The sequence below is a fragment of the Eumetopias jubatus genome, unplaced genomic scaffold (genome assembly GCF_037043125.1).
Source record: "Eumetopias jubatus isolate StellerSeaLion01/CBP00866 unplaced genomic scaffold, mEumJub1_p1.0 scaffold_9, whole genome shotgun sequence".
NCBI lineage: Eukaryota > Metazoa > Chordata > Mammalia > Carnivora > Otariidae > Eumetopias > Eumetopias jubatus.
The window spans coordinates 119,885,505-119,945,503 of NW_028274815.1; the positions used below are offsets into that span (position 1 = coordinate 119,885,505).

Consider the following 59,999-nt stretch of genomic DNA (forward strand, 5'->3'; position numbering starts at 1 on the left):
TTTGGACCCTCCTAAAATCCACACATAAATCAGCAATGACCAACTGATACATATATGGCACTGCCTCACTGGTCAAAGAAGGCATCAATGGCCGTCTTCAGGTCTGGGTGTGTATGGGCGAGAGGCAGGCACTAGGGACTCCTAGTTTCTGCCCGGATCACCTTGTGTGGAACTAAAGAATTTCACCAGGAACAGAAAAGGTGGCATGAAGATTAGGAGGTGAAGACCTTTGTCTGTAGGAGTCTAGGGAAAGGGATCTCTTTCCCAGCCTCTGGGGATGGGGCTGGGGCTGGAAGAGGGTCTCTGTATAGCGCAAATCTCTGGGATGGGAGATCAGTTCTATTTCAAACCTCTCTGGAGGAGATGATCTGTGTTTGGGGAGGAAAGATTTCTGTTCTCTTTGTTCTGAGTCGTATCATGACTTGGAGGGTCTGTGTTTGGGGTCAGGCTCTATGGAAAGGTTTTCTTGTCATAGCAGCGGGTGCAGGGGCATGGATTCTTCAGGTTACTTACGGGGGTGGGTTTCTGTCTTGGTTTCTGGCCAGCAGGCTCTTAGGGGAATTTAAGGGGGTACCTGGGGAGGGATCAAGAGCATCTCTGTCCAGTGTGGCGGAGTTTCCCTATCTGGAGAGGGGCTTGCTGAAGACTGAGGCACCGGAGGTGGGGGGAGGGAGTAGGGGGGAAGCCTGTCTTGTCCTGGAAGCTCCAACTGGCTGGTCAAAGCCCTCAGGCCGCCCTACTTGTGCGCTGACGTGAGCTAATCTAGAAATACTACAGGGGAGGGGGAGACTGGGGTTCTCAGAGACAGAGAGCTTTGAGAGGGGGAGATAGGGGAATCCCTTTCTTTTCCTTTCCTCCCGTTTCTCCCTACCCCTAGCCCCACCGCAGTCACAGCCGCCAGTCCTCCTCCACCTAGGCCAGGTCGCATAGCTGCTGTTTACTGCTCAGGCTCAAGCGGAGTCCCGGTGGGAGCCCAGCTGGGAACACAGGCAGGGGCCCACACCGAGAGGTGGACCCTCAGGGAGACACAACTACAAAAGGGCTCACACAGGCAAAAACGCAGGCAGCGCATTCGGGAACACTTAACCACACAATCGAACACACAAGCTCTGCGAACGCACAGGCTCACAGGCGCACGAAACCACACATATACAGAACAAACACGGTTACCAAATCTCACCCTCGGAATCCGCTCAGATTCGGCCCGTAGCAGTATCTGATAAGGTATCGGTCTTTGTCTCGGGGTCGCTCTCTTACTCGCGCGCGCACACACGCACCCCACTCAACAGAAAGGGTCTAGGTTTTCACCACCGCGGCGAGCGCACTGCGCACCTCCGCGCCCGGGGCCCGCGGCGAGCCCTGCTTTCCTACCGGCGGGATACCGGCTGCGCCCCTCTGCGGCGTGGACATTCGCAGACCCGCCACGAGGCTGTCGAGAGAGGCCCTCACGAAGTCCTGCCTCCTTCCAGACTCCCAAACGAAAAGAAAGTGAAAGGCCAACCTTTCGCCTCCATTCTGCATACATCTGGAGGCCGGTCGGTGGCGAGCGAGCCGCAGAAGCGCTTTCATCGCGGCGTCCCTAGACGGGCTGAGACAGCCCCGTGACCCAGGCGGGCTGAGCATTCTTGAGAGCGGTCCAGGACGGACACTTCTGCCTCCGAGGGGGGCTTGCGGCCAGGTCTCAGTGTGAGTAATGGGTACAGATCGACGCCCAGACGGTCCGCGCCGCCGGAGACAGGTAACTGTCCTGCCGCCTTTCTGGACCTCCAGACCAGTCCTTGGCCAGAGGCTCTGGGGCCGAAAGGCTCCCGGGCTCTGGAGGGGGTAGTCGCGGCCGCGGGACCGCGAGCATCAGCACGCTCCGGCCCCCTCCCTCCCTGCAGCGGCGAGGTGGGAAGGGCTAGGATCCGAGCTTAGCACCTCCCCCAGAAATGCAGCACTCCAGCCCCCACCGTGCCCTCCGCGCCCCCTCCCGTGTGCGCTCCCTCTCGGTGCCACCCGGCGGGCGCCCTTCCCCGGCCCCCACCTCAATTCTCCCGAGTCCCTTCGCGCCCCTTGTCTCTTCTCGCTGCCCTCCTCCCCCCGCCCCTCGCCTCCGGGTGTTTCCCCTTCCCCAACTCCCGCCCCCCGCCTGATTCCGAGGGGCGGGAGCGCAGTGGGTTGCGCACGGGTGGGGGCGCCGCACCAGCCTCGCGTAGCAGCTCTGACGCCGCCGCCGCCGCCGCCGCCGCCGCCGCCCTCCGCAGCCCAGCGCGCGCCCCGCGGCAGCTCCGCAGTGCACTCGCCGCCGCGGCTCCGCCAGTCCCGCTGCCCGCCCGCAGGGTGGGCTCCAAGCGAGCCTCAGACGCCCCCCGAGGGGGTCATGAGACAGAGCGCCCTGGGGCGCCTCGGGGAAAGCGAGCGAAGATAGCGGCCTCGCGCCCCCCTGGCCCTCGCCGCCTTGCCGCGCATCCCCCGCGTCCCCGGCCCCTTCTGTCCTTTCCACGGACCCCGCCGCCGCCATGGCCACCCTTCTCCGCAGCAAGCTGTCCAACGTGGCCACAACCGTGTCCAACAAGTCCCAGGCCAAGGTGAGCGGCATGTTCGCCAGGATGGGTTTTCAGGCGGCCACCGACGAGGAAGCGGTGGGTTTTGCTCACTGCGACGACCTCGACTTTGAGCACCGTCAGGGCCTGCAGATGGACATCCTGAAAACAGAGGGTGAGCCCTGCGGGGACGAGGGCGCCGAACCGCCCGTCGAGGGAGACATCCATTACCAGCGCGGCGGTGGCGCGCCCCTGCCGCCCTCGGGCTCCAAGGACCAGAATGTGGGGGCTGGTGGCGAATTCGGGGGCCACGACAAACCCAAGATCACCGCGTGGGAGGCGGGCTGGAACGTGACCAACGCTATCCAGGTGAGCGCGGGATTCCCTGCTCTGCCTGCCCCTACTCTCCACCTCCTCCAGCTCTGGAGCACCAGGCTCTACCCCCGTCCGAGTCCCCGGGCGATCTCAGCGGAGAGATCCCCTCCGGTACTCAGGATCTCACCTTCCTCCATCCCTCCCAGCCCTGTGTGTGTGGGGGGGGGGCAGGGGGGGGAAATCTACAACCCTACAAGAGGGGTCTCCCGCCCTGATCCGCACTCCCTCCAGCGGCCCCAGGCGCAAGACTGCTAGGCTGAGGTTTGGTCCGAGGCACTTGCCCTGAGACCCTGCAAACCGGAGGGAAACGGGAGAGGGGAGCGGGGCGGGGTGAGGGAGAAAGAAAATCAGGATTGGAGAGAACGGTGTCGCCTGGGACTCCGGAATGGATTCACAGCTGCATGTTCAGGAAAGGAGGGAAATTGCTGAGCTGGGAGTCTCCTCCCCTGACACAGGCACAAGACACACTTGCTCACATCCACCCTCCCTCACGAACAAACGCCGCACAGGTGCACACATATGCATCTATATATAGACCGCAAGACTATCCTCAAACGCACCTTTCTACCCCCCCACACAAGCACATACCTGTATATACCAAACACACACGAACCTTGAACATGCACATGCACACAAGCACAGATTCTTGCAAACAGGATCCAGCCCACTTTCTCAGGTACCGCCCTATTAGGGACATTCAGGTGTACACAAACATAAGCACATGCATGTTGTGCCTGCACAAGCACAATTAGTCTGTGGTACCTCAGTGCTCCCTGTGCACAGACTCACCCCTTTCGCCCGAAATCCCGGCTACATGGCAAAGAGGCGACCAGCTTCTCCGCGTGTCACTCTGGAGAAGCAGCCTCCGGATGCTCTGAACAGTCTCTGGTCTCCAGGCCTGCCACCCCTTCACCCTACTTGAAGCTCCCCATTCCCCACCAGGCGGCGCCGGACTCCGCGGGGAGCGGGTTTGGAATCAGCACAACGACCCCAGGAGCTGGCGAAGGCGGGCAGGCGGCGGCTTGAGGGGAGGACGAGGTCTCAGCCGAAGGAGCCCCCGGGCCCTGTGGCTTGGTCCCTCTGGCGTCCCCCGGAGCGCATGGTCGTTGGGGCGCACAACATGGATGTCCTGGGAGCGGAAGGCCAAAGCGGGGTTGCTTCGGGGACCCAGGCTGCGCAGGGCCCTGCACACTAAGTGGTCCGATTCGAGGCGCCTCCCTCTCCCGGGCCCTGCGAGGCGGCGGTGCAGAACCACGGGCAAGGGACCGCGACCGCCTCCTTGTCACCCGCGCCTTCGCCAGGGGCGTCTTTGAAGGCCCCGTTCTGTAGGCCCGGAAGGAGGCCAGGGAGGGAGCCTGGAGGCCTGGAGGCCTCGGGAACCCTGGATTTCGTTAGCTTCTCTTCCCTTTGTAGATCCTAAACCCTCCTTGCACGGTCCGCCCGCCGGAGTCTGCAGCTTGAGTCCCTGATTTATATTCTCACCCGCTTGCGCTTTCCCCCAGAGGCCCCTTATCCTGCTTGCCTCTACCACTCTCAGCCCCTTCCTTAGGCCCCAGCCTCTCCCACCCTACTGAAGCCTTGCCTTAGGATTCTCACTCCGCGCGCCTCTGGCCTCCCCCCTCCCCCCCTCCCCCCAAAGCCTTTGGGAGCATCCCTCACATTCCCTCCGTTCTTGCCTCCCTCTGCTTCGCGTTCCTGCACCCTCAGCCCCTCTTCCGTCCTACCCTAGCTCTTTCCCCTCCCATTGCCGCGTTCGTGTTCCCTTCTGCAGTCGGCCATAGGCCCTCAGTAGCTCCCCTGTACCCCATTCCAGTCACACCTTGAATCCCGTGCCCCCTCTTCCTAATGGCTCAGGCCTAGCTCTACCTTTCTCAGCGCCCTTTTCTGGCCACGACTCCTCCAGCCCCTTCTCCATATACCATTCCCTCCTTGTGTCTTGACCCCACACTCAGCCTCCTCCGCACCTCCCAGCCGTAGGCGTACCTTTCCCTCTCAGTTGCGGCCTTGAAAACCTCCCTCTCCACCTCTGGCTGACTCCCCCAGTAGGCCTCGGTGCACTCCCATTCCAGAGCCTACTCTTAACCTCTCCTCCGGGTGGCTCAAGTCCTGGTCTCACTCCACTTAGCGCCCCCTTGCGGCTACAGCCTTAAGCCACGCCCCCCAGGTACGCCCCCAGGTCCCCTCTGGCGACGCTGCGGCCGCTGAGCCCCCGGGTCTGGTTGCCTTTCCGCTTCGCAGGGCATGTTCGTGCTGGGCCTGCCCTACGCCATCCTGCATGGCGGCTACCTGGGGTTGTTCCTCATCATCTTCGCCGCCGTGGTGTGCTGCTACACCGGCAAGATCCTCATCGCCTGCCTGTACGAGGAGAACGAGGACGGCGAGGTCGTGCGGGTGCGGGACTCGTATGTAGCCATAGCCAACGCGTGCTGCGCCCCGCGCTTCCCCACGCTGGGAGGCCGCGTGGTGAACGTAGCGCAGATCATCGAGCTGGTGATGACTTGCATCCTGTACGTGGTGGTCAGCGGCAACCTCATGTACAACAGCTTCCCAGGGCTGCCCGTGTCGCAGAAGTCCTGGTCCATTATCGCCACTGCCGTGCTGCTGCCCTGCGCCTTCCTTAAGAACCTCAAGGCGGTGTCCAAGTTCAGCCTGCTGTGCACTTTGGCTCACTTCGTCATCAACATCCTGGTCATCGCCTACTGCCTCTCGCGGGCGCGCGACTGGGCCTGGGAGAAGGTCAAGTTCTATATCGACGTCAAGAAGTTTCCCATCTCCATTGGCATCATCGTGTTCAGCTACACGTCCCAGATCTTCTTGCCTTCGCTGGAGGGCAACATGCAGCAGCCCAGCGAGTTCCACTGCATGATGAACTGGACGCACATCGCCGCCTGCGTGCTCAAAGGCCTCTTCGCGCTGGTCGCCTACCTCACCTGGGCCGACGAGACCAAGGAGGTCATCACGGACAACCTGCCTGGTTCCATCCGTGCCGTGGTAAACATCTTCCTGGTGGCCAAAGCGCTGCTGTCCTACCCGCTGCCCTTCTTCGCTGCTGTCGAGGTGCTGGAGAAGTCGCTCTTCCAGGAAGGCAGCCGCGCGTTCTTCCCCGGCTGCTACGGCGGCGACGGGCGCCTCAAATCGTGGGGGCTGACGCTGCGCTGTGCGCTCGTGGTCTTCACGCTGCTCATGGCCATCTACGTGCCGCACTTCGCGCTGCTCATGGGCCTCACCGGCAGTCTCACGGGCGCCGGCCTCTGCTTCCTGCTGCCCAGCCTCTTCCACCTGCGCCTGCTCTGGCGCAAGCTGCTGTGGCACCAAGTCTTCTTCGATGTCGCCATCTTCGTCATCGGCGGCATCTGCAGTGTGTCCGGCTTCGTGCACTCGCTGGAGGGCCTCATCGAGGCCTACCGAACCAACGCGGAGGACTAGGGCGCCAGGGCTCCGGTTCTCCCGCGTTCTTCCCACCCTCCCCACCCACCCCCACCGGCCCTGTGCGCCCTGCCGCCCTGCTTGGGAAGCCAAGCTTTAAACATCTCTGGTTCCTAGTTTCTGATTATCGGGGGTGGGGGGTGGGGTGGGAGGGGATAGGAATCCACAATCCATCGCGTCTGCGTTTCTGTTGTCCTTTCTTTTCCACAACACCCTAGTTTCTGGGGAAGCGGGGCGAATTTGTGGGCCGGGCTCTCTGTCCTTCCCGGAGGGACCCCGACTCTTTGGTCCCTGTCACCGAGGCAGGTGGGAAGGGAGGGAGAGGGGGCGCAGCTCGCAGGCGCAGAAACTTGACCTTGGGGGGGGGGACATTTCACAGCCATCCAGTGCTCGGAATCTGCAGCGTCCAGCCATTTCCAGCAAGAGCGCTTCCCATTCCAGAGACGTTTCAACCCTGCAGAGGGAAAGGCTGGCCGGGAAATCCGTTTCGGGTGGGCGATTTCCTTCGGCGAAGCGGGGAAGCGAGAAGCCGAGGCAGGGCCGGCTTGCCTAACGGTTTTCAGGAATCCAAACTCATCTTGTGCAATTTATCAGGTTGTGGAACTGTTCTACTGTGCGTGTGGTGTGCTCGTGGTGAATAAGATGAAATGTATATCAGAAAAAAAAATCTATCTCTAATTTAGAGTGCGGTACATCATTATATCCGCAAATAAAGAAGAAACAAAGGCGCCCGCGCCTCCTGTCAGTTCTGCATTTTTGTGCCCAGGGCCGGGGATGGGGGAGTGGGGTGGGGGGGAGAGGTCGACGGGGTTGGGGGGAGGGAGGATCCCAAAGCGTTGGATCGCAGGGGATCCGGCTCTGGCCAGGCCTGGTGAAGCAGGTGTGGGTGGAGGAGCACCTGTAGTTCAAGGGTCCTGGGAGAGCCATGGGGAATGAGGAGGATGGTCTGCAGTAAGAGGAGGCCCTCCAGGTGTTTGCGGGAGGCAGGGAAGGAGCATGCCCAGCTCCCCGCGGTTTCAATGTGGCCTCCGCGCCGCCACCAACAGGATAATATTTGTTCTGAATCCCTCCTGGGAGTTGGATCCATCTGAGAATTCTGGGGACTCTCTCAACCTCCAATCCTGGGGGGAAAGAAAAAGACAATAAACAAGGGCATGCAGAAATCCACACTTGGCTGTGGACTGTGAAGAGAACTATAAAGGAAATCAACAGCAGGTTGTGTATTTCCCCGGGGCTCCCAGGGCCAGGGGCCAACCTGGTCTCCCAGGCATCTCTCACCCAGGAGAACCCCGCTCAAGTCCAAGCTGAGGTTTATACGGCCACAGTGAAGAAATCTGGCTGTTTAGAATCAACAGCCTGAGCAATTTGTGTCCCAATCTCCCCTCTTCTTGAACAGCCTGTTTAAGATTTTTTTTTTTTAATTAACCTAGAGGATCCAGTCCTTTTTTGGTGCAGATCCGACTCCAGGGTGCCAATCCCAGACCCGTTGGAGAAGGTCATAGTCAGACTTAATAGATGCGGTTGAGGAAGGCAGGAAGGCCAGGCCATTCCTAGGGTCCTCACAGGAGACAAACCATGTGGGAGGTTTTTGGTCTCCACCACCAAGGTAGAGGACTAGTTTGGAGCAGTTTCTCTAGATGTGATCTGTGCACAAGGAAGAACTGCGAGAATGCCCAAGAACAATGTCCATTCTCCCCACTCTCTGCAACGGTTGTGGGTGCCCATGCGTGCCATGCATAGGAGATATAAAGATCTGCGTGTGGGGTGGGGGGAAGGCTACCTCTGTGTCTTGTGAGAGCCTTGATGAATGTGTGTGTGTGTGTGTACGCGCACACACACAGAGCATCTTTGTGGGCATACCTGCGACAGAGGTGACCCCTCACCACCTTGGTTCTGCAGCCATGGAGCGGAAGAAGGTTAAGATCTGGTCCTCTCTGCTGCCCAAGATTCTGACAATTTAAACGGACCATTTGAGAGGTCCAGATGTCAAACACCTAATCCCCCTTTGTCACAATTGTCTCTCGTCCAGGATCCGGAGCTGGCCAAAGAATCCTCACTTTCCAGCTTCCCTAGGCTTTCTGATGTCTCCCAGGCCTGGAAGCTGACCCTCCCCCTGCCCTGCTTGCCACTTCTCCTGGGTCAGTCTACCTGTCCACCGGTCCACCGACCCTGGGATGTGCTCTGAGTCTCAGGGCAGTCTGTAGTCTTCAGAAAAAGCCCCGACTGCTGCAGTGGAAGGCAAAGTGGGGGCATCACGTGCACCAGCTCCATCCTTCCCATCTTTAGAAGGACAAATGAGACAGCAGGCAGGTCTGGACGCAGTGGCTGCCACCTCCGCGGACTTGCCTAGATCCACTCCCCTCAGTCCTGCTCCGGGCTTTATGCTCAGCTTGCAGGAGCCCTGGTCACCCGGTCGGGTCCTGAGGGTGATGGAGCAGGAGAGCCAGCCTTCTAGGCGCACCCTCATAGGTAGGACATCCATTTCAGACTCATATTCAGGCTGCCGGGAGAAATAGGGAGCAGGTAGCTGGGACCCATCTCCACGCCGCCCCTGCCCCTAACACACCAATGTGCATGGATATAAGTTGAAAGGAAGCACTCCAGTCGTGCTTCGGGTCCACAGCGAGGGCACTGTCTGAGTCTGAGGGAGGTGTTAGGCCTGGCCTAATGAATCTTCCCTGGGGGTCGAACTGAGGAAGGGGTGGGGGAATCCACCTCTGCACCCCCCAGTGTGCCCATCTGTACCCAGCAGGTCTTAGCATGTTTCCTGATAAGCGGTCCCCTCCGGCGTCCACGGCAGGCAGCCGTGGGTCGGTGTACCTGGCTCAATGCCTTGGGGCCCTGGCCTGGAACCAAGACCCTTGCCCCGTCCCCCACCGGAACCCAGGAGTCGCCGCCACCTGTTCCCGAGACAGCCCTGTCTCGTCCCCCAGCAGTGAGAACGCAAGCTGCCAGCCCTCAAAGAAAGCTCTCCACTTTTAGAATTTGGATAAACTCTTTCCTGCAGATCCCAGATTTCTAAATGCTTCTTCCCTTCCTGCCATTCTCCCCACCCCCCCCCAGTTGATAATCACCGTTTAGTGCTTAATTTTCACGTCCTCCATATTTCAAAATGGGCTTTTGATCGTTTTCCCCTGAAATACAGAAAGATGCTCTGTTGTGGAATTAAATGACATGTCTTACCCCAGGGACTGATCTGTTCCTGCCTTAGGAACTTGGGAGGGAAGGAGGGAGCCAAAGAGGCTCATAAGGACCAGTCAAGAAGTTCAGAGGATCCTTGACTTTCTGTTGGTGGGGATGAAGGATCTCAAGGTCAAGGGCCAGAGAGAGGCTTCAGTCAAAGAGGCGGCAGACCAGCTACAGGGCTTAGTCCTCACTGCCAGTGAGGGTGTGATGGAAAACCCAGACCTGGACATCCAGGGATTCAGGAGAGGGAGCTGGTTTGACCTCAGAAAGCCAGCCTTGGGTGTCCTTCTCACTGTTTTTTATTTCTTTCCTTTTCAACCTTAAGAAAAATTTCAAGCATACAGAAAAGGTAAACAAATTCTACACTGACAGCCCACATACCCACCACCTAGACTGAACAATTAACATTTTTACAATGCTGAAATAGCTATTCCATATCTATCCATCTATTCATCTAGCAATCCACCTTTTAAAAAAATGCATTTCAAAGATGCAGACATCAGTGTATTTCCCTATTGCTGAAGCATGCAGGATCAGTAACAGTGACATTCAGAGAGTATAGACCAGTAGCAGCACTACGCTCAACCATACTGAGTCTGAAGCAAAAGAAAGTATCAGCAATGATCCGGTCTTGATTTCAAATTTTATTATTTTGTTCATGTTATTTTGAACATTATAGTTCAGTTTTGAATTTTGACCTTGAAAATAGTTTATCAAATATCTTATGGAATTCTTTTGCACCTTCTTAAATTTTGCTCTCCTAACAAATGCTTCACTTGCCTCATGCTAATCTCAGTGAGATAGGGGCTTGGGAGATGAGCTCTACTTCCTAGAGGTTTGGATTGAGTCTGTTCGAGAGCCCGGCTGTGACTGATCTCACAGTGATGCTGTGGGTGCCATCTCTGCCAGTTGTGGGGGCCAGGAGGGACCAGGAGAGGAGAGGCCTCTAGCCAGAAACACCCAGCTGGATGGTCCAGGAGTGCTGAGGGCCAAGCTCAAGGCAAGTGGGCGGGTGGGGGGGTTGGGGTGGGGGAGAAGATTTACACTTCCAGCAGCTCCCAACAACACTCTGTGGGTGGGATGGAAACAGGGTGTACAGATGTAATTAGTTAAGGTCATACTGAAGTGGGACGGGACCTTAATCCAATATGATTGGTGTCCTTATAAAAAGAGGAAAAGAGATACACATACAGGAAAAATGCCACGTGACAGTGGAGGCAGAGAGGGGAGTGATGTGTGTATAAGCAACACCAAAATATAAGATAAAGGCATGGAACAAATTCTCCCTTAGAGTCTCCAGAGAGAGCATGGCTCTGCCAACACCTTGATTTGGGACTTCTGGCGTCCGGAACTATGAGAGAATAAAATTCTGTTGTTTTCAGCCATTCTAGCTAGTGGTACTTTATCATGTCAGCCCTAGGAAACTAATACAGTAGGCTTCTGTCTATTTTCTTCTAGTCATTTCCATGGGCAAATAATCACAACCATAGATTTGACTAGTGCTATGTTGTGCAACAGAGTAACCACTAGCTACATATGGTTATTTAAATATAAATGTAAGTTAAAATTAAGTAAAAGAAAAAAAATCTGCTCCTCAGTTGCACTACTCACATGTGGCTCAGGCATTAGACATTGCAGACTATAGGACATTTCCATCATGGCAGATAGTACTATTGGACAGCATTGGTCTAGTGTAGCTGTCAATGTTCTCCTGCAATAATGCTGCATGGCAACCCAGAATTTCAGCAGATTATAAGGACAAACAATTTTCTTGTTGTTATTGTTCATGGGTCCACAGGGCAGGTCAACTTTAGGTTGAAGGTCAGCTGGACTTGGTTCCCGGCTGCAGTTTGTGTTCTTGTCTGCTCCAGGGGTCTTCCATCCTCTTTAGACTCAGGGCATGTTCTTCTTATTAACAGCAGGAGTGCAAGAGGGCAGTCTAAACCACAAAGCACATTTTAAGTCTTTGCTCAGATCACATTTGGTTATCCTTGGCTAAATGCAAGCCACATGGCCAAGCCCAGTATCAACGTCTGCAGTGAGAGGCCCTACAAAGTTACGGGGCAGATGGTATGGATTATAATCCTATTATTGTATGGGAGTGAAGAACTGGTATCAAGAATCCAGTCTACCTTACTTATACACAGTGTTTTTTTTTTTTTCCTGGAAAAGTAATAGATTCACACAGCTAAAAATGTTTTAAAATATGCAGTGAAAAAGTTTCCCACACCTGATCCTCCCACCTTGACTCCTCCCTTTACAAGTAAACTCATATTAGTTTCCTCTCTATCTGTATGAAAATACAAGCGAAACCATATGTATTTGTTCCCTCTCTTTCGTAAAGGGAGTTCACTATGCACTGTACTGCCTTCACTCATTCCTTTTAAAAATAAATCTTGAGGGGCACCTGGGTGGCTCAGGCGTTAAGCGTCTGCCTTCGACTCAGGTCATGGTCCCAGGGTCCTGGGATCGCGCCCCGCATCGGGCTCCCTGCTCGGCGGGAAGCCCGCTTCTCCCTCTCCCACTCCCTCTGCTTGTGTTCCCTCTCTCACTGTGTGTCTCTCTCTGTCAAGTAAATAAATAAAATCTTTAGAAAAAAAGGAGTTTTTAAAAATAAATAAAAAATAAAAATAAATCTTGAAGATTTGTCCATGTTAGCATACATAAATGTAGTTCTTAAACTTACTTACGTTCATTTATATTTACTGTCTCTGTGTTCTGCTTATTCCTGCTTTCTCAGCTCAAGGATGGGTACTTTCACATATCTGAGACAATGGGTTTGTGTTGGAAGGCAACACACTTAATCTGATTTTGCCACTAGGCTGGTTCTCAATCTGGCCTAGAGGTGTTCACAGAAATTTTGAGAAAGGCTTATGGTCTTATCTCTTGCTAGAAGTGTTTATTCAGAGCCATCTATTATAATTAACTTGCTTTTTTCTCTCAAATTTACATGTTCCAGAACTGGAAGTGTAGAGTGCAGCTGCCCTAAACCTTTGTATCCCCCTAGCTGGGGGAAATCGGGTAGGGGAGAGCTTGCCTAATCCTTTTAGAGCTAAAACTGGGAGGGACGGGTGTCACATTATCTCCGCTCCTACCCCCATGGGCCAGAATTTAGTCATATACTCATACTAGATGACCTTGCGTGGGAGTTATACCACTAAAAGGAAGAGAGAATATACATATTGAGGATCAATTAGTCCTTTTCTCAGTCTTTGACGTCTCAGTGAGAGGGCGTAGTCCGTGGGAGTTAATAAATAAATAATAATTATTTAATAATAAATGTATTAAGACACTTTATTGTATTACAAAATATTACACACAGGCAAGTGCACAAATCCTAAGTGGACAGTTTGATGAATTTTCACAAAGTGAAAGTGCGTAGCAAGATCTCTGGTCAAGAAATTGATCGCTGTCAATAGCCCAGAGTTTGAATTTCCCTGACTGCCCGGCTAAGGGCGTCAAAACCCTGTGGAGGAGGAGCCAAGGGCGGTTGAAGGTGAGCTACCCAAAAAACGGGGTGTGGCCGGGCGAAAAGGCGGGCCCGGCGTAGTTTCGCGCCCCGTTCTGGAGGCCGGGAAGGGGCGGAGCCTGATGGTGTTACGATACAGGGGCGGGGCTTACTGGCCGACATCCCGGGGGGAGCGAAGGGGCGTGGCCAGATCGGATGGTGGGGCGAGGTTAAGCAAAGGCGGGACTTCGAGGCTAGCATGGGCGGGGCCTAGTGATCTCAAAGGCGGCCTGGGTCGCTAGGGGCGAGTCAAGCGAAAAGGGTGGCCAGGCGTAGCGAGGGGAGGAGGCTTTGGGGGTCTTTCGTCACATACGAGGCGGAGTCTCCTGCCGATGGTGCGGGTGCTACGGTGGGGGGCAGGGATTGGCGCCCTCTGGGCGGGCGCTGCGGCGAGGGGCGGGGTTAGCGCCGTCTGGGCGGACGCTGCGGCGAGGGGCGGGCACAGCGTACGCGCTCCAAGATGGCGGCGGCCGGTGCCGGTGGGCCGGTGGCGAATGTCTACCCGTTCCGCGATGCCCGGGCCGCGCCAGACCCAGTGCTGGAGGCCGGCCCGGGGGCACACGGGCCACTGCCGGTGCCACTCGTGCTGGACAACGGGTCGTTCCAGGCCCGCGCCGGCTGGGCATGCCCCGGGCCGGATCCAGGCCCCGAGCCGCGCCTGCAGTTCCGCGCTGTGTGCGCCCGCGGGCGTGGCGGGGCTCGGGGCGGGGCGGGCCCGCAGGTGGGAAACGCGCTGGGCAGCCTGGAGCCGCTGCGCTGGATGCTGCGCTCACCCTTCGACCGCAACGTACCGGTCAACCTGGAGCTGCAGGAGCTGCTGCTGGACTACAGCTTCCAGCACCTGGGTGTCTCCTCACAGGTGAGGCAGGGGGAGATGGGTTGGGCTTGAGGGAAGGGGTGAGGTCGCAGCTCCCCGCACTCTGCTCGCCGAGAGGACGTAGTCACTACAGTAGTTCTCGTTGTCATTTAGTCAGTCGAGTAAATCTTAAGTGCCCAACGTGTGTAAGCCCTGGGCTAGGCTCTTGGAGTACAGCAGTGAACAAAACAACGCTCCTTCTCTGTTGCAGCGTACATTCGGCATAGGTGCTCGTTTGTTATCAAATTCATTTATTAACTAATCTGTATTGAGCACCTGCTCTGTGTCAGGCACTTTTCTAGGCGTTTGGAATACATCCATGAATGTAACACAAAGTTTCCTGTGCTATGGACCTAGAATGAAAAGGCAGACAATAAACAATAGAATTAAGTAGTAGATTCTAAGGCGTGGTTAGGAGGAGAGGAGAGGATTACGTTTTTTCAGATGGTCAAGGTAAGACTCAGCAAGAAGGTGATGTCCTAGCAAGGATTGAAGGAGGTGATTGAGGGAATAAGCCATGTGAATGTCTGAGCAAATAGTATTCCAGAGGAACAGCCAGTGAAAAGGCCCTGAGCAGGAGTGTGCCCTAAGCCTAACTGAGGGCAGCCAGAGTAAGAGGAGAGTAGTCAGTGGAGGAGGAAGTCAGAGAGGTGATGAGGGAGCAAATCACATTTGGCTTTTACTTGAGTGAAATGAGAAGCCGTTGCAGGGTGTTGAGTGGAGCAGGGACATGACTTTTGTTCCGAAAGGATCACTATAGCTGCTGTATGAAGAATGGATTGGCATGGGTCATAGGGTAGAACCAGGAGACCCAGTAAGGAGGCTGTCGGAATAATCCAAGTGAGAGGTGGTGGTGACTTAGGTGAAGGAGGTCCAGGGAGGGGTATGTGGTAGAAGCAGTTGGATTCTGGAGGTACATTGAAGATAGAGCCAACATGATTTGCTGGCAGTTTGGATGGGGCTTGACTTAATAACCTTAAATTGACCCTACTTTCATATTTTCTAAAACAACCTCTAGTAAGGATGAGATGAATGTTTTACAGTTGCTTCCGGTCAGGTTTTTGATTGAAGACCAAAAGCAAATTCAGTCTTTACAGTAGGACTTTGGTTTCTTTTATGCTTTAAAAAGAGTATTCTTTTGTTACTCATCTGTTCTCCCTTTTCTTTCAAAGTAGGGCTGTGTTGATCATCCCATAGTTTTGACCGAAGCTGTGTGCAACCCACTGTATTCTCGGCAAATGATGTCTGAGCTTCTTTTTGAGTGCTATGGGATTCCTAAGGTTGCCTATGGAATAGACAGCCTTTTCAGCTTCTACCACAATAAGCCAAAGAACTTGATTTCCAGTGGGCTCATCATTTCCTCTGGATACCAGTGTACACATATTTTACCCATCTTAGAAGGGAGGTGAGTAGCACTGACAGCATTTGAGTGCTGTTTTGAGAAGCATTCGGGAAACATTTATTGGGTGCCCACTTGAAAGGTGAAGTGGAAAGAACAAGTATTGAACTATGAACTGGCCTCTGGGCTTGGCGCTGACATACTTCACTATGTGACTTCAGTTAAGTCAATTCACCTTCCATCCTTTGTGACCTCCTGGTAGGAGTTGCGGTAGATAGTCTTTGAGGTCCAGATCAATAATTCTAGAACTTTACTGTTTTGATTTATGACAAGATAGCTAACAGGTAGTAGGTGTTTCATAAAAATGTTTTGAATAAGTTATTTGAGTAATTTAAATGGTCTTTGTGTTCTGGAGTCACCTTTTTATTAATCATGATTGTTTAGACCTTTTTTTTTTCAGGTACAGTGCCTGGCACATAATATAGGTACATTTCCAAGTTGGATAAAAGGTGAGGGTAGTTTCTGTCATTTTTAAACCTGTTTTTTTTTTTTTAAGATTTTATTTATTTGATAGAGAGCACAAGCAGGGGGAGTGGGAGAGGGAGAAGCAGGCTCCCCACTGAGCAGGGAGCCCGACTTGGGGCTCGATTCTGGGACCCTTGGATCATGACCCGAGCTGAAAGCAGACGCTTAATCGACTGAGCCACCCAGGCACCCCTAAACGTGTTTTCATGTTATAGTTGGACTTTTATTGTCTGAGAAGAGACTAGGCCAACATCGTGCTCTCCTGAGGTTTCTTATTGCATAAAGAGGGCGTGTAAGTAAGGAGTGGAACCCTGGCTTTGGAGTTGAATGCCTGGGTTTGCAGCCCTGCTGAGGATGAGGTTATTTGCCTTCTTCACATAGCTTCTTAACTTGTAAAATTGGGAAAAACTGATTTTTTTCAGGGTTACCCTGAGGATGAAATGAGATAATGGTGATGGCATTTTGTGAACTATAGAAGAGTCTGAATGTTTAAGTCAAAATAAATGTTACTGAATTAATTGAGACCTAAAATGGTCATTTCTCTTGAAGTTTCTATAAAAACTTATGAAGATAATACTTCTTTTACACATTACCAAACACTCCTGATGTATGGAATTTTCTATTTTATGTAAGCAGAATATGTGGAAATTAAAAATAACATTATGTTATTTTTATAGCATATTGAGAGAAAAGTATTTTACCTGAAAGCTAAGAAATGATCACAGTGAGGGGCGCCTGGGTGGCTCAGTCGTTAAGTGTCTGCCTTCGGCTCGGGTCATGATCTCGGGGTCTTGGGATCAAGCCCCGCATCGGGCTCCCTGCTCCACGGGAAGCCTGCTTCTCCCTCTCTTGCTCCCCCTGCTTGTGTTTTCCTCTCTCTCTCTCTCTCTCTGTCAAATAAATAAAATCTAAAAAAAAAAAAAGAAAGAAATGATCACAGTGGAGCCTGTCCTGTTCTGTACTGGCATCTGCTGGTGAGGGGTGATATAGCAGTAACATTTCAATATGCAGCAAGATCCTAGTGCTCTGCTTCTCTTAATTTTTCACATTAAGAAAAATGTTATTCTGGTTCTCTTCCCCTTCGCATCATGTGAAAAGGGACCAGGTCCTTTTAGGAGATTACAGTAAGCCAGTATGTCTGTACTTAATGTGTATGCATCAGTAGAAGGGGAGTGTCTAGGGGAGGGGTTCTCAGACTCCAGCCTGTGCTATACTTACCTGGGAAACTTGTTAAAATGTGTATTCCCAGGCCTACCCCAAAGCAAATGAGTCCTGAGAATTGGCATGTTTAACATTTCCCCCAGCTAATTCTACAAGGACCACAGTTTGAGAAATTCCTGACAAGTGACATAAGGGTCTGAATTCGGAGCGCACAATCTTCCCATCAAACCTTGTTTCCTTCTGAGACTCTTGATGGAAGTTAGATGCCATGGATCTGGGTGTGGACTAGGGCTTCCTGCATAGTGTAAGAGGCTGAATCAAGGGAGCTTTAGAGTCCCTTCATCTGTAAAGTTTTCCTTTCCCTCACCGGGTCCATTTCTTCTTTGTTCATCTGAATTATTATCCTTCCCCCAAACTCCCCACGAAGTGTTCCCTGTTCTTTCTTCCATGTTGCCAAAGTGTCAGTGTTGTTTTCCATTCCTTGATTGTAGGTTAGATGCTAAAAACTGCAAACGCATCAATCTGGGAGGAAGCCAAGCAGCTGGCTACCTCCAGCGCCTCCTGCAGCTGAAGTATCCTGGGCACCTGGCAGCCATCACTCTCAGCCGCATGGAGGAGATCCTGCATGAACACAGCTACGTTGCTGACGATTATGTGGGCGGTAAAGAAGAGGGCGTTTGCCTGTGGCTGGGAGATGTTGGACCTGGGGCTGTTCCTCAAGTTGTTCCCGGGATGACTCTTTCGCTTTTCAGTATCCCCTCTTCCTTTCCATATAGATGTTAGGATTAGCTTGTTCATATCTACAAAAATGTTCTGTTGGGATTTTGATTGAAAGTATATGAAATCTGTGGATTAGATTGGATATGAAACAACTTTTTTTTAAAAGATTTTATTTATTTATTTGCCAGAGAGAGAGAATGAAAGAGAGATGGAGAGAGAGAGCAAGAGTATAGGCAGGGGGATGGCAGGCACCTTGCTGAGCAGGGAGCCTGATGCAGGACTAGATCCCAGGACCCCGGGATCATGACCTGAGCTGAAGGCAGATGCTCAACCGACTGAGCCCCCCCGGTGTCCCTGAAACAACAACATTTGAAATAAAAATCCAAATACAATACTAAATCAAGCTGTAATAGTAAATCTAGACTGGAGAGATGTGACATTTTGTACTATATGGAATCTTCTAATCCGTGAACGTAGTAGGTCTTTCCATTTACGTAGGTCCTTTATTGATTTCTTTCTTCAGCATTTTGTAGTTTTCAACATATCGATCCTGCACATGTTCTGTTAGATTTGTGCCTAAGTCTGTCTTTGCTTGTTTCATCTCAGTTTCCCCTTGCTCATTGTTAATTTATAGAAATGCAGTTAATTTTTATGCGTTGACCTCATATACTGGACCTTGCTAAATTTAGTTTAATTTTTTGTAGATTCCTTGGGAATTTCTGTGTAGACATGTCATCTGTGAATAGGGACAGTTTTATTTCTTCTTTTCCAATCTGTTTGCCTTTTTTTTCTTTGTCTTGCTTTATTTTACTGGTTGAGACTTCCAGTACAGTGTTGAATAGGAGTGGTAATAGTGGGCATCCTTGTCTTGTGCCCAGTTCCTCTTTTTGGGGTGGTGGGGGAATGTAGTTTTTCACTGTTAAGTATATGATGTCAGTGTGAAGTTTTTTGCAGATGTCCTTTATCAGGCTGAGGAAATTCCCTTCTGTTCCTAGTTTTACTGATCATTTTTATCATGAATGGATTTTGAATTTTGTGAAATGCATTTCCTCCACCAATTGATATGATCCTATGGTGTTTCTGCTTTGGACTATTCATATGGGAGATTATAACAATGGGTTTTGGATATTGAACTAGCCTTGATTGGGTGGGGTGATAGACCACACTTGTTCAGGTATATTAATCTTTTTATATGTTGCTTTATTTGAGTTGGTAATATTTTATGGGGTTTTATGTCTATATTCATGAGGGATGTTGATCTATAGTTTTCTTATATTTGTCTGGTCTTGGTATCATGGTGATGCTGGTCTTGTTAAATTAGTTGGAAAATGTTCCTCCTTTTTTTTTTTTTAATTAATTTGGTGGGGGAGGGGCAGAAGGAGAGAGAGAGAGAATCTTAAGGAGGCTCTGTGCTCACCTCTTGAGCCTGATGTGGTGCTTGATCTCACTACCCTGAGATCATGACCTGAGCCGAAACCAAGAGTCGGATGCTTGACTGACTGTGCCACCCAGGCGCCCCCCCCACCTTTTTCTACTTTCTGAAAAAGATTGTGTAGATAGTTGATACTTTTTTTCTTTAAATGTTTGATAGAATTCTCCAGTGGAACCATTTGAGCCTGGGGATTTCTTTTTCTGAAGACTTAACTATGGATTCAATTTAATAGATGTAGGACTATTTAGGTAATCTCATTGATGTCTTTTTATTATTTCCTTTGTTCTACTTGCTTTAGGTTTAGTTCTCTTTTTTCTACATTCTTAAGGTAGAAGTTCAGATTATTATGAGACCTTTTTTTTTTAAGATTTTATTTATTTGACAGAGAGAGACACAGCGAGAGAGGGAACACAAGTGGGGGAGAGGGAGAAGCAGGCTTCCCGCTGAGCAGGGAGCCTGATGCGGGGCTCAATCCCAGGACCCCGGGATCATGACCTGAGCCGAAGGCAGCTGCTTAACTACTGAGCCACCCAGGCGCCCCAAGACCATTCTTCTTTTTAAGCATTTAATGCTGCAAATTTCCTCAACATTACTTTATCTACCCTATAGATTTTGATATATCTTCATTTTTATTGAGTTCAGATATTTTCTAATTTCCCTCAAGGTGTCTTTTTATGAACCATTGATTATTTAGAAATGTGTTGTTTTATTGGGACTACATCAAAATAAAAAGCTTCTGTACAGTGAAGGAAACAGTCAACAAAACTAAAAGACAGCCTATGGAGTGGGAGAAGATACTTGCAAATGACACATCCAATGAAGGGTTAGTATCCAAAATATGTAAAGAACTGATACAACTCAACACCAAAAAAACAAATAATCCAATTAAAAATGGGCAGAAGGCATGAACAAGCATTTCTCCAAAGAAGACGTACAGATGGTCAAGAGACACATGAAAAGATGCTCAGCGTTACTCACCATCAAGGAAATGCAAATCAAAACTACAAGGAGATACCATCTCACACCTCTCAGAATGGCTAAAATCAAAAACATAGGAAACAGGTGTTGGCCAGGTTGTAGAGAAAAAGGAACCCTCTTATACTGTTGGTGGGAATGCAAACTGGTGCAACCACTCTGGAAAACAGTATGGGGGTTCCTTAAAAAGTTAAAAATAGGGGCATCTGGGTGGCTCAGTCGTTGAGAGTCTGCCTTCAGCTCAGTTCATGGTCCCAGGGTCCTGGTATCGAGCCCCACATCGGGCTCCCTGCTCCGAGGGAGGCCTGCTTCTCCCTCTCTCACTCCCCCTGCTTGTGTTCCCTCTCTCACTGTGTCTCTCTCTGTCAAATAAATAAATAAAATCTTAAAAAAAAAAAAGTTTAAAATAGAGCCACCAATGATTCAGTAATCACACTATAGGATATTTACCCCAAGAATACAAAAACACTAATTCAAAGGGATATATGTACCCTATGTTTATAGCAGCATTATTCACAATAGCTGAATTATGGAAGCAGCCCAAGTGTCCATTGATAGATGAATGGGTAAAGAAGATGTGGTGTGTATATATATACACAAAGGAGTGTTATTGGCCATAAAAATGAATGAAATCTTGTCATCTGCAATGACATGCATTGAGCTAGAGTATTATGCCAACGGAAATAAGTCAGAGAAAGACAAATCATATGATTTCACTCATGTAGAATTTAAGAAACAAATGAACAAAGGGGGAAGAAAAGAGCGAGGCAAACCAAGAAACAGACTCTTAACCATCAAGAACAAATGGATGGTTACCAGAGGGCAGGAAGGTGGGGGGATGGGTGAAATAGGTGATGGGGATTAAGGAGCACACTTGTGATGAGCACTGGATGATGTATGGAATTGTTGAATTGCTATAATGTATGCCTGAAACTAACGCTATATGTTAACTATACTGGAATTAAAATAAAAACTTAATTAAAAAATAAAACCTTCAGGTTTTAAGGGTTAAATCTAACTTTATATTTTAATGAATAGTTGATGTAGAAAGCTGAAAGTTAAAAAAAGAAAGGTGTTGGGGCGCCTGGGTGGCTCAGTCAGTTAAGCGTCTGCCTTTGGCCCAGGTCATGATCCCAGAGTCCTGGGATCGAGCCTCGCATCGGGCTCCCTGCTCAGCGGGGAGTCTGCTTCTCCCTCTGCCTGCAGATACCCCCTGCTTGTGCTCTCTCTCTCTCTCTCTCTGACAAATAAATAAAACCTTAAAAAAAATTTTTTTTTTAAAGATTTCATCCATTTATTTGAGAGAGAGAAGGAGAGGGAGAGGGGCGCCTGGGTGGCTCAGTCGGCTAAGTGTCTGCCTTCGGCTCAGGTCATGATCCCAGGGTCCTGGGATCGAGCCCCGCATCGGGCTCCCTGCTCAGCGGGAAGCCTGCTTCTCCCTCTCCCACTCCTCCTGCTTGTGTTCCCTCTCTCACACTCTCTCTCTGTCAAATAAATAAATAAAATCTTAAAAAAAAAATAAAGGGAGAAGGAGAAGCAGGCTCCCAGCCAAGCAGGGAGCCCCACATGGGGCTCGATCCCAGGATCGTCCCCGGGATCATGACTTGAGCCGAAGGCTCAACCAACTGAGCCACCCAGGCACCCCTAGAAAGGTGTTCTTTTATAGCCAAGTACTTGGAGATACTTCTATTGTATTTCTATGACTTACTTCTAGTTTAATTTCGTTATGTCAGAAAACTTTGTGTGATATCATTGGAGCTTGTGAAGGTTTGTTTTATGACCCGGGCATGATCTGCTTTGGCATATGTTCCATTTATACTTGAAAAGAACATGGACTCTGCTGTTGGGTGGAGTATTCTGTGTGTTGTTTAGGTTCACTGGTTGATGGTGGTGGTCAGTTCTTCTATGTCCCTGTTCCTTTTCCATGCTCTAGCTCTGTTGATTATTAAGAGTTTTGAAATCTTAAGGGATAATGGTAAATTTTTTTTAAATTTTTTATTGTTATGTTAATCACCATACATTACATCATTAGTTCTTGATGTAGTGTTCCATGATTCATTGTTTGTGCATAACACCCAGTGCTCCACACAGAACGTGCCCTCCTTAATACCCATCACCAGGCTAACGCATCCCCCCACCTCCCTCCCCTCTAGAACCCTCAGTTTGTTTTTCAGAGTCCATCGTCTCTCATGGTTCCTCTCCCCCTCCGACTTACTCCCCTTCATTCTTCCCCTCCTGCTATCTTCTTTTTCTTTTTTCTTAACATATCTTGCATTATTTGTTTCAGAAGTACAGATCTGTGATTCAACAGTCTTGCACAATTCACAGCGCTCACCATAGCACATACCCTCCCCAATGTCTATCACCCAGCCACCCCATCCCTCCCACCCCCCACCACTCAGCAACACTCAGTTTGTTTCCTGAGATTAAGAATTCCTCCTATCAGTGAGGTCATATGATACATGTCTTTCTCTGATTGACTTATTTCACTCAGCATAACACCCTCCAGTTCCATCCACGTCATTGCAAATGGCAAGCTCTCATTCCTTTTGATGGCTGCATAATATTCCATTGTGTATATATGATAATGGTAAATTTTTATTCCTCCTTTCATAGCTGTCGGTTTTTGCTTTAAAGTATCTAAAGCACTTTTGTTAGATAACCTAGAATTCTTAGGTTATCTTGACGAGTTGACTTTTTATCATTATACAGTATCTCTTTTTATCCCTTGTAATTTTCTTGGCTTTGATGTCTACTTGGACATTAATACAGTCACTCCTATTTTCTTTTGCTGAGTGCTTGCATGGAATAGTTTTTCCTCCTTTTAATCTACTTATTATATTCAAAGTGAGTTTCTTAATAGTTGTTTATTCATTTATTTTTTATCCACTGTGTCAGCCTCTGTGTTTTAACTAGTCTGGTAAGACCGTTTAAAATTAATTATTCATATGTTGGATTTAGTTCTACCATTTTATTATTTGTTGTCTGTTATTCTCTTTGTTCCTGTTTCTCCTGCCTTCTTTTGGGTTATTTGAATATTTAAAAAATTTGTTTCAGTATTGGTATTTTAATTTATTGTGTTTTTACTATATCTTTCTGTGTTGTTTTTTTAGTGGTTTCCCTGAGGTTATAATCAATAGATTTTTCGCACTGTTTTTAGAATCTCTCTTTTACTACTTCATTTGGAATGTGGCAATGTTAGCACCCCAGAGGCTCCTTCATCCTTTCTCCTTTATGCTGGGTTGTCTTATGTACCATATGTACATATGTTGGAAACCCAACAGACATTGTGATGGTTTTACTTGGAATTGTCAAACATATTTTAAAGAACTCAGGCGGTTAGTCTATCACATTGAACCAGATGTTCATCTTTTCTTTTGCTCTTCCTTCTTTCCTGATATTCTGAGTTTCCTTCTGCTATCATGTCTGTCAGGCGAACTTTACTTAGCAGTTCTTTGAGACCAGATCTGTGGGCATTATGTCCAGGTGGTACAGCTGCATTTTGTCGACTGGGTGGAGTCAGAGATTGGGTGGATTGTGCTTTCTCCATCTTAACCTGGATCTGGAACCCTGGTATTGACTTTCTAATTTTCTGTGCTAATAGTGTTTTCCATTTCATAACTTCCAAAATTATTTCTCTGAAGAACTGCAGAAATGGCGGTGCCCTGATTATTACGAAAACAACGTCCACAAGATGCAGCTCCCGTTTTCCAGCAAGCTCCTCGGCAGCACTCTGGGCTCGGAGGAGAAGCAGGAACGGCGGCAGCAGCAGCTGCGGCGCCTGCAGGAGCTCAATGCCCGCCGGCGGGAGGAGAAGCTGCAGCTGGACCAGGAGCGTCTGGACAGACTGCTCTACGTGCAGGTACGTGCGCATCCCGGCAGGGGGCTCTGGCCTTTGCGCAAGGCAGTCCCAGAAAGGTTTCTTCCTACATCTTCCTCGGCCAGGAAATGCAGTGCCTGTCTGAGTCCCTCTTGGGCTCAAGAAGGAGTTGAGAGTGCTCAGTGTGGAGCTCCTCAGCACAGAGGACCTGTACCGTGCACAGAGCATCAGGTGTCTCTGACAGAGCTGTGGACTTTGGCTTCCCTCATTCACTTTGGCCTTATCATCTCCTTTGTTTTATAACTTTTTAATTGAAGTGTAACACACGTGCTACAAAGTGCACAGATCTCAAGTGTGTAGCTCGATGGATTTTCACAACATGTAACACCCCAGGTATCTGCCATCCAGAGCACTCCCAGCATCTCGGAAGTCTCCCGTGTGTCCCCTCTTAGCCAGTAACCTTCCCCCGTCTTCCCCACTCAAAAGGTGACGACGTTTCTGACACCTGGCACCATAGATTAGTTTTGCCTCCTCAGGTGGTGCTGAGACCGGGATACGATTTAGCCTAGAGACAGCTGGGGAGGAGGGCGGCGTGTGAACCACGAGTGGGAGGTGAGATTTTGTGGCGGGGCAGGCTAGGGGAGTTCTGGGAGCCCCCTCCTGCTGTAGTTTTTCTGTTTGGCTTCCAAGCTACTTCTCTTTCCTTCCTGTATATGACTGCACTGTCATCTTTGAAGATGAATTGCGACTGCTTGGGTTTCAGGAACTTCTAGAGGATGGCCAGATGGATCAGTTTCACAAAGCTCTGGTGGAACTGAACATGGACTCCCCGGAAGAGCTGCAGTCCTACATCCAGAAGCTCAGCTCGGCGGTGGAGCAGGCAAAGCAGAAAATCCTCCAAGCAGAAGTCACCCTCGAGGTGGATGTGGTGGATAGCAAGCCAGAGGTACCAAGACCTTGGGAGGAGGGTCCTGTACGGTCATTTAGCCTGTGGGTGGGAGGAGTGTCTGGAGAAGGCTGACATCAGAGATGTGACCACACTTGGGAAGGCAGTGCGGTGAGTGCCGTCCACGGGGACAGGGGCAGGGCAGAGATGGCACTGACTTCGTGCTGACCTGATGGCTTTTATCCCGTAGACCTCTGGCCTCCCTGGGACGGGGAACTGTGCTTGTAGAGTAGAACATTCACGCACCTGCCGTGTGGTGCCATCTTGGAATCTCAGCATTCTCTTTCGATGGTTATTTGCAGTTAGTCACACACTCCTTTCTACTTTTGTCTGCTATTTTTTTAATACATTGTGGTTGATGTTTCACTTCCTTTCCATCTTCATGTCCCCTAAGGACAGGGATCATGCTTCAGGATAGTTGATGGATTTTTTACAGCAACTAGCAGACGTGCTTAATAAAATATCCACGGGTTGATTTAAGATCAGCCTTTTATGACTAAAACTAATTGAATAAGCTCTTTGGTGTTCTCTGTCTCTCCTTTTTGTTTCCACACCAGTGGACTGTTTGTAAGTGTTGATGTGGCGTAAAGGCAGGTGGCAGGGCTGAGTTAGGGCCCTGGTGATGCACACCCTCACACTGGGCGCTGCACACCTGTACTCATGAGTTGGCTCGCCTGGCTTTAGAACTGGAAGAAAGTGTTAATAAAAGTGTGTGCATTGTTCCCGAATCTGTCTGCTCTGGAGTTCTAAGACAAAGGACTTGTTCATTGCCTTGTGACACTTCTAGGCCAGGATTAACCAATCTAGTGTGGTGGCTTTTTGTTTTTCAATCAACTTTCTTTAAATTCTAAAACCTATACATTTATTTTTATTTATTTATTTATTTTTTTCTGTAGGTGGCTATGCCTCTAATAGTGAAAGATACATGTTCATCCTCACCGTTTTGAGGAGATGGGTTCTTTTTTTTTTTTTTAATTTTATTATGTTAGTCACCATAACTTACATCATTAGTTTTTGATGTAGTGTTCCATGATTCATTTAAAACCTATACTTTTAGAAAGAAACAGTCCCATGGAAAAATCCAGTTTGGTGCTGGGCGTGGTGTGGCTGCTTGCCACTGACTTAAGATGCGTCTTTGGCTTGGCAGGAGGCCTGTTCTTGCTCTGGCTCTCAGCTAGAGCCTCACTCACATGCTTGCTGTGCTCAGCCTCCATCTCCAGCTCTCCCGCAGCTGAGACTCCCAGAGGCCAGGAACCGGCCAGGGCATGCGTGTCAGAGCAGACCCCGAGTCAGGCTTCCTGCACGTGGTTTCCGGGATGGCTGAGGTGGGGGCGAGGGGCCTTGACTGCTGTCTTAACTCTGGTGTGGTGTCCCAGGTCAGCCTCACAGAGCCGGTGTGCCTTTCCTTGCTCACCTCTCCCAGTTTCCCGGCTGTGCATCGGATCTCTGCTGTTTACTGGGATCCAGACCCGTGTTTGGGTCTTGAGTCAAAACCTTTATTCACCTGTGTTCAGTTTTCATTGTGCTTAATGCGCCATTAGGACATCAGCATCTTTATACCAAAGATGTGCCGCTAAGCCACGGGCAGGCGAGGGATTTCAGATTTAAAAAGAAAAGCCCAAATGACTGTAAAATGTGATTCCTGAGCAGTAGAGGAGCTAGATTTTCCTTCCCTTTGTTTATTTTTCTGTATTTGTTACAGGCTGTGATTCAGCCACTCCATACATTTAGCAGGTACTTATTAAGTCCCTACTTCGTTCTGTGCTCTGGGGATATGTATTCTCTGGGCTTGGGGAGATTTTGAAATGTTGGACTTCCAGTAGTTTCTCTATATGCAGTGATGAGTTGATCTGTCCCGAAAGCATTGAGGGTGTCAGCATTTATTGAGGGTGATTATTAGTGATTAGGGTTGGTTACAGTAACTTTCATGGGATAAATGTGACCACAACACTGGCCGGCTAGTTCTACCTTTCAAAAAGTATTTATAGTGTGTTTTCCAACTCTGTAGTTCATTTAGAATGGAGGGAATGGATTTATGTGGATCAAAGTTCGTATTGAAATGCAGTAATCGCTAAATTGGATTAATCTAGCAAAATTTTTAACTTACAGTGTTTCCTAAAGTCCATTTTTTTTTTCCCCACAGTCCAGGCCATTCCAGCCCTTGCTATTCTGCAAATATTGTGATGAAGATGTTGTAAAGGAGTAGGTTTTGTCAGCATTCCTGGGGAAGTATTTAGACTAGAGGATGTTGGCCTTCCGTCACTGTAAGCACAACAGTGGTGGTGGTGGGGGACATAGTTTTAGAGCACCATTACTTGTTGGAGAACACAATGAGCTTAATACAGAAAGTTCTCTTGCCTGATTAGCCAAGATCAGAGCTGGCCTCTGCTTGTTCTTTTTTTTTTTTTTTAAGATTTTATTTGTTTATTTGAGAGAGAGAATGAGCAAGGAAGTGGCAGAGGGAGAAGCAGGAGAAGCAAAGCAGACTCCCCGCTGAGCAGGGAGCCCGATGCGGGGCTCGGTCCCAGGACCCTGGGATCATGACCTGAGCCAAAGGCAGATGCTTAACGACTGAGCCACCCAGGTGCTCCTGGCCTCTGCTTGTTCTTATGCTGTTCAGTCAAGATTGTTCCAGGGAACCATGCTCCATCTCCTCTGATGTGCTTTGGCAAACTATCATTCTGTTTGGTTCCAAAAGAATGCCTATTTGTGTTCCTGAACGCCACACAATGCATGTGGAGGCTCTGGCAAACCATAGAGAGAGAGAAGCCAGCCATGGTAGAGGAATCTGTTCTCTATAGGATCTCTATAGCCCATTGTCTGCTTTGAAATTATTAGCTTTCTTTCTCTGTGAATCATACGATTTAGGATAAGTGAAGTATCTTTTTATCATTTTTAGTGAAGCTTAGAAGTTATCTTTCAGGTGACATGCGTCTGAGTACAGCTAGGTGAAGGTGGATGATGATGTTTTTGCTGTAGCTGAGGAAGCCTATTGAAACTCGAACATTTTACAGTCCTCTTTTCCAGGGAAATTGGAGGGTGTATCCCAGGGCTTACTACTCAGTGGTAGGTATGGTATGGTAGGGACTAATGATGCAATTAAGGTACCTTTCCTGCACTCCTTGGTGCCTAAAAAAATAAGGCTATTGGATCATACTTAGCTGACTAATGAGGCTTATGTAGTGTGATGGTAGATGTGTGTGGGAATTTAGATGAAGTTTTGAGAAAAGATTGGATATGTGCGCTGGGCCCTGAGAGGTGATACGATTTCAGTAGGTATCAAGTGAGGAGGGAAGGACATTATGGATTGAGACGTTTAGATGCAAAGCAGCACGCATGCAGGGAGCACTGTAGGTTGGGTGCGGAGTGCGGGAGATAGAGCAGGGGAGGGAGGTAGGGGCCGGCCTCTAAAGGTCTTTGTCAGTCAGCCTGGATATTATCTTTAGACAGAGTCCTCAAAGGATGTCCAGCAAGGAAATAATCCAAGGAGACTTGCTGTTAGGAAAAGAACTGGTGGCAGTTAGGATGATGGGTTTAGGGAGAGGTGAGGCTGGAAGTGGGAAGGCAGGATATAGATGTGTTGCGCAGTCCGGCGGAGAGCTGGTGGAGGGGGTGGGAGAGTAGCCATGGCAATGGGGGGGTGGAGGAGACGCTTCAGAGGTAGCTCCAAGGATTTGGGTGCCACTTAGGAGCAGTGGTGACAGCAGTGGCGGTGGCTGATAATAGAACGTGTGACATGTGCCAGACCCTGTACTGAGCATTTCCGTAAGTGTCATCTTGATTCTTTGCATACTGTCATATTTCCATTGGACAAATAAGGAAACTGGGGTTTAGGAGAGTGAAGGAATTTGCCCAGGGTTGCCCAGCTAGAGGTAGTGCAGCTGAGGATCAGACCCAAGTGATCCGATTGCAGATTCACTCTGGTCCCACTGAGGTCCCACGGAGGTGCTCCTGAAAGGCTGCGGCTGGAGGTAGTACCTTTGGTTTGAGCACCTTATCTTCGAAGTTTCTGTGGGACTTCAGATGCAATTTGCCAGGACCCAGCTGTGGAAGGAGCTAGAATCGCACGGGGAGTGGGAAAAGAAGGCTGCCTGGGGAAGACCTCTGCTTAGGGGTCCAGAAGCTGAGGAGAAGCCAGGGGAAGAGGCTGAGGAAGCGCAGAGGTGAGAGAGCAGCAGGGGTGGCGGGCTCAGCCTCGGCTGGGTGACGGCACGGGAGCGTGGGAGGGCGGGAGGACGGGTGAAGAGGTGGGGTGCAGGAGAAGTAGAAACACCTGAGGCGAGCTGCTGAGAACTGCCAGCGGTGACTAGAAAGGGGGCTGAAGAGAAGTGCTGGGAGGGGTGGCAGACGCCTGCTCTGGGCAGTGCGCAGGGGAGCTGAAGAGGACCACGGGCCCACCAGTGGCAGCCTGGCACTTTCTTTCTCCACTCTTGCCCACGCCCACGAGGAGCAAATTTTCACTTCACCTGTTGCCATGTGGAAAAGCACTCCAAACTTAGTAGCATAAAACAATGATCATTGTGTTGTGCTCATGAATTTGACGGGTCAGGAATACAGGCAGAGCGTAGCAGGGATCTCTGCTCTGTGATGCCTGGGGCCTCCGCTGGGAAGACTTGGACATCTGGGGACTGGGAGCCCTGGGTGGTTTTTCACTTTGCTAACATCTGAGCCGGGATGACTCAGAGGCCATGCTTAGCAAGATGGTGGACCCGAGCACCCACACGTGGCCTGTCCATGTGCCTTGGGCTTCTCAGCTTGGCAACTGGCTTCCAGGAGGGAGCTTCCCGAGGGAGAGTAGCCAGAGAGCCAGTGTTTCAAGAGGTCAAGGTAAAGGGAACTGTGTGGCCTTGTATGACCTCGCATTGGAAGTCACATGACGCCGCTTGCCCCGTACTCTATTGGTTGGAGTCCCACAGGTCCCTGCTAAGATTCAAGGGGAGGAAATAAACCACACCTCAGAAGCCCCTTGAGGAAGAGCATGTTGGATGGAAGATATCGTTGTGACTGTTTTTGAAAAATACAATCTACCCCAGAGCAGAAGTGGAAAGAGCATTGGGTGGCACCCTTTAGGATTTGAGAGTGGTTGTTGGTAGAGCAGGTAGAGTTGGGCTGGAGGGTGGCATTTACGACTGGGCTCCAGGGCGGGTAGAGGAAGGTGGGAATGCACAAGGGGGGTCGTCACTGGGGGGGTCAGAGAGGTTAGAGGAGTGGAGGTTGGGATGCAGATGAGGAAGAGGGAGGTGTGCGGAGTAGAGCAGAAGGTAGGAGAGAACTCCACGGAGCCCAAGGCTTACCTTTACTCATTATTATTTGGGGGAAGGACCCACAAGTTTGGCCTGTAGTTATTATTTTATTTTATGTATTTATTTTTTTAAGATTTTATTTATTTGACAGAGAGATAGCGAGAGCAGAAACACAAGCAGGGGGAGTGGGAAAGGGAGAAGCAGGCTTCCTGCAGAGCAGGGAGCCCGATGTGGGACTCGATCCCAGGACCCTGGGATCATGACCTGAGCCGAAGGCAGACGCTCAAGACTGAGCCACCCAGGCGCCCTGGCCTGTAGTTATTTTAAATACACAGGGGACATTTGTGTGCCACCAGCCTGGTATTGTAACAGTTATCTAAGGGGCCAAAATGAGTGCCTAGTTGGAAGAAGTGTTCAGTTCTCACCCCACCACTGCCCTAGGGGTGCGCCCTACTTACAGAGGAGGAAGTGGGCTCAGACTGTGCCATTCAGAGCTGGACCGATGTGACCCTTAAGCCTTGCCTCTTTCCGTAACACCGCACCTCTCCTGGTTGCTTGTCGTCCTGGATGACAAACCACCAAATGAGAGAGAATTTTTGCGATCTGTTTCTGATGCTCTCTTGGGACCCCAGAGTTTAGTGCCAAGCCAGAACAGGCACAGGCATTCCCGGGGTTGGGCCTTCTTTCTGGGAGATGAGAGTCTTCCAGATTAGAAACCTCACACCTCCAGGGGAGCATTCCTTCTCATGAGCTCTGCGGCCCCTGCCGGGGCAGAGAAGCCTGTCACTTCATTCAGCTGGCCTTGCTGCCCCTTGTAGATCTTTTGTTCTCTTCTTGTTCACATTGACCTCAGGGAGCTCTTTTCCGTACTTGCAGAGCCCAGTTGTCCTGCCGCACTCAGACTCACGATGTATAGAATTTCAGCTTGAGGCAGCGCAAAGACTTTGGAGCTAAGCCATCTGTCTTGGGCCAGGTTTCTACCACTTACTAGTGTGATGTGATCTTGGGCAAGTCTTGGTCCCCTGCTGAGCCCATTTCCTCCCCCGTGAAGCTCAGGAGTCATCTCTGCAGGGAGGATTGTGGAGGAGCGGGTTGCCTGCTCCTGAATTGGGTTTAGTATTCTGATGGCTCTCACCTCCTTCCCTGAGAACAAGGTCCTTGGATTCTTACCTCCCAGCCCAACCTCTTTCCTCCTTAAATTACCTCTTTCCAGACCAGTCCCTCTCTTCCTGTTCTCTAGTCTCTGAGGAAGAAATGTTCCTCATCCTTTCCAGGGTTTACACTTTCCTTAAATTTATGATTTGTGTAGAGGTAGAATCCTCTATATTGAACAGAATTTAGGATATGTTGTTCCCCATTCTATAAGCCATATATGCATGTGACTGTTCTGGTGTGTGTGTGCCAGAGGAGTGTTGAAGGGCACTGCCTTGTTTAAGAGTGAGTTTGAGTGCCTGGGTGGCTCAGTCGGTTGAGCATCCAACTCTGTTTCAGCTCAGGTCATGATCTCAGGGTCCTGAGATTGAGCCCTGCATCGGGCTCCACACTGAGCATGGAGCTTGCTTGGGATTCTTTCTCTCTCTCTCTCTCTCTCTCTCCCTCTGCCTCTCCTGACTCGTGTGCGGTCTCTCTCTCTCTCTCTAAAAATAAAAATAAAAAAACCTTTAAAAAAAAAGAGGAAGTTTGAATGCTAATTTGCATTGGCAGTATATGTGGCTATGTTCTAGAGATTGTATTTAAGTGCTTTGGTAGTTTATATATGTCACAGACTCCAAGGGTAAGGCCAGACTCAGAGGATACACACTCCACGCTGGGACCTCCCCTCGGGCATGCCAGGTGGATAGTACTGAGTCAGCTGTGTCCTCCCAAGACGCCTTCTCATAAGACAGTCCTTTCTCCGGCAGCTGGCATTGTTAGAGCGGTCTTACCTAGAATTTCTTCCTGTAACTTCTTCCCCTTGAGTCCAAAAGGTTAAACTCCTCTGCCTTTCACATGGCAGAATGACAGATGGCTAGAATGTCACCTAGAACCACACCACCCCCTGCTCAAATTCTTTTGTCCAGGTCAAAATTACAACATACCCTAAGCCCTCTACTGGGAGTGGTGCCATTGTATGTAGGCTCTCCCAGGTTCGCTGTGGCTGAAGAGGAAAGCCCGTTCTGCGGGGCACCACAGTCCTGAAGCTCTCTGCTGCCTCGGGAGCTCTTAGTCACATCTCCAGCCCAGTGGACCAGCCGATAAGGGACTACTTATTAAAGCCCATTAGTGTTGGCACTTGGATTTATTAATCGTTAAGAGATTTATTTAATTTTGCTGGTGTCTGGGCCACCCAGTAGGATACAACTCTTGCTCTCTCTCCCGCAGAGTTGCATGTGTGGTCTCGTGCCTAACGCAGACAGCATGAACCCCCCACCCCCAACTCCGGGCCCGCCAGAAGGCTTCAGAGAGGAGATGGGAGTTGTTGAGGTTTGTGTGAGGGAAGGGACAGGAGCAAAGCCTGTGCCTGGCTTTTTAGGCTTTTAATCCTTGTGTTCATGTGTCTTCTTCTTTTTAATTGTTTAGAAAATTTTTCATAGTTTTTATATAAACTTCTAGGACATTGAGCAAAATACCAATTCTTGTTCGTGACTGTGAACTGTTAGAGTGAAGGCCTCCTGAAGTTACAGGTGCTGTTTTGTTCTGTTTCTTCTGTTCTTAGACCCCTGACCTGGAGCAGCTAGAGCCGTCTCTGGAAGATGTGGAAAGCATCAATGATTTTGAACCCTTGTTTTCAGAGGAAACCCCTGAAGTGGAGAAGCCAGTCACCACTGTCCAGGTTGGGCCCCTGTAGCCTGCACCATGCTTCTGCTTTGAAACCTTTGACATAAAAGACCGGTCTGCCCTAGTTTGCTTCTTTGGGAATATTTTTGCAAAAAGAAAAAAAATTCCAGTTGTATTTTCTAGAAAGGTGGGGTGCTAAGGAACTAACACTAAAACATCTGAAGTCAGGGCTTTTCCTACTGATTGATTGAGGTTCCAGCATTAAGGTTGTGAACCTGTGGGAAACAGTCTGCCTTGGTAGAAATGTTTAGGCAAGTAATTGAGGACTTTAGACCTGAAGCCTAGCTTTAGTGGTTTCATTTAAATTTAAGCCAGTGTAATTGTGCTTAATCCTCATTTGGGCCTATGTATCTGTCAGGGCAAATGGCCACCAGACATACTGACCTTAGTCTGGGGCTCACCTGGGAGAGCGCTTTCCCGGCCGCGCAGGCACCGGGCTGCTGAGCAGGGTGCTGGTAGGAGGCTTGGTTGGGCAGTACCAGGCCTTCCCGCTACCTCTCTTCATGAGCTCTTTCCCTGCAACGGCGGGGACCATTTTGTGATGCAAAGTTGAAGGTATTTGTAATACAGAGGTGGGAGAAAGGCAGGGAATGGAATTATCCTATCAGGAGAGTTGGGGAGAGGTTATTCTGGCAGGAACGAAAGACAGAAGCTATGTTGGCATAAGAAATACAGCTTGAGGGAACTGGCAACTGGAATGTTTGTCACTCTGGCCTAAAAATATCTTCTAAACCTTGGGTTTTTAAAGCCCGTGTTTAACTTGGCAGCCTATCATCAGCTGTTTGTCGGGACAGAAAGAATTCGAGCTCCAGAAATTATCTTCCAGCCGTCCCTCATAGGGGAGGAGCAGGCTGGGGTAGCAGAGACCCTTCAGTACATCCTGGACAGGTGAGACTGAACCTTCTTTTCCTTTGATTTTTCCAGAACCATTTCCTCAGATTTCGCACTGAGTAGTAGATGAGATGGTCGGGCATTTGAAAATCTGCCTCATGCCCTCCTTTTTATTGACTTGCTGTGCTCGGATGGTATTCTTTATCTCTCCCCAGCCCCGGCACATCACAGAGGCTTTGTAATTCTTTTCTAAAAATGTAAATGCTCAGTTGATTTGAGGAGCTTTAAAAAATTCTTTGACGTTTAAGCAGCATAACAATATATGTGCATTGGCTTTCATATAAACCTTGACATTATTGAAGACTGGTGATTTTTAAGTACCCTAAAAATGTGCAGAGCTTATAAAAGTTTTTTTCCTCCTTGCAGACATTTTATTTAAGAGTTTGCACTTCCATAAAATGCTCCTCCCCCATCCCATTTATACAGGCATTTTCCTGCAGTGTGAATTGTCCTAATTCAAGCCGGACAAGTGGAGAACATGATTTGTAGTTTTCTGGCTGCTGTTGGTTGAAACAGGATGAAAACTGGCACCTAGCAAGGAAGAAAAGCTACTGCGGCCACTGTGTATGAGTGGCTTTGAGCTTTGACTTAATGGGAAAGTGCTCAGACATGTGTAAGATAAAGCTGTTATTTAAGAAAAAAAGAAAAAAGGAAAAAAAAAACGCAGGTGGAAAGGTGGGCCAGCAGAAGGGAGGCAGGACTTTTTGGGGTGATAGAAATGTTCTGTTTCTTGATTGTGGTGATGGTTACTGGGGGGTATACATTTGTCAGACTTCATCAGAATGTTTGGAAATCAGTCCTCCATAAAGTCAGTTTTTCAAAAAGGTGTGTTAAAAGACACAAAATTTCTAATCTTACTAAGGAAATGAATTCTGTAAAGTCATAAGTGAAAAATGGAAGGGTTTTTTTTTTTTTTAATTTATTTTAGAGGGTAGGGAGGGGCAGAGGGAGAGGGAGAGAGAATCTCATGGAGCCCAGCGTGGGACTTGGTCTTACAACCCTGAGATCGTGACCTGAGTTGAAATCAAGAGTTGGTTACTTAACCGACTGAGCCACCCAGGTGTCCCTGGAAGTTTTTTTAAAAACACTCTTTGTGCAGATGTTTTCTGTTTTGTGCCAAGACCTTACATTTCTACATCAGCATTCTCCTTTGATCCTACGTTGGTAGGACTATGCCAAAAGGAACCTTCTCTCTCCTAGGTACTCAAAGGACGTTCAGGACCTGCTGGTTCAGAATGTTTTCCTCACCGGTGGAAACATGATGTACCCTGGGATGAAAGGTAGAATCGAGAAGGAACTGTTGGAGATGAGGCCCTTCCAGTCTGCTTTTAAGGTACTGCTTATTCACGTAACCAGCTCTGTTGTGTAAGATCATTAAGTATTTGTTTTCTGATTGCAAAAGTCATAAATACGGCATAGAGGAGGGCAATTACTTTCTAGTTCCATCATCCAGAAATATCTACTGTTAACATTTTTGGGGCTTTTCTTCTGGTCTTTGATATGTGTTGAATTTTTGAAGCAGAATGGAAATCATGTTTTATGTATTTCTCTGGGTTTTTTTTTTTTTTAACTGGAAAAAGACATGAATAATAAAATTCAGGGAATACAAGGAGTACACACTGAGAGTTGTCATTCTCTTTACCCGCCCCTCATTCTAAGGGCAAAGCTTCGCTTGCACAGCTTCTCTGTACATGAGTGTAACCTGCCTTGTAACCTGCATTTCTTCCTATGTCATTCTTCCAGCATACTTTTTTTTCTTCCGTATGGTGTGGATGCCCCATAGTGTATCTACTGAATCCTTTTGATCTCTAAGAAACATGGTCTCAGCCCCTATCAAGGACCAGGCACCTCGCAGATGCCAAGATGTCCTAGACACAACCCCTAGCTGCAAAGAACTTGCTACCTGAGGGGCAGCAGCTGATTAAATAGGCTGTGATAGCCCAGAATGTGATGGACGTCCAGGTATGGGCACCTGTCCATGTTGGAATTTAGGAAGGGCTTCGTGGAAGTGAGTCTTCCTAAGATGAGGTTGTGTGTGCCATCTAGGCATTGTGGAGTGGGGTGGGATGGAGGGAGCATTCCAGAGAGGGATTAGCATGAGCAAAGGCTCAGGGTTCAGAAGCCTGCTGAGGGAGTGAGCTGCAGTTGAGTGTGGCTGGAGCATGGGGTCGCTATAGAGGAGTGGAGGGGGGTGCAGTAGAGAGGTCAGTAGGCCCTGCACGTCCTGATGAGAGGCTGACCTTGGTCCCCTGTGCTGCATGATGTATTACACACTCAAGGCATGGTCTCTGGGCTCAGGTCCTTATTCTGTCACCACCGTTACTGAATCTTGCCAAGCCTTCGTTTTGCCAGTGGTACAAATGGGTTATCAGAACTCCTGTTACCAGGATTCACTAGTACAATGAAGTGCTCAGCATAGGGCCTGCACAAAATGAACACTTAGACATTAGCTGTTGTATGGGGGGAGGGGTCCCTAGGACTGCCCCAGGTTCCATGATTTGCTAGGAGGACTCACAGGAATCGTATATATATACATATATATATATATATGATATAATCACATATCATACTCACATATAATCATCCTCATGGCTACAGTTTGAAAGGAAATAAAGCAAAATCAGTACAGAGAAGAGGTGCATGGGGTGACGTCCAGGGGAAGGCAGGTATGAGCTCCCAGAATCCTCACCCAGTGGAGTCACACAGGACACGTTTAATTCTCCCAGCAGTGAGCTGTGACAACACATGAAATGTCACTAACCAGGGAAGCTCGTTAGAGACTCAGTGCCCAGGGTTTTTATTGGGAGCCTATCATGTAGGCACCCCCTGCCTGGCACTTACCCAAATTCCAGACTCCCAGAAGGAAGCAGGTGTTCAGCATAAACTACATTATTTGTTCAAACGTCAGGAACAGTGACTACTCTTACCAGTCAGTGGTGGAGGCCCGCCAGAAGTCCAAGTTCGCCGGTGCCAGCCAAGGATAGCCTTGTAAGTAGTCAGGCCTGCGGGTTAACTCTTTTCTGCACGTTTGTTGTTACTGTTAGGCCCACTGGACCGTGAGGGAGTCTAAGCAGGGGAATCGTTTCATTCAGTTTGAATATTAGGAAGCTATTTTTGACTGTTGTGGAAAATGGGGTATCAGGAGAGATACCGGAAGCAGGAGGCCAGTTAGGAGGCAGCTCAGAGGCTTTAGGATTGAGTCCTCCTACCAGTTTGCTGTATCTCCTGTGATCTGACCTTGAATTACTCCAGCATCACCTCTCATCACTCCCCCTTCCACCCTGTACTTTGTTCCCCAGTATGCCATGTTTTCTTGCCTCAGGGTGTTTGCACCTGCTGGTTCCCTTTGGAATACCCTTTTATGCCATCGGTATTAGTGGGCACTGTGTGGAGGATAGGTGATGTCCGTTAGGCCTTACATAACATCAGCATTTAAGGGCCTTTGGAGGGTGGAGGTGCCCATGAAGGAGGCTAAGAAAGAGGTGGTGGGAGAGGCAGGAGGAACACTCGACGGGGGGTGACGGTACAGAAGGAGAGCACAGGTATGCGCTGGCGGGCTTCACTTGTAATGACATAACTAGCACGTCGTATTACCACATGTTCAAGATATATTTCTTGATCATCGCAAAAGCCTTTCCCGTGAATTACTTTGTGAATATTAGCTGTAGAGATGCTGCCAGATTGCTCTTCCCAGCTCTCTTTTAGCTGGTTCACCCTCGTGGGGCACAGCCTCAGCTTCCGTCCCTTCCACCTTCACTTCTCTTTTTCAGCTGCGGATGTGGTAAGTGTGTGTCAGGCCAGAATTAACTCCTGATACTCAGCACTTAGGTTATGTATTCAGTGGCTCAAACGTGAACGATTTAAGACCCTGAGATGTGTACATGTACGTACTTTCTTTAAGTTTCTGTTGGCTTCTTGTTTAAATAGCAAAACATTTTAATACTCAATTATAATAGTGTTTTAAAAGTGAAATGAAGAATAAACTCAATATAAGCTCAAAAAAACCCCAGCAAAACATTTTAAACATTACTAAAATCTCAGACAATTTAAACAAGCCAAAATGAGGATAGAAAAAAACCAAAACACTTGTGGTTCAGCCACTGTGAGTTATATATATACTTTTGATTCATTTTCTTCTCTTGTATTTGATTTTAATAAACTAAAAAAAAAGAAAGATTGTTGATGGCTTGTTTTGTGACCTGTTTTGTTTGTTTTTTTTTACTTTTCAATTATTGTCTTTCTATGCCAGTAGGTATATGTCCAAGGCTTCTTTCTATGACTGTATAGTGTTCCATGGTTGTAGTCCATGTATCTTACTGCTTTTTCAGTGCTAATGATGCCAGCTACCACTTACTAACTATTTAGTCTGTGCCAGGAGTATCCCACTGCCCTACACTCATTCTGCCTGGCTCCCCCCAGAGCTTGAGGGCTCTTGTTATCCTAATTTATTGACAGTCCCTTCTTATAAGTCCCTCCCACATCAGCCCAGTCAGTCTCCTGACTTTTGTGTTTCTCTGTTTCTTCCTCTTCATCTCCGCATGCTGAGTCCACTTTATGTCGCCTGCCTGTTCAGAAAGTTCTGAAACCACCACTCCAACCTGGAGCTCCTGTGGTTGGGGGAGGGAGGTAGGAGGGAGGTGGGCAAGCAGGTGGCGACTCTGGGAAACAGGAAGCCTGGTTTGAGCTACAGAGGATGTTCCCTGCTCTGATCAGGTCAGCTGAGTTGAGGGGCTCCCCCGGGGCTGCTGACCACGGCCTTGCTCCGATAATAAGCAATGGAAACAGCACTGGCAATGTCCTGGACAACACCCCAGCCCCTTCTCTGTGCTCTCTGCTCCTGAGGCTCATTGGTCACCATAGCGAGACCCACCTCGTATCAGCCCCTGCTTCTCGAGAAGCCTCTCACAGAGTGGGCATCAGGATGGGAAGGCCTTTCCTCCAGGTGGAGTGCCCGCTCCGCTTCCTCTCTCCATCTGGCAGCTTGTGGTCGACAGCATTGGAACAGGAAGGGGGCAGCTGGGCCCTCTCTGGCCCATAGCGGCAGGTGGGTGTTCATGAAAGAGCCCGCAACCGTTGATTCTGTGAGGTCGAGTCTGGTGTGTTCTGCATTCTGTGTGCTCTCTTGGAGAGTCTGCAGCATCTCAGCTCAGCTGTATCTGGAGGGTGCAGACAGTTATGCACCAGGGCCCTCCCACGTGTGTATTTCTGGGGATACCACGTAGGGAGGGGGCTGCGGCTGGGTCTGCTGAACGCTCGCTCCTCGAGCCCTGAGGGGGAGACGGCCCTCTACTGAGTGCTCTTTGTGTTTCAGGTTCAGCTTGCTTCCAACCCTGTGCTGGATGCCTGGTATGGTGCTCGGGACTGGGCCTTGGACCACCTGGACGATGATGAAGTCTGGATCACCAGGAAAGAGTATGAAGAGAAGGGAGGAGAGTACCTCAAGGAGCACTGTGCATCCAACATCTACGTCCCCATCCGCCTGCCCAAGCAGGCCTCACGCTTCTCAGATGCTCAGGCCCCCACCAGAGGCTCGGGGGCCAGCGGAGGCAGTGCTGGTGAGCAGGCCTAGGGGGCGCCCTCTGGGACCCGGGACCGCGGTGGCCAGTGTGACGGACAGATGCTGTGCTAGCTGGGTGCGACCTGAGCCTGCTGCGGCGCTGGGCTTCAGGGTGGATTTCTCCTGGGGAGAACAGTTAAGGCACACTGGAAATTACCCTTCTGAACTGCATTCACTTGAGGGCTCCTGCAATGAAGAGACTTTAAGTGCCTTTCTGGTCTTTGCTGAACCAAGGACAAGCTGTGGCATCAGCTTCCCGCAGCAGTAAATGAAGGTGGAGTGGAGGACGGGGATGTACAAAACGTAAAAAGTTTATTTCTTCATTTAAAAAATCCTTTAAAAAAATCCTTCAAAATTTATATTGTCCGTGTAGATATTTTTCTGACTTTATTCAGAAGTTGTGTGAATGCCCAGTAGGTGGAGGCCTTTCACATGTGTATAAAGAAAAGGTATAGTGTACTTTATACATGCTTTATACGTGTGTATAAAGTAAAGATAACAAAAGTAGTCACCCACGAGATCTCAGGAGCTGGAAATGTTTTCCTCCTATTATTTCCTCTTAAAATAAGTAAAAAGGGCCCAAAGAGGGGAACCAAACTGCACGGAGTTTCTCCATCAGGGACCTGCTTTGTGCCCACTTCTCAATGGGCAGAAATGAGGCCTTAGCCTAATTTTTATTCATACTTTCTATGCTGGAAACTTTTGTACTGTATGAGGCCTTCCTGCAGATTTTTCTTTCTATGCCCACAAGTTTGTTGGCTGCTTAACTTTCTCGACCTTTCAGAAGAAAGAGAGTCTGGAAAAGGTGAATCCTGTAGCCGCCATAAACTTACATTCCCTTGTACCCTTGCAGCTTCATCTTCAATGGACAGATGTCCCCTCTCTTTTGTAGAGATAGCTCGTTGTGAACTTTTATAGAGATTGCTCGGTGTGAACTTTAACTTTGCAACATCTCTGGTAATTGAGCCCAGAGGCCCCTGAGACGCTAGTGTCCTGTCACCGAATCTATCCACTTAAATCCCAGGGAGCCTCTAGCCCATCCCTCTCATGAGGCCGCCTCAGAACCCGTTGGCTCGTGCAGCTTACCAGGGGCGATCGCCTGGATCCGCAGCCCTCGGGGCTCAGGAACTCAAGATCTGGAGCAGACAGCCGTGGTGGTGGAGACAGAAGAAGACTTGGGCCGACCCAGGGCCTCCCAGAGCCCGAGGACTGAGGAGATGGTGATAGGCATGAGCTGTGAAGAAAGGATAGTTGCCAAGAAGGTGAGGGAGGTTTTCATATCCTATACCTGGGAAGAAGGACGCCAACTGCTAGTAGGCCTGGGGGTCTCTCTCCCATAGTCAGTGGTTTCAACAGCCTGAGCGACAGTGGTGAGCTCAGCACGGCCACGGAGGCTGAGCCCTGCTGGGGAGGCCCCAGGTGGGCAGGTAAACCCAGACGTAGTTACGTAGCTGGGCCTGCGCAGGGTTTCCGTAGACTGGAACAGAGGAGATGTAGGGCTGGGCAGGCCGAGGGGCTGAGCCTTGGGCTCTCTAGTTTCATCACTCGCCCCTCACGTTAAGCCTGCTGTGACCTTCCACAGCCGCCTTAGGGGTTATGGTGGCTCTCCCTCAGGGAGGCTGCTCCTCCCTCCCTTGCACAGACCCCCTGCAGAGCACTTACCACGTGCCTTGGGCTTTGTCTCTCCCCCAGGATGGTCTCTAAACTAAAGTGTTCCCAAGAGTAGGAAGTGTTCCATTCAGTGTGGAGTATCCGCAGCGGATTTTTAATGGACGCCTAGATCTGTGACCAGAGAATATTTGAGGGTAGTCTGTCCACTCTGTTGAGAGGAACAGATCAAGAGTCCACACTGAGGACTTCCTCTCAGCCATACTGAGGCATCTGATGGTCCCCTCTGACCCCACCATGGTTTTTTCCTGGAGAGGTGGGCATGACTGCAGCTGAATGTTCTAGGGGCGGCTGTGAAGAAACAGACTCCTATAAACCAGCTTAGGGCTCTTGTGCTCTTGTGGCAGGAGGAGATAGCCTGGGGAAGGGACTGTCCTGGGTCTCTAGGACCCCCCAGCTCTGGATTTGAGTTAGGGCAGCTCTCAAGGTTGGGTGACCACAAAGAGTGATGGGGGCCCCCCCCGTCTCTGGGTACCCCGGCTGCTGCCTGCTTACGCTGCCGCTGCCTCCTTGTGGCATCTCTGGAAATAAGCAGTTTTGTCAAAGGACCCAACAAAGAAGGTAAAAAGAAAGTGAAGCAAGAGTGCAGTAAGTTTTCAAAGATGTGCAGATGAGGCTAACCCAAGAAATGGAGAAACCAGGTTCATATAAATATAATACGCAAAGATCATTTTATGCCTACCTAAGGGACTAAGTGAATAAACTGACATCTATGATTATAATAAGAACTTTGCCATTAAGTCGTTCCAAGAAAATTAGAAAATGCTAGGATGCGAGAGGATTCAAAAGCTGTAGGCAGAGATTCTGGCTGTGTACGAAGTACATTCTCGTTTCCTCCCAGGCCCATGGCTGCACTACATTTCCCAGCCTCCTGTGCAGTTGTTCTCATGGCCGTCTGAGTTCTGGTTGGTGGAATATGGGCAGAAGGACACCCATCATTTCCAGGGCTGGCTTCTATAAACCTCTCTTTCCTCCTTTCCCGATCACTGGCTGAATGGGGCGCCATCTAAGGCTCATGAGGAGTGCAGAGCCACGAAGTGGAGGGAACCAGGTCCCTAAGTGACTGCCTGGAACAGAGGCTCTGTAAATTCCTCCCCCTGTGAGGAAGTAAACTCTCACTGTGTTAAGCTGCAGAGCTCTTAGGCCTTATCTGTTATAGCAACTAGCATTTTTCCAACAAAAATTTTAGGTTGCAAATAAAAATGTCATTAACTCCGTATTAAACAGGGATTTGTTGGGAAAAATAAAAAATAGTATGAAATAAGGAGAATAGCATGATAGTTATTCCTTCATTCAGGAAATGGGAATGATCATTTCTTTTACCCTGTAGGAGGATTAAATGAGATAATGAATGGAATCACCTAAGGATTTGCACCAACATAGCAGACTTCTGATTTAGAAGAGCCCCTGCCCCCAACCTGCTACAAAGTTAGACAATAACTAAACAAAAAGTTGTAATGCTGAACCTGACAGAGAACATCATAGCTGTCATAGAAAATCATAGAAATCAGAAATGAATACAAAAAAAATCAAGGCCAGAGTGGTAACCACAAGTAGGCACTGAGGCAGACCGAGATGAGCCCTAGGGGTGGACGGGGACTGCTAAGCCCCGGGAAGTCCCTCAGGTAGACTGACCTGCCCCTTGCTTTCCCTTTCTGTTCCCTTCTTTCCATGATGTCCTCTCCTTTATTCTCCCTGTTTTGCTTATGTCTGTGAGCAGCCACCAAGACCCAAGCACTCTTCCTTCTGCCCCTTGCCCATCAGGGCTCCTTTTCCTTTCCTAGGCCCAGGGAGCCCTGTGGAATCGTTATTCCAGGGGCTTAGGAGGCATTTCCTATAGCACACATTTTCACTGACCAAAATCATCATGAGGTCAAGAGGAGTCTGTGCTATAGGGAAATTCGAGGTGATACAGTGGGTTGAATTGTGTTCCCCCAAAATGACATGTCCATGTCGTAACCCAGTGACTACTTATTTGGAAATAGGCTCTTTGCAGATGGAATTAAGGACCTGGACGTGAGATCAGCCTGGATTTAGAGTGGGCCCTCAAGCCAGTGACTGATGTCCTTATAAAAGAAATGACACCGGGAAGAAGGCCATGTGAAGACAGAGGCAGAGACTGGAGGAAGGCAGCCACAAGCCAGAAACACCAGGAGCCACCAGGAGCCACCAGAAGCTGGAAGAGGCCAGGAAGGATTCTCCCCTAGAGCCGTCATAGGGAATATGGCCTGATGACACCTTGATTTGGTATCCAGAACTGTGAGGGAATAAATTTCTCTTGCGTTAGGTACCATGTTTGTGGTCATTTGTTACAGACACTGATGTCAAGGTTAAAGCTGGGAAGGTATCTGGGTATGGGTGGGAAGCTTTTAAGCCATAAAGAAGCAGATAACTTGCCCACAAGATGGAGGAGTCCTAGCAATAGCAGGACCTAGATAACAAAGGCCTATCCCCAGATAAGGAGTAGAGAGGAGGGGTTTGGAAAGTGCGCAGGACCAGAGCTGAGGGTACTGGAGAGGCGCCCCTTCTGGGGATGAGGGAGGCCCCCAGGCTGTCTGAGGTGGTATAGGGGGAAGCGTGGAAGGGGCTGGCACCTGGAGACTTATTACAGCAACAGAGGATCAGAGGAAGCTTGACACGCAAAGGTGCCAAATACTGGAGAATCTGCCTTGCTGCAGCTCCAGGAGGGGGCGCCCCTGAGAGACTTGGAGACCCACCGGACCCCTCTCCCTGCCCTGTTCCTCACCCATATCCTCCTGCTAATAGTTGCTCAGGTAAATCTAACATGCCCAAATATGAACATTAATAAACCAGCACCCTAATGGGGATACTGCAAGAAAAAAACAAAACCAGAAAATTCAAAGTGAAACTTATGAGCAGAAAACACGGGAAAAAAAGCCAGAAGGAAATTGTAATGCAGCATTCCAACAGGAATTAAAATAATTAGACAAGCAAATGCAGCTGTGAGGACATCACAAAACAAATGAGAAGTTTTAAGTAGAAAGGACCAAGCGGATGTGAAATGGAAACTGACGGGACCCAGGAAAGAAACTGAACGTAAAAGAAAAATCTCAGAAACCTAAATCCAAGATGCACAAAGGGGAGAGAGATTCGACTGGAAAGAAACAAAGGAAAAACCAAATGAAAATGAGAGAAAGTTACAGATAAGGAAAAGAGGCAAAGGAAATCTAATCAAGTTGAATGTAGTTGAAGAAAATTCACGTACAATGTAAGAATGTTGTCACATACAACTCCATTTTTCACTTTGGGGATTTGCTCTTGGTATCATGTGCTTTACTATTACTTATAAACCCCATAACGCATTTTTAATTTTTTTCAAATTTACTCAGTAGTCTTTTGGAGAAATCTAAAAAGATGGTCTTTTACCTGCACATTGACTCTTTCCGGTCAAGAATGCGGGGGTAGGAGGACGTTTTCTTGGCTTTAGGACTTGCACATTCTTCTCGGGAATGCTAACAGGATGGGGGGGGGGCGGGGGAGAGGCTTTCCTCTGGCTGGTGCCTAGCAAAACAGCCTTTTGGAAACCTCCCAGAGGAAATGCAATGGGATTCTCCCTGCAGCCATTCTTCAACCTGGACAACAAGAATTGTCTGGAAGGCGAATTCACCTGCTTGGCTCTTTCCCTCCTGTGTCACATTTTGATGACCACCGGGCGGGGAGTGGACTGTATCGGATCTTGCCCACCCTTTCCCGGCCTGGGCAACCATCTGGGGATTGCCTGGGAATCAAGTTGATGGACATTCCTCAGTCTAGACAAACTTCTGGGAACTCTTTAACTTTAGTTGTGGGAGGAGGAGTTGGCCTGCTGATCATTCCCCAGCTTGGGACACCAGCGGTACTTTGGACTGGGTTTCATCTAAGTATTGTTAAATCTAGAAGGCTTTATAATTGGGCCAGCCATATCCATGCCCTGGTCACTATTCACAGTAAAGGACATTACAAAAGTATCAACTAAGGACGTCCTTTTGTTGATAGTGATTCTGTCAGCCTTTGTCATTGGCATGCCTTCAGCCATTGTGAGGAGGTACACTCGATGGCTCAGTACACAAATAAGAATCTGAATAAAACTGACCAGAATATGTACAAAGCCCCGCAAGGAAGAGGAAGAGCTTCTGCTTGACAGCTTTTCCCACATTCTGGGTCTGACAATAGGGAAGCTCTTATAAGATTATTGAGGTCCGCTGGGAAATTTGGGGACCTGCCAACTACACCCAGTGAATCCTGGCATCCCCTCTGTGTGTGCCGAGCCGTGGGTTCTGGAAACAGGATGAGCAAACAGACCCTTTGGTGCCTCAAAGTTGTGCCCCAACTTTGAGGGTGCACCAAAGAAGACATGAAAGCAAAACATCCCACGGTTTCTTCTCTGAATTTGGAGCCAGTTTTGGAGAAGGACCAAGTCAAAAGAGCTTCCAGAGGAGCCTGCTTGGGTAAAGAAGATAAGAGCAGGGCGGGTGGCTGGGGAAGGTGAGGTGCCTCGGCCTTGGCTCCTTGTGAGCTCCGGGAGCAGAATCGGAAAAGTTCTCAGTGCTCTTTTCCTTTCCACATTCTGAGTTGGCGTTCCCAGGCCTTCTCTTTCCACTCGCTGCTGTCTAATGGGATTCCAGAGCTTGGCCTTGAGCATGGAGAGCCTCCTTATTGACAACTTCTAGTGAAGAGAATCTCAGAAAGAAAAGAAAGAGGTGTTCCCTCTTCACCTGAAAGTTTGGAAGAGCAGACACTCTCCTGAGAACAGCAGAAAGCCATTTCCAAGAGCCTATTCAGAGAAAATGTGGGCCTCTCCTCAGGCTCTGGTTTTGGCTGCAAATGTGATTTGTAACAGAGGACTCTTTAAAGTCGTCTGGGTTTCAGAGAAATGTAATCATATGCTGAAAAAAAAAAGTCTTTAAAAAAGGTGGCATCTTTCAAATTAGAAAAAATTTAGTAGGTAGCTTTGCTTAATTATATATCGCCCAAGTAATAACATTTCATTCAACATTTCTATTTTAAAAAATGAAGGTATAACTCTTTGTCCATTGTCTGTATTGACCAAAGGAGCTTTGCAATTTCCCTCTTCTTTTTCCTGTGACTATGACTTTAAATGAACAATACACAATACAATGTATAAATATTGTATATTTGGCTTTGGAATTGTATATATGTTATATGCAATTATAAAACAAGATTTTATTCAAAATAAGAACACAGTCCTTAAAAATCAAAGGCAAAGTGAAACAAGTGAACCTAATTACCAGGTTGGTAGCTTACTTACACAGGTCTTATTTTAAGTCTTGAAGGAGGTGACTTTAATTAGGTGATTTTATTTTAAGTGACTTTTTTCACAGTAGTGAGGAAAAAACGAGTAATTAATGTACATCTTTAGTGGGATATAGTCTAAGAACAAAAAAGAACTGTAAAGAAATCTTGCTGTTTTCAGCAATTATGTTGTTAGTAATGGCATTGGTATGGCTATTCTGAAGATATATATATATATATATGCAAATAATTATGTTAATGTTGTTAGAATCCAGGATTTCCACCACAAGAAACAAGATATAAAAATATAAAATCAGGGGCACCTGGGGGGCTCAGTCGGTCACACGTCCAACTCTTGATTTTGGCTCAGGTCATGATCTCAGAGTTGCGAGATGGAGCCGTGCATCAGGCTCTGGGCTGGGCATGGAGCCTGCTTATTAAGATTCTCTTTCTCGACATGTATTGTATGACCTCGCTGATAACGAGGAATTTTTAACCTCAGGAAACAAACTGAGGGTTGCTGGAGTGGTGGGGGGTGGGAGGGATGGGGTGGCTGGGTGATAGACATTGGGGAGGGTATGTGCTATGGTGAGCGCTGTGAATTGTGCAAGGCTGTTGAATCACAGATCTATACTTCTGAAACAAATAATGCAAGATATGTTAAGAAAAAAAAAGAAGATAGCAGGAGGGGAAGAATGAAGGGGAGTAAGTCGGAGGGGGAGACGAACCATGAGAGACGATGGACTCTGAAAAACAAACTGAGGGTTCTAGAGGGGAGGGGGGTGGGGGGATGGGTTAGCCTGGTGATGGGTATTAAAGAGGGCACATTCTGCGTGGAGCACTGGGTGTTATGCACAAATGAATCATGGAACACTACATCAAAAATTAATGATGTATGGTGATTAACATAACAATAAAAAATGAAAAAGATTCTCTTTCTCCCTTTCCCTCCTCCCCTCCCCCACCGTGCACATGCTACCTCTCTCTCTCTCTAAAATATATATATATGTAAAATCAAAAATGAAAAGTCCTGTAATCCTAAATTTGAGTCATAAGTATCAGTATGAACACATGTATTTTCTCTCTAAAAGTATTAATTTCTTAGCTGAAATATGATCTGGAAATAATGAAGAGCCCAGTTATCAAGGAACACCCGTAGTGTGGCTTCTCATTCAAAGGAACTAGGGCTCATTACAAGGAACTGTTTCTTATTAAAAGGAACCAGGGCTCCTTGGATAAATGGCTGCTTCCAGTTCTGGGGCAGGAAATAGACAAGATGAACCTGGACTGTCTTGTTGCATCAGAAAGCAAGGAAACCATCAAAGACTCCCAAAGTCTCCTGGGATCATATTGAAAGAACTCAGGAGCCAACTTGAAGTGGCTCCCACTGGCCAAGGAATGAGATCACTGGAGCATCAGAAAGAATAAAAATGAAGGGTTAAAGCACATCAGATATTAAAATCCACAAATTCATCATTGGTTATCTTTGGAGGAACCAGTTCATAATTCTGCAAATGATATAAAGTGAAAGAAGCAGGCATTGATCCGGCCTTTCCTGTACCAACTGTTTCCCATGGTAAACAAATAGACGATAAGGGAATTTTTCTTTATAGAGGATTTCCAGCTAATATATGAAGAAAGAATGATAGAATACCACTATTGTCTAACTCCTGATAATGGCAAGGGGCCATGATCATCAACCCCTGCTAGAAACCATCGGGTGAAAAGCTGAAGGTATCTTTATAATGGACAGATATTAGGTGCTTTCTGATGTGAGGCAGTATAACATATTGAACACCATTCATGAAGTATCTTACAAAAAATTTTTAATCTGAATCTGGTCAGGCCTCCAAATTTAACTGCCAGTTTCCTGGAAATATTGGGAGCAGAGAAACATTGTATAAATTAGGGTCCCAACAGGAAGCAGATGCTGAACTCCGATTTGGAAGATTCCAGGAGGGGTTATTTATCCAGGTGAAGGCAGCATGGAAAGAATTAGCGGGATGAGGGGCAGAGAACCCCTCACCAGTAGAAACAAAAATTACCAGAAACTGGAAAGGGAGGGAGCTGTGTCTTGAGAGGAACAGTTACCTTCAGTCAAGAAGCACAGCCAACCCAAGGTGGCCTTGCAGTTAGGAGGCCAGGGAAATGAACACACTGACCTCACTCTTCTCTCTCCCTCCCATTCCCACCAGGGCTCCCTAATGGCCAAACCCTGGAGCCAGAGGGTGAGCCAGCCTAGTGGATGCTGTCCACGAAGGTCAGCCTCCAGGGGAAAAGACCAGTGTGGAGAAGGTTGGAAGGAGGACTTGAGTGGGGCAATTGAGTAAAATAGGTCACAAACATGCTAACATCATGGGGATGCGATCAGCAAAATTCAGAATCGCCGGAGAGAACTCTCCAGGACAAACAATCCTCTTTTTTTTTTCCCTTCCATCAAATAAATTGCAGAGAGGGAAAAAAAGAGGTCCAGTGGGGAAACCTATAAATCAACCTTTCCCCCCTGCCCCTGACAAACTGCAAAGTGGATAAAAGGAAGGAAGACCTGTAAATTAAAAGCCACTTGAAACCAAACGCAAATATGAAGTTTGGACCTTGTTCGGATCCTGATTGTAGTGAATCAATTGTCAAAATAAACTTCTGAAAAATTCTGGGAAATGTGAACACTGGATAGTTGATGATATGAAAGAATTCCTGATATGTTTTTATTTTCCAGTGTGCTTGTTATGCTGAGAGAGGGGTGGGGAGGCTTATCGAGATACCTACTGAAGTATTTGCAGATGAAATGATGTGTCTGGGATTTGCTCCAGAGTAATCAAGTGGGGCAGAGGAAAAGTGGCCATCTGTGTGTGTGTGTGTGGGGGGGGTAGGCACACCCCTGTTCATTATCCCTCTGTGTACTTTTGCTTGTGTTTGAAGTTTCCCATTTAAAAAACTAAAGTACCAGTACTCATCTAGCCTTGTTTTGTTTGTCATGTAGCAATCGGTCTCAGATACTACGCAACATCACTGCATTCGGAGCGGCTGCTCACTCATCTTTGAAAAATGTATGCATGCGTATCTGTCACAAACACGGTCGATAACTCCACAGGAATGTGATCTGCATATCCATGACACAGATATATGCTTTTTCTGCTAATATAGCAGACGATACACAGCACAACAGTGCATCTTGGAGATCGCACCACATCGATACAAAGAGTTTCCACATTCTCTTTTTTTCCTTTGTTCTTATGTGTGTGAGTGTGTGTGTGTGTTTAAAGATTTTATTTATTTATTTGACAGAGAGAGCGAGAGAGGGAACACAAGCAGGGGGGAGCTGGAACAGGACGCTGGGAACATGACCTGAGCCACCCAGGTGCCCCTCCTTTGTTCTTATGTTTAACGGAAAATGCATTCACAAGATTCTGAAAAACCACCCTCCAATCCTTTGCTCTTTCATACCAAGAAATGTGATAAGAATTGCAATCGTTTTCCTGTCATGTGTGTCTGTCATTTGACTTTGTTGGGTGTTTTTCCATGCAGAATTCCTTAGGCTCTCAAATCAAGCAATCTTTTAAAATTGCTTTTGGGTTTTATCTCATACTTAGCAGTATGAGATAATGAAAAAACACCTTCCGTTTTCTTTCCATATATTCTTTTAAACCTTTTAAAAAAAGATTTATTTATTTGAGAAAGAGTGAGTGGGAGGGAGAGGGAGAGAGAATCTGAAGCAAACTATGCTGAGTGCAGAGCCCGAAGTGGGGCTGTACTCAGGGCTCCATCCCACAGCAGTGAGATCGCGACCTGAGCTGAAACCAAGAGTCAGACGCTTAACTGACTGAGCCACCCAGGTGCGCCTCTTTAAAACCTTTTTATGTAAAAAAGAAAAAACAAAAAACCATAAATAATGGCATAAAATATAAGTGCACAACCTAACACCTTGCTATAAAATGAGCACCTGCGTCATCACGGTGGTCGAGAGACTGAGCATTGCTACTCTGAGCCCCCTCCCGGGTAACCCCCAGCATGATCTTTTCTGATCGAAATCTGCTCCTTTCCCCTGGTAAGAAGCCACTGTACCAACTTCTAGAGTATTCCTTCCGGTGCTCTTTATAGTTTTACCACGGAATTCTGCATCCCTAACCATGGTCTTTAAGATCCATCCCTGTTACATGTGGTTCTATATTCAGGCCTGTTGCTCTGTAGTATTTTATTGACATGTATACCATGATTTATTTATCCAGTTGAAATTTATGTTGGTGTAGGTTTATGGTAGAGCTCCAGCTGAATTACTTTTCAGATAACTAGCCAGTTGTACCAACAGTATTTATTAACGAATCCATCTCTTTTCCACTGATTTAAATGCCACCTTTGTTATTTATTAAATGACCTTATATTTTTTTGGTCTAGTTCCAGACTCACTCATCTGCTCTATTCATCTCTCTGTCTATTCCTGAATTCATAATGAACTATTACTCTCACTTTGTTGCACACTTTAAAATGTAGCAGAGTCTGTCTCCCCAGAATTCTGTCTCTTTTTGTAAGAACTTATTTTTATATTCCTGCATGATCCTTGGAATCAGTTAGTGAAGTTCCAGAATACTCCTGTTGGAATATTTGTTTGCATCCCATTAAAATTATGGATTAGGGGCGCCTGGGTGGCTCAGACGGTTAAGCGTCTGCCTTCGGCTCAGGTCATGATCCTAGGGTCCTGGGATCGAGCCCCGCATCTGGCTCCCTGCTCCGCGGGAGGCCTGCTTCTCCCTCTCCCACTCTCCCTGCTTGTGTTCCCTCTCGCTGTGTCTCTGTCTGTAAAAAAAAAAAAAAAAAATTATGGATTAAACGATGAAAGGTGGGATCTTTTCTTTATTGAATCTTCTAGCCCCAAATGGAAAAGTGCCTTTTTCCTTTATGCAAGTCTTCACATCACACAATAGACTTCAAAAGTTTTATTCATATATTTTCTACACATTTTTTTTGTGAAGTAAACTCACTCATTCAAACATTTGAGTAATATTCCATGATGTTTCATGTCATGATTTATTTAATTATTCCACTTTTTAAAAAAGATTTTATTGACTTGTCAGAGAGAGAGCGCAAGGAGGGGGAATGGCAGGCAGAGGGAGAAGCAGACTCCCCGCCGAGCAAGGAGCACGATGTGGGGCTCAATCCCAGGACCCTGGGACCATGACCTGAGCCAAAGACAGATGCTTAACTGACTGAGCCACCCAGATGTCCCTTAATTATTCCACTTTTGATGGCATTTGAATAGATCTGTTTCTAAGTTTATTCCATTAGAAACAATGCTGCAGTAAATATCCCTGCACACACACACATTTGGAAAGGATTCACTCTACGAATGAAATTGCTAGACCAAAGGATGTTTTAAATCTTGACAGATGTTGTCAAATTACTGTCCAAAACGATACCAGTTTACACTTTCTATAGGTATCCACCCATTTTCCCACCCTTGGATAGATCCTGCGTATTTACAACTTTAAAATCTTTTTCTAATGCTCAGTAAATTATATCTCACTGTGGTTTTAGTGAATACTTCTTTGGTTTCTGGTCATTTATGTTCTGAGCATTTCCCGTTCATATCCTTTACCTAGTTTGCCACGGGATGTACATCTTTTTCACTTAGATTTTGTATATGCTCTTTATTTTGTGTACGTACCTTTTATTAAAGTGTGAAACATTTAGTTCTTCAGCGTCTGGCATTATAGTTTTCTAATTTTCTCCATAAAGATCTTATGCAGGTTTATTATTCTGAGATGCTTCTTAGCTTTTATTGCTATTGTAAATGGCATCTTTTTTTTAAGAGGATATTTTCTAATTGTTGCTGGGATAAAGCAACAGCACTGATTTGTATCACTGATGTTTGTTTACAAAGCTACATCTCACAGCCCTGAAGAGCTCTCTCATTAGTGCTCATGACCCGAAGGAGAATCTGTTGGATTTTTAAATCAGAAGATCATAGACCTTTTTCAGTGTCATGTGGTCAACAGGTAATTAAGCAAGTCTTGCAATGTAGAATCCAGAAAGTAGGGAGAGGGAGACAGAACTTCAGAGGCTGGAGGAAAGTGAGGAAGCGGGACAGGAAAGAGGTGGTGGAGAGAGAGGAGGTGGGCAGACCGGGAAGCCTGGGGGTGTGTGTGGGTAGTGGCCGGCGGAGAAACGAGGGTTTGAGTAAGTGTTCCTGGGAATTGTGTGTGTATTCCCTTCGTGGTATTGGAAAAACAAAAGTGGAGTTCTGGGTAACATTCTTGGGGACCGTACTGTGCTTGTGTGATGGGCCTGGATACCTGGGATCCCGGCTCATTCCTGCACCAGGATGCACAGACCAAGCATGAGACCCCGCACTGAGAGTGAGGGGACTAGAGAAGGAAGAAAACAGGAAGAATAATACTCCATTAATATAACAGAATAAACTAGGCCGCAAAGAGGCAACATCACTAATTAAAGAATTGTGTGCTGTCCTGAAAAAAATAGGGAATATGGTGATAAACGTATATCAAATAAAGTTAAAATCTATAAGGTCCTTGATATTAAGTAGATATTTACCTTATTATAGCAAAAAGGTAAAATAATGTATGTGTAATTTTTTATAAGTTTAATTTATTCTGTATTTTATTGTATTATTATTACACTGTTGTTGCTGTAGCTTTCCAGATGGACAGGTCTGGGCTGGAATTCTGGGTCCTCCACTCACAAGCTGTGTGAACCTGGGCAAAGATAGGCAATCCCTGAGATTGAGAGGTCAGCAAAGAAGGCAAATGTGGGACACAAACACGCTCACTGGCTTACGACCACAGGGAAATCCAGGCCCCAGCTGGGACCCCTGAGACAGGTCCGCTGGCTGGGTCCTTCTCTGCCCCTGCTCTCTCATCCTTGGGTCCGCTCCGGTTTGGTGCACCAGGTGGCAGTGTTCCAAGAGAGCCAAGCTTGTGCACACGTGCCTTTGGAGCTCCTGCTTGCATCACATTTGCTGATGTCCCACTGGCCACAGCAAGTCACTTGGACAAGTCCCAGGTCCATGTGGGAGGGGGCCACGCAAAAGCATGGATATCGAGAGGTGTGGTTCATGGGGGACCATTAATGTGATAGCATTACAATGGAATGGACAGCGTCATGTGCAAGGCACGCTTGACCCTCAGCCCCTACTCACAAGCTCAAGTGAGACCTTCCCAGGAGCAGCCAGAGCATAAGCAGGTAAGACCAGCAGATGGGGCCGGCGCTGGTACAGTCCGAATTATTTCAGGGGACTGTTGCTTTGGTAGGAGGGTTGAACCAGGGTCGGGGCAGCCCAGGGGAGGCCATCAGAGGCCCAGTAGGGCAAGAGGTGAAAAACACAGGCTCTGGAACAGGAAGACCTGAGTTCAGGTCTTGACTTTGCCATTTACTTGTTCATAGCTCTGGGCTAGGAACTTCCCCACTTTGGCATCTTCATCTGTAAAACTGACCTCACATGTTGTTATAAGAGTTAAATGAGATCAGTAGAGCTTAGCACAAAGAAGTGGTCCGTGAATGGTAGTGGTTGTGGCCAGTGTGGCAGGAGTGGTGGTGAATAGAATGATAGTCAGTGATGACAGGGGACAGAGGGCAGGAGTGCTCCGGATGAGCAGTGAGCTCTGGACGGGTGAGGGTATCCTGGGCAGATGGAACAGTATGTTCAAAGACATGGGGGTAGGATGAGTTTCATGGGCTTAACACACTGTGATGCTGTTGGAGCAACTGGAGGTGGGGGGCATACAGATTGTGTTTTCCCAAGAGGCCATAGGACTCTCTCCCATCCCCCATGCTCTTCCAACAGTGTGGCTGTTATGGGCTGAATTGAGTCCCTCCCAATTCATACGTCGAAGCCTAACCCTAGTACTTCGGAATGTGGAGGGAAGGTCTTTAAAAAGGTGATTAAGTTGAAATGAGGCTGTTAGCATGGGCCCTAATCCAATCTGACTGGTGTGCTGATAAGAGGAAATTTGGACACACAGAGACCTAGGGGTGGGCATGCAGAGGGAAGACCAGGTGAGAACAGAGCAAGAGGGCCACCATCTGCAAGCTAAGAGGAGAAGCCCCAGGAGAAACCAAACCCGCTGACACCTTGATCTTGGATTTTTAGTCTCCAGAACTATGGGAAATACATTTTTATTGTTTAAGCCACTCTGTCTGTGGTATATTGTGGCAGCCTTAGCAAATCACTACAGTGACCTTGGCATTCCTCCCATTTTGGAGGTCCATGTTCTCTCCCCTTGAAGCTGGGTGGAAACATTCACACTTGAGCCAAGCGGCCATGCTGGCTGGAAGCCCGAGCTCGCGTGGAGGGGCCACATGGAGAGACCCCACGTAGCTGTTCCTATTGACGACCTCACTGAGGTCCCAGCTGACACCCAGTGCCAGTCAGCACACACGTGAGTGAAGGCACCTCCAGATGATCCCAGCTCCCAGCTGTTGAGTCAGCCCCAACCCCAAGTCTTCCCAGCTGATGCCCCAGATAGGTGGGACAGAGACAAGCTATCCCTACTGTGCCCTTTCCATATTTGGGACCTGCAGAATTTAGGAGCATAATAAAATGGTTGTTTCCTTCACTAAGTTTTTAGGAAGTTTGTTACACAACACCATGAATTCCCAAAGGCTCTTCTAGAGCAGCTCCCACAGGCCTGGCTCTCGCCCATAAGGGCAAGGACCCCCTCTCTCCATCCAGTGCACTCCCCAGCCTTGATGCCGAGCTGTTGCTGCCACCTGGTGGCCAATAGAAAGAATGCAAGACCCACTGTTCTCCGGTTTTTTTGGTTTTATTACTTAATTAATAATTTATTTATTGACTTATTATTTATTTACTTATTTATTTTAAATTTTACTTGATTAACATACAGTGCAATATTGGTTTCTGGAGTAGAATTCAGTGATTCATCACTTACATACAACACCCAGTGCTCATCACAACAAATGCCCTCTTTACTACCCATCAGCCATCTAGTCCATCTCCCACCCACCTCCCTCCACCCCCCCTCAGTTTGTTCTCTATCATTAAGAGTCTCTTGGGGCGCCTGGGTGGCTCAGTAAGTTAAGCGTCCGACTCTTGATTTCAGCTTAGGTCTTGATCTCGGGGTCGTGAGGTCAAGCCCCGTACTGGGCTCCACGCTGGGTGTGGAGCCTACCTTATTATTTTTTTTAAAGATTTTATTTCTTCATTTGAGAGAGAGAGAAAGAGACAGAGAGAGCACAAGCAGAGGGGAGGGGCAGAGGGAGAGGGAGAAGCAGACTCCCCGCTGAGCTGGGAGCCCAACATGGGGCTCCATCCCAGGACCCGGAGATTGTGACCTGAGCGCAAGGCAGACGCCCAACCATCTGAGCCACGCAGGTGCCCCTGGAGCCTACTTTTTTAAAAAAAGTCTTTTATGGCTTGTTTCCCTCTCTCCTTTTTTTCTTTTCCCTTCCCATATGTTCATCTGTTTTCTTTCTTAAATTCTACCTATGAGTGAGATCATATGGTATTTGTCTTTCTCTGACTGACTTATTTCACTTAGCATAATACCCTCTAGTTCCAGTCACATTGTTGCAAATGGCAAGATTTCATTCTTTTTGATGGCTGAGTCATATTCCATTGTGTATATATAACACAACTTCTTTATGCATTCATCAGTTGATGGACATTTGGGCTCTCTCCAGAGTTTGGCTGTTGTTGATAATGCTCCCTTTCTTTTTATTTATTTTTCCTGATTTTCCTATTGCTCCCTTTCTCTTTAAGAGAAGCTTATTCTCACTCATTCTTTCATTCCACAGGCATTCACAATCCCTGATGGTGGTGGGTCAAGTGTAGTTTTAAAGCATAATCTAACATTACTGGTTCTTATATGCTTTTGTCTGTGGTCATGAGATTTCAAGTCCTCAATCCCTTAAACTTTCTTCTAAAATCCAAAATTCTCTGAAAACGGAAAGATTTTCGTCAGTTTACAAAACCTCGCTCAGTAGCTAGGCCTCATCTGAACTGACATGAGGCTATGTATCCTCTCTCATTAACATTTCCCAGCAGAAATATTAGTGTTTGAATATGCCCTAGACTCCTCTAGGGGTGTTATATAATAGGGGGCACTGGTTCTCAAAGTGTGGTCCCCAGACCAGCAGCATCAGTGTCCACTGGGAACTTGTCAAACATGGAAATTCTCAGGCTCCACCCCAGCCCTACTGAATCAAAAACTGTGGGATGGGGTCTAGCCATCTGTGCTTTAATGATCCCTAATGGTGATTCTGGCTCTTGTTTAAGTGTGAGAATCACTGTCTCATGAGTATATACTCTAGAGAGTATATGCATCACATTGCATTGATAAAACCCAAAAAAACCTGAATTCCAAAGCACATTTGGTCCCCATGGTTTCAGATAAGAGATTCCTTGCAGACTTGTATTTTGAAATTTGAAGTCACGTTAAAGGAAGCCATGAAATCTTTATGTTTAAGAGGGCAGTGGGGATGCCTGGATGGCTCAGTCAGTTAAGGTTAAGCGTCTGCCTCCGGCTCAGGTCATGGTCTCCAGGTCCTGGGATCGAGCTCCACGTTGGGCTCCCTGCTCAGCGGGGTGTCTGCTTCTTCCTTTCCCCCTGCTGCTCCCCGCCTTGCTCGTACTCTCTCTTTCTCTTAAATAAATAAATAGATAAATAAATAAATAAAATCGTAAAAACAAGTAAAAAGAAAGAGGGTAGTGATTCCTTGTAGAAAGGGTGATTCATAATAATAAAAGTCAACTTCTCCTGAGTGTTTACAACCTACCAGGCACTGTGGCAAGTGCCTACACTCACCAAGTCCACACAATGAACTTAGAAAGTGGGCATTTTCATCATTCCCATTTTATGAGTGGGAAAACTGAGGCCAGGGGAGTGAGCAATTACCAAAGCACGGAGAGGGCCACCAACAGGAGCTGTGGCCTCCAGTAGAGGAACACAGCTAACTCACATGGCCTTGTTTCTTCAGCACTGTGAATCCTGGGGCACCTCCCTTTGGCTAAACTCTTTAAGTCAGAGGACAAGGGCATCCCTATAGCTTAACCCGCAGTGGGGCTGAGCAGGGTAAAAGCTGGAGAATAGGGGCCATGTGTTATATATATATATAAAAAAGCAACTTGCTTTTTTCTCTCACATTTTGTTTTCCATATGTATCTATGTTGATACAGGTGGATTTATTTCAGTTCATTTTCTCTGCTATTTAGCATCCCATCATATTCAAATAGCCCTTCACTTATTCGTATCAATTCCCCTATTGGTGGGTAGTTAGAATGTTGCCCATCTTTTGCTATTACAAATAAAACTACAATAAATATTCCTAGACTTCTCTTTTCCTACACAGGTGGGAGTCTCTCTGCAGGCCAGGGGCTCCTAAAAGTGGAGTTGCTGGGGCACAGGACGTGGACCTGCCTATCCAACTTTTCCAAACAATGCTAAATTTCGAAGTGGTTGTACCACTGTTTAGTTCCCCTTACTCCAAGGGGTTCCTGTCATATCCCTGAGCTGTCCCTCACTTGAAAGGACTTTTTTGCCTTTCTGACAGCCATTCAACTTTTCTCTCCTGAATGTCTTACTTGCATTTCCCCAAGAATTCCGAAGCTGAGCACCTCTCCAGCCAATCTCTTATGTGAGGATAAGCATCTTGCCTTCTCACTTAGGCTGTGCCTGTTCATCTTCCAAGCCTAGATTTCTAGAAAGCCAAAAGCCCTTTCCTCTCTCGCCTGAGGCAGTAACACATGAAAAGTGCCACCTGGGCCGTGGGTGTCACCACTCGGAACTGGAGAGCGACTTTGTTTGCTCTGTGTGGTATCTGTCCTTCCCCAGAGGCAAAGAGTGACAGCAGCTGATGGGCACCCAGCTGAGGGCAAGAGCGGTAGCAACAATAAAACAAAAATCGTGGGGAAGAAAACCTAAACCTGTCTGCTTTTTCCAAAATATTGCCACATTTCCCAGAGCTGTTTACTGAACCCTAGGGCATGCTGGGACCGGTGACATGTTCTCCGTAAACCCTTCCAACATCTTGTAAAGCAGGGCCACTTCACCCGCTCCACAGATCCTCCCTGTGCTCCTAAGTGCCGGGCCTTGTTAGGCCCTGGGAATTCAGGGGCAGACAAGACAGACCTGGTCCCCGCTGGTGGTGCTCACCATCTATGTCAGTCTGTCAGGCCTGCCATGACAAAAGACACACACGAGGTGGGGGTGGGGGGGCTGAAACAACAGAAACTTGTTTTCTCACAGTTCTGGGGATGGAAGTTCAAGATCAAGGTGTCAGCAGGGTTGGTTTTTCTGAGGACTCTTGGGCTTGCAGCTGGCTGTCTTCTCCCTTTGTCTTTTTTTTTTTTTCTTTTAAAGATTTTATTTATTTATTTGACAGAGAGAGAGAGAGAGAGCATGAGCAGGGAGAGGGGCAGAGGCAGAGGGAGAAGCCGGCTCCCCATGGAGCAAGGAGCCCGATGCGGAGCTCAATCCCAGGACCCTGGGATCATGACCTGAGCCGAAGGCAGACATTTAAAGACTGAGCCACCCAGGTGCCCCTCCCTGTGTCTTTACAGTGTTTTCTCTGTCTAACATTTTCCTGTAAGGACACCAGCCATACTGAATGAGGGCCCACCCATATGACCTCATTTACCTTCATCGCCTCTTTCAAGGTCCTATCCCCTAATGTAGTTCCATTCTGAGGTCCTGAGGGTGAGGACGGCAACGTATGAATGGAGGTGGGATGGGAACACAACTCAGCCCATAACACTCTCTAATGGGAGAAGCAGACGTTCATCCAGCGGTTGGTTACAAAGCTAGGTCAATTTGTAGCTGTGTTCTCGGGGTTTGACTGAGAGGCTTCTAGGAAACCTTCACTGAGGAAGTGACATTTGGGCTGAGCCCCAAAAGAAGGGCGGGAGTTCAGCAGGGAGAGAGGGAACAGCAGGTCAAGCAGAGGGCAGAGGCTGTGAGAGATGAAAGATGGCAGTTCCCTGCAGGGCATTGGAGAAATGAAGGGCAGCCAGGTTGTTGGAGGGAGGGGCCTCCAGGGACGGTGACACCCTGCATCGGTAAAAATCACCGGGGCACCCCTTAAAAACACAGATCCTGGGCCTCACTCCAGGCCTCCTGAATCTGAATCTCCAAGGGAGGGGGCTCAGGTATCTGCATTCCTTCCCACTGTCCAGATTTTGTGATTTTGAAAAATATCAAACTTGCAGAGAAATTGAAAGCAAAGTACAAGGAACACTAGGAGAGCCTTCACCTAGATTCACCACTGGTGACTATTTCGGCACATTTCTGCTTTTCTTTCTTCCTCATTCACCCTCTCTTCGGCAGGCATCCCCTAAGGATGAGGGAAGGACCTTTCTTCCATAACCACAATACCGTGATCATAGCTCAGAGCATTAAGGTTAATTCAGTAATGGCATCTAATATATACATTCTTTACTTTTCATCCAGATCCAATCAGAGTCCACGCTTTATATATATATTTTTGGTTATGTCCTTTTAATCTCTTTTAATCTAGAATAACTCCCCATCTTTTAAAAAAATTAACTTTTTAAAAGAGAGTCTAGGCTTGTGGAATGCCCCACATTCTAGATTTGTCTAAATTGTCCTCATGATTAAAATCAGGTTAAGTATTTTTGGCAAGAATATGACATAGACAATGTCGCGTACATCATGTTACATCACATTAGGGCACGCACACAATGTCAGGTTGTCCCATTCTTGGCGATGTTGGGTTTGATCATTTGGCTCAGGTGGGGACTTCTGGATCTCTCCATTGTAAAGGTACATTTCCCCCTTTTTAATCAGTACA

The 59,999-nt window shown here is 47.9% G+C and overlaps 2 protein-coding genes across 5 annotated transcripts; both read left to right on the plus strand.

The window, feature by feature from the left end:
* The first annotated feature begins 1,647 nt into the window (after positions 1-1,647).
* On the plus strand, positions 1,648-6,326 carry SLC32A1 (solute carrier family 32 member 1). Its single transcript, XM_028121850.2, has 3 exons — positions 1,648-1,739; positions 2,489-2,894; positions 5,139-6,326. Exons 2-3 carry the CDS (start codon positions 2,502-2,504, stop codon positions 6,324-6,326), a joined length of 1,581 nt encoding a protein of 526 aa, XP_027977651.1. The 5' UTR covers positions 1,648-1,739; positions 2,489-2,501.
* Positions 6,327-13,469: 7,143 nt separating this feature from the next.
* On the plus strand, positions 13,470-43,260 carry ACTR5 (actin related protein 5). 4 transcript variants are annotated; one of them, XR_003612084.2, is made up of 12 exons: positions 13,470-13,879; positions 15,052-15,281; positions 17,393-17,562; positions 23,673-23,890; positions 24,612-24,794; positions 32,399-32,500; positions 32,733-32,849; positions 33,603-33,742; positions 34,946-35,078; positions 39,057-39,300; positions 40,327-40,564; positions 42,956-43,260. XR_003612084.2 is itself a non-coding variant. In XM_028121954.1 (10 exons), exons 1-10 carry the CDS (start codon positions 13,481-13,483, stop codon positions 39,312-39,314), a joined length of 1,950 nt encoding a protein of 649 aa, XP_027977755.1. In that variant the 5' UTR covers positions 13,470-13,480; the 3' UTR covers positions 39,315-39,661. The 4 variants fall into 4 exon arrangements, 3 of the variants coding, with proteins under 3 accessions (XP_027977755.1, XP_027977756.1, XP_087882897.1); XM_028121954.1 differs by lacking the exons at positions 40,327-40,564; positions 42,956-43,260 and having other exon boundaries at positions 39,057-39,661; XM_028121955.1 differs by lacking the exons at positions 32,399-32,500; positions 40,327-40,564; positions 42,956-43,260 and having other exon boundaries at positions 39,057-39,661.
* The last annotated feature ends 16,739 nt before the right edge of the window (positions 43,261-59,999 follow it).

Excerpts from the sequence above, each read along its gene's own strand:
- SLC32A1 (XM_028121850.2), top strand. The coding sequence starts at position 2,502 with ATGGCCACCCTTCTCCGCAGCAAGCTGTCCAACGTGGCCACAACCGTG. Across the intron at positions 2,895-5,138 it reads ACGTGACCAACGCTATCCAG|GGCATGTTCGTGCTGGGCCT; the intron begins GTGAGCGCGGGA and ends TCCGCTTCGCAG.
- ACTR5 (XM_028121954.1), top strand. The coding sequence starts at position 13,481 with ATGGCGGCGGCCGGTGCCGGTGGGCCGGTGGCGAATGTCTACCCGTTC. Across the intron at positions 13,880-15,051 it reads ACCTGGGTGTCTCCTCACAG|GGCTGTGTTGATCATCCCAT; the intron begins GTGAGGCAGGGG and ends CTTTCAAAGTAG. Across the intron at positions 32,501-32,732 it reads AGGAGATGGGAGTTGTTGAG|ACCCCTGACCTGGAGCAGCT; the intron begins GTTTGTGTGAGG and ends TTCTGTTCTTAG.